We start from the raw sequence: 65,788 nt of genomic DNA, 5'->3' as shown, positions 1-65,788 counted from the left end.
AGCGCTCTCTCCCCGGGAGGCTTGATACCCTCTGATACATTTGGACCCTCATCGCTGGGTGTTCAGCCATCATTTCACAGGTGAGCACTCCCTCTGGTGGTGCACAAAACACTTAAAAGTCCAAAAAGTGCCTTTAGTGAAGCCCTGATGAATGTACTATTTTACTGTTAGGTTGTCAAAGCAGACAAATCTTCTAAAACAAAACTTTGATTATGTAAATGTGCATCCCAAAGTGAATTAACCATAGTTTCATATCCGACAGACTTGCACTAAATGCACCAAAAGTTGCACCACAGAGAAATCAACCCCTCTCTAAACTGAAGCACAAGCTAATCTAATTGTGTGCATACAAATAGCTCCTTTATGAGCTGGTTGTGTTTATATTTTTTACCCCGAGGAAACATGCGTTATAATCACGTATACATGATGAAACCTAGAGAAATTCAAGATTCTAATTATGCTGTTAAATTTATGTAATAAACCCTGCTGAATGGACAGAGTGATTTACAAAAAAATAAAAAAAGGAATGATATTTTGCACTGGCTAAAGTGTATTCCTGAAAAGAACTGGTCTCTTTCTCTTTGTCTTCCAAATCTGGTGTTGTATTACACTCTCAAGTGCCAAGCCTTGAGGAGAAAGTGGGAAAGAGAAGAGAGATGAATGAAATATACTAAAAAAGACAGTAAGAATCTTTGTAGAGAAACTTGTGTAAAAATCATTGGATTTAACCCTCATGCTCAGTTTGGCATCCAATAGACCCTAAGGCCATTCTACTTGCTTGAAAACACACTTTAAAGTACTAGTCCACCCAAAAATGAAAGCATTTACGCCACCGTATGCAAACCTGTATGACTTCCTTTCTTTTGTGGAACATAAAAGTAGATATTTTGAAAAAATGGTGGTATTCAAGTCACCAAACAATATTGGTTCCCTTTGAATTCTATAGTATTTTTCCCATTGGCTTTAATTATATGCAAGTCAGTGAGAAAAATACATTGGAAAACTGTTGAATTCAATAATGTTCACCAACATTCTTCAATATTTTTTCTCTCTCTTATGTTCCACACAAGAAGGAAAGTCATACAGGTTTTGAATGACATGAGTAAATGACAAAATACATATATTTTTTAATTTAGTTTGCTTTATAAAATATAATGTATAATAGTTTTTTTTTACTTTATGATAGTTAAATGATCAAATGAAAATGTACTCTCCCTCATGTTGTCCCAAACTTGAATGACCATCTATCTTGTGCATACAATACAATTCTAATTTATTTTTATTTATTTTTTTGTGCATAGAATAAAAGGTTTTTCTGTGCAGGTTTGGAATGGTATTAAAGTGAGGAAAATTGTAAGACAGTAGTTGTGCCCCAAATGGCATTCACTATGATGTACTCAACCATCTAGTGAATGAATATTAGAAGGTTTAGAAGGAAATCTGTGACTGTTGAGTGCATGAAGTGCATTCCACACATTTTTTTGGTTAAAAAAGTGCATCATCCCAGTATTTGAAGTGCACTTCTTGTTGTTGAAATTTTCGGTGTGAACGCACTACTCACATATTTCAACTATAAAATGGAATAGTGCATGTGAATTGGGATGCAACTAATGTGTTTCTGAGGTTAAACTGACCCTAAACAGAAACAATGTTACTAGTAAGGAATAAATTAATAAATTATCATAAATTAAACACCAACAGAGTGATTGTGTGTCATGATTCAGAGGTTTATTTTCCAATAATGACCAACTGAATGGACATCATCTTGCTTATTGCATGGCTGCTTATCAAATAAACACAGAAATCAACATGAAATAATGATTTAATTTAAAATAATTGTAATATGTGAGAAGAATGAGACCACAGTGTGTTACCAGAGACATGAAACTAGCTGTGTAGGAAATTGGTTGCTTGGGACAATGGTCAATTAAATAGTTTAGCAGCCATTACACGCAAATATTTGAGCACAGAATGCATGATTGGCCAATCAGAATCAAGTACTCCAAGAGAGCCAAGTAATGATGTTAGATAAACATGGTCCCATTTCTGGAAAATGCATGGAAGCACATTAAAAGATTTGGACGGGGAAGAGGTTCATTTTAAAGTGACTTAACAAGGTTTCTGGAACAGTAACAGAGCATCTTTTTAATCCTGAATAATGAGCAATTTATGCCCGTACCCAATGAATGTGATGATTAATATCATTCACGCAGTTATTTAATTATATCGCCCATATAAAATGAGCCTCGGCCTGCAAACAGCAGCAAATAAAAGCGTCGGAGACCAGACAGCCCTTTGAAACAGAGACAGAGAGACGCCCAAATCATTTCCTCCCGGCACTGATCATTTAACACACAGAGAGCGTGATGTGTGTTAATACAGACGTTTGGGATGCATCTCCCTCCTGCCCATCTCGCTTCTTCCCTGTTACCGTCAGCCGCTGCGTGCCACGACAGCAACCGCATCAATTAGGCAAGGAAATGAGAGCTAGACGCAAGAACCAAACAGAATATAAAGAGAGCGAAAATGAGACAGAAGAGGAAGGTCAAGAGTAAAGGAGGAGAGCGAAACAGTGGGGAACGAAAGATCCTGAGGAGGAGAAAGGGGGAGAAAGAGTGCGAAAGCAGTGTTGTCATGGAAACTGGCAAGGATCTGAAGACCAAAACAAGAATGTAAATTGGTTTACCCTCCGCGAGTCTGATGGAATTGGATAACAAGAGGAGAGGAAAAGAGTGGGGGAATGATAAAAAAAAAAAGGAAGAGCGATGTATGATTGAGGCAGAAAGGAAATGGTTACGACTGTCAAAGTCACGTATTAATCAGATCAACCAAAAATAATCAAACCTGCACAACACAAGCCACCAATATATCAAATCTTAGCAGAATAGCTGGTGCAACAGGAGCAATTGGAAGAAAGAGCATCTAATTACGCAGCCAAATCAGTGACTTATGTAATTACGAAGTGCTTTTAATTAGCCTTGGGAGGAACTAAGGTGGGTTAAAGAGAAGCTTGTATGTGTGAGTAACTGTGTTTCTTTGTTGCCTTGTTTGTCTTTCACGAGTTTAATTTAGCTTGTTAGTGGTGGGGAGTTCTCTGGAGACTTGGAGCTTCCCCCACATCAATGTTTTATAGAAAAATGAAATAACTCCATCACACACAGCCACCGGCGGGAAGAGAGAGAGCAGGTTGAACGAGTCCCAACGGAAAACTGAAGATATTAAGCATAGATAATCTGATAGTAGTTACAGACTAATATTTTGGCGTCTACATTATGTGTATCACTAGTGTATTTTTAAGGATTACTCGAAATTGGCACAGGCAACATTTGGAGGATGATAAGATGGTTTTTCAATAGTATTAACATGCAAAGTACCAAGTCATTATTATTTGTGTTTCTACAGAGATATGTCAAAATATGGGATCATACATCAAGACACAGAGGTGATGTCTCTCAATGTGAAACCCTATTCGCAATCAATTTTACTTCCATAATTTGACATATATCTGTCTGAAACAGGGTATTCAATGGACAAAATGTAGGGCTGGATGCTGGAGAGGGGTTTGTGATGTCCAAGGGTCTGTAAAGCCTGAAGCTAAAGTATATTTCAGTTTTGACGTGAACGCTTAGTGTATACATGCATCAGAACGCACAACCAAACCCATGTCCAGTTTCTGCACTATTTCTCTCCGGAAGTTATTACCGATAAGTACTCGTGAGTATCTCTTAACCCCCTTATACAAGTGGACTGGCATCTATTGTTGCTTTGTCTCCAGGAGTTGTTGTTGTGTCTCCAGCTCTGTAAAAGCTGTGATGCACCAAACCGACATACCATGTATGTGCTGAGCTTTAGTGAGAGGAAATAACTGTCTATACCAACAGGTCATTTTCATCATTTAAAGGAAAAGTTCACGAAATTTAAAATTATCCCATAATTTACTCACCCTGAAGCCATCCCAGGTGTATATGCTTTTCTTCTATCAGACGAACACAATCAAAGTTATGTTAAATAATAACCTGGCCCTTTCTAGCTTTGTAATGGCAGTGAATGGTGCCCAAGATTTTGAAGCTCCAAAAAGCGTATCCGTCCATCATAAAAGTAATCCATACAACTCCAGTGGGTTAATGAATGCCTTCTGTGAAGTGATGGGTTTTTGTGAGAAAAATATCCATATATTAATCTTTTTACTCTTTTATACTATTATCACTGGCTTCCATCAACTGCTGTACGAAGCTAAGGTGAGAATAGACAGATACTAATACAAAACTACAATAGCCAAAATAACTCTTTTCCCAACTCATTCCAAAGAGAGGCGTCAATTCTTACCAATTCTTACCTTAGCTTCCACTACGCCAACATCCTGAGTTATCATAACTCGATGGTGTGTCCTGCAGGGTTTAGCTCCAACCAGCTCGAAACACTCTTGCCTGGGAGTTTCTACTCAGTCGAATAACCATGATTAGTTGGCTCAAGTGTGTTTAATTATGGTTGGAACCAAACTCTGCAGGATAGTGGACCCCTGGGAACAAGTTTGGACATTTGCTCTAGAGTAACTATAAAAAAACGAAATATATTCTGGACTTAAATCCTGTAACTACATCATTGTGGCATGTTTCAAATGTATCAGACAGTACATGAAATACCCAAAAGCAGTGACCGTCGGCCATCGTTGGGCCTTGTTGAGCATCTGTCAGCTCAGTTTCTACAGTGTGTTCTGCACTAGTTGAACTCATCATCAAACTACAGTCAATGGCCATGAGAGGAAAATAACCATCTACTACACCAACAGGTGGCAGTAGTCTATAATCATAATTTAAAAAGGGAAACTGAAACTAGGACTGTGAATATACCAACTGCAAGCAAAGCAACTCTTGCTTACCATTTTTGAATATGAATCATGTTGATCAGTCTTCACTTTCTATATTCCAGACAGCACTGGTTCATTAAGAATGAGATGAACAGCCAGTCAGAGTGACCTCTCTCATGGACCACCCAACGCCAATTCAACATAATGAAGTGGCCAAAAAAGCCTGCAACAAGGCCTGACTAGTGCCGACAGAGCAAAACATACTCAAAAACTGAGCTGACAGATGTTCAGCAACAAACTGGCTTGGTGTGTCATGGCCTTAAAGAGATAGTTCACCCCAAAATGAAAATGACATCATTAATCACTTACCCTCATGTCGTTCCAAACCTGTTGTACCTTTGTTGATCTTCGGAACACAAATTACGATATTTTTTATGAAATCTGAGAGCTTACTGACCCTGCATAACCGTACCACGTTCAAGGCCCAGAAAGGTAGTAAGAACATTGCCAAAATAGACCATGTGACATCAGTGGTTCAACCTTAATTTTATGAAGCTAGGACGATACTTTTTGTGTTTTTATTCAAAAATGTCTTCTTTTCCATATCAGTCTCTGCCATTTGTTCACAACAGTACCACGACGCATGCGTGTGCATTCCTCTGCTTGTAAGCAAGGCACAGTGCATCGGGGTTCTACGTCAACAAATAATGTCTTTAGTACCTTTCTGGGTCTTGAACGTGTCAATTGCGTTGCTGTCTATGCAGGGCCAGAAAGCTCACAGATTTCATCAAAAATGTCCTAATTTGTGTTCCGAAGAAGAACAAAGGTATTACGGGTTTGGAACCACATGAGTAATTATTACAGAATTTATATTTGGGTGAACTATCCCTTTAAAACAGCGAACATGGCAGTTTTGCCACTTGATTATGAAATTTACATCACATGCACTGTATTCATAGCCTAAACTATTTATAAAAAATTATTCTAGCCAATTTAAAAATATCCTGGTTTTCTGACAATACACATTTTACCTAAAAGCTATAACACACCAGGCCGACGTTGGACCATCATTGAACAACTATCAGTTGAGTTTTTGCCGTGTGCTTTGTACTAGTCAGAGCTGTCGGCGGCTTTTGGGCCAATTGAGCATCTTGAATTGGTGTCGGCCAGGTAATGAGACAGATCATCAAAGTGAAAAAGCAACTAAGCTTACTTTAGCATTCCAAAACACAAATAGCATGAATCATTTTCAACATGCTAATCAATCACTGCTTTGTTTACGTATTGTATTTTCAGTCCTAGTTACGGTTTTCCCTATTTTCATCTAAATTAGTGCAAAAAATAAATAAAAATGGTGATATCTGATTGACGAATATAGACTACTGCCACCTGCTAGTACAGACAGAGATGGTGCGTTCAAGTCCTCCTGGGAAATTCATATTTACACGTTTGGAGGTCATAATTATTACATCATGTGGATTCACATCACTTCGGTCTGAGCAAGACATTTCTGTACCATTTCTTCAACTCTTCTTCTAAAACATGATGAATATAAACATGTTTTTTTTTTTATTCAATCTATGAAGGTTCTGTTAATTAAATCGAAAAATATTGCTATTGTAATTGTACAGTACAATGCTATTTTGTACATGCACATTAATTTTAAAAATCTATACATTTTCATTCATTTTAACAAGTTTACCATCAATACAGATTCTGCATTCACTGAATCTGACATGTTTACTCCCCCAATTTGGTTTTAAAGAAAGTTCAGGGTTTCCCCACAATGTGCAAAATAAAATCTAAATCCAATCTATCACACAATCAGATTTCATCGCCACTACTTTTTTTAAGTCAGTTTGGTGTGTCACACTGGTAAAATTAGGGAATAAATGAATATCCATGCATTTAAAAAGTAAATAGCATCCATTTGGACTTTGTGTTGACTCTGTGGAAGTCCACTCTATAGACCCCATAAAGACTTTGTATAGATAAATTTGCGGCACAGAGCTTGAATCGCATCTGCCACTCTATCTTTGTTCTGCGGTTGTATCTTTGATGAGAAATGGCAGCCACTCGCCGCAGTTTGTCCTCAAATAGCGAAGGACATGTCACTGATGATAGATGATAGAGGGTTCATTCAAGGCTGGAACACTTCCAAGGCCAGGTACACTTCATACAAAGACTGGTGTTAATGGACATTTAGTCATAACACACTTGCTAAAGGCAAAGTGAGTCACTTCCAATAAATTCATTCTCCTCAATGAAAGCACATTTTGTGCATGTTTCCAGTTTCAATGCCTTCAGTCTCTGATCTCTTTACATTTTCAAAGCAATACTTTACTCTTCCCACAGCTTGCCACCCACCCACCTTCCTTTCTTTCATTCGTTGGCTCTTTCTCTCTCGCTCACACACACTCAAAACATCACGCAGATGTATTTTAACACTCTGAGCTGCTGGAATCCCATCATTAGTTGACACGCACACAGTCTTGCCTTGATAGGTCAGTTGCCTGGCAACTAATGGTTTCCGTGGTGACAACAATACCCCTGCCATTGTGTCTGTAAGTCATCTTAACCTGCTCCTCGCCATGAATGACCCTCATTAATGAAAGCACTCCGCATTAGCCTCATCCGCTGCTACATAAAAGGCAAAACTGCATTTTCAAGCATCTGTAGTTCTGTCAGCATCAGAATGTACGCCACACATCTAAACGAGATGCGTTATCCGTGCAGGTGTGCAGAACGGCACATGGGTGGTTTGTGTTCTTCACCTCTGTCCGGCTCTGGTAAAATTACCTGTTGATTGGCGTGTTAACGCTCATGCACTGTAGTGTTAATTGGAATAATGTAAGGTTTTGCAGGGCTAATAAGGCACTAAATAATTCATGAATTTCACAGCAGCCACTGTTACTGGAGGTGGAAGATGTCCTGGTGCTACCTGCATATACATGAGTGTTTACTAGAATAACATAATGCTTTCTGAGCCTGCTATTTGGTTACTGTATAATACATTAGCCCCCGGTTTCACAGACAAGGCTTAAGCCTAGTCCTAGATTAAAATGTAAGTCTGAGTTGTTTTAACTGAAAGAAACTCGCACTGACTGATCTTAAAATATATCAGTGCCTCTGTTTTGTCTCAAGATGCAAACCAGTAATGTTTTTTTCTAAGCACGTTTATAAAAATCACTTAAATGTCCTAATTGAACTATGGCCTAATCTTGGCTTAGTCTAAACCTCGTATGTGAAACCAGGCCTAAGATTTGATTTCATTTGTTTAGGACTATCAAAAATTTGCCGAATTATATTATACTCCGGAGATATATAGGGACTCTGCCAGACAAAATTTATAATAATAAAATGTGTTAAAGTCTCTTATACTCACCAAAGCTGCATTTATTTGATACAGTAAAAAAAAACAGTAATATTGTGAAATATTATTACAATTTAAAAGAACTGATTTCCAGTTATATTTTAAAGTGTAATTTATTCCTGTGATGCAAAACTGAATTTTCAAGTCTTCAGTGTCACAGAAATCTTTAACATGCTGACTTGAATGATCAGTTATTATTTGTGCTTAATTATTAATAATCGTCTTATTATCAGTGTTGGAAACAGTTTTTGTTGAAGAAGAAACTGTGATACGTTTTTGTAATATTTAATAGATTTCACAAGAACAGCATTTATTTTAAATATAGATTTTTTTTTTGTAATAATATAAACGGATTTCTGAATAAAAGTATTACATTTATTTTTAAAAAGTACTTACTATATCACAGTATATAAAGTTATATTAAGGTTAATGTTTTTAACGTTGATAATAAGAAGAATTGTTTCTTGAGCACCAAAGCAGCATATTAGAATGAGTTCTGAATGATCATGTGACACAATATATTAAAATAGAAAACAGTTATTTTAAATTGCCATAATATTTTACAATATTACTGTTTTACTATTTATTGTATACCAAAACCAGAGCAGTAGTTGTTCAAACGTCAAGTCTTGCATTTTGCTCATTATTATGAATTATTTGGTCTGCCATAAACCACTAATTAAAATAAACTGCCTATACACAACAGTCACACAATCACACAACATTCTGCATAAAGTACTTTAGTTATGCATTACTACATAGACACTTATTATCTGCAAACATAATATGCATTTCCATCTTAATAATATGTCAGACTTTTCTCCGGCATAGCTGGACTCCCCTTATGCATAAACTGGGGAAAGCCTGTGCATTAATTTGGCCCTATATGTAAATAAGTTATCAGTAGATGGCGCTAGAGACTTTCCCAAAACTGCTCAAACCTTGAGAACATACACGGTTTAGTAGCCTACGATTCGACAGACTGTAATGTAAACACTGGTGCTGAGCTGCAACATGCTAAATTTCTGGAAAATATTCTTGACACTTTTCCAGATTAAATTTGTTATGCAACTTGACATTATAGTGGGGGGGGGGGGGGGGGGGGGGCACACATGAATAAGTTGTTTTTAAATTATGGTTCAGTAGGCTAAAAAAGCATGGCAGCACCAAACCTACATCAAGGTGCCAGATGTGCATGAAAAAGAATGAATTTGAACTCCGTCGTGACTATCTTTGTTGTGATAAATTAAGCCGCTGTGTTTCCAGGTTTCACGCTTATGCCTCATCTGGAAGGAGCGCTCCTAACAATCTGGACTGCATTAGATTCTTTTGTCTCCCTCTCTCTCTCTCTCTCTTCCTCCTTTCTTCTTATTTTCGTCCTTTTCCCTCTGTCTTTACTTTGTGCTATTCATATTCCTTTCATTAAGCGCTGCTGCTCCCAGAATGCACTGCTCCCGGGCTGTCTGGCAGATGTTTCACAGTTTGTGGCACCAGTGTAAGTATATCAGTGCGAGTAAGTGTTTCCCTAGATTTTTAGACATCAATCTGAGTGCTTCAATGAAGCATTAATGATTTTCATTCGCACACACTGAACATCTGCAAGTTTACAGACACTTATTTGTGTTTATAATTACAGACGTACGTATTATAAAATGGATGGTGAGACACCGACAAATAGCGAGAACGATCCCACAAACTAATGCAGCTGGCCTGTGATACCTCGCTCTGAAACTCCCTGCAGAACATCATTATGAGGACCGGAGTCCGCAACTACCCACAGAACAACCAATCCACAGCCAGATAGACACACCATTTAAACTACAGGTCACAGATATCATTAGCAGTTGTGTGTGTGTGTGTGTGTGTGTGTCTGGACGAGACTGCAGCACTAAGTCTGTTCTTGGTTCCTACCCCCTCCTCCATTTTACTTTCAGAACGCTGTCCCTGAAATTGATCCCAGATTGTCTGTTTGCGTTGCCAGAAGCGATTCATATCGTTTTTATCTTGCAGACAAGCACTCTACCGTTTCCAGATGGAGAAGGCACAACAGGGTTCAAGTTTGTTTTTCAGAAAATGTAATGCTATAATGTCTTTGACTCCCAGAAAAAGCTGCATAAAGCAGCAGGTCTGTGAACGAGTACCTCTAGCCACGGACAGATGGGACGAGCGAAAGCTTGTGAGAGAAAATAAGATATCCTTTTTCTTTGTGGCTGTGTTCTTGAGCAGCATTCTTGAGGATAATTTGTTTACTTGTATGTTTGTTCGTGGACCAATGTTTGTTTGCTCTTCTAAGTGTTAAGAAAGCATATTATCCTTGTACATTTCTAACACTGTCATGGTTAGCGATGTGGTCCAGTTTCCATTGAGAGAGAAAACTTTGCGATGGTGGCTTAACAGGGCAGTTCTGTTGCTGTGTGTGTGTGTGTGTGTGTGTGTGTGTGTGTGTGTGTGTGTGTGTGTGTGTGTGTGTGTGTGATGACATGTATGCAGCCTGAGAAGCTGAAAATCTCACTCCTCGATTGCAAGCAAATGTGGTAAAAACCGCAAGACAAATCTCCTGATGTACGTTGTGTCAAGAAACCATTCCAAAGTTCCAAATCCTATGAAGAAATCTATTATGATGTTGTTTTGAAAAGCCTGTTATGCTCAAAATCAAAATTAGTGTATGACATAAATTATTTAAGAAGTATTGTGCAATTTTAAATTGAAGGAATAATCTGGAGGAAGCTTCATGCTGTTATAAAGTTACCACAGAAAATGATTTTGACTCAGTCTGTAAAAGTAAGAATGTGTGATACTATGGCACGGAAGTTCTAAGCGGCCATGCATTATTATAATTTTTCTGTCTTGTTTTCTCGTGATCACGACTTAATTTTCTCGTGATCTCGACATAACGAAAGTTGTTTTGTCGTTATCACGACTTAATTTTCTCTGTGTATTCAGCATGAGAAAATGCTATAGAAGCAGCATCATGGATGATCGTATTCGCTTTTACTTTGATCAGGGACTCACTCAAACTGAAATAGCTCTGTGTCTGTCAGTGATTGATGACTTACACATAAGTGTTCGACACTTGAGAATGTCGGGTCTGCAACTTTATCGTCGAAGACAATATAGCAACCCTGATTTTCTCACGATAGCTACAATTACGTCGTGAGAAAACGTTTTTTACGTTGAGATCAACAACTTTCGTTATGTCGAGATAACGACAAAACAACTTTCGTTATGTCGAGATCACGAGAAAATTAAGTCGTGATAACGACAAAACAACTATCCTTAATGTCGAGATCACGAGAAAATTAAGTCGTGATAACGACAAAACAACTTTCCTTAATGTCGAGATCACAAGAAAATTAAGTCGTGATAACGACAAAACAACTTTCCTTAATGTCGAGATCACGAAAAAATTAAGTCGTGATAACGACAAAACAACTCGTTATGTCGTGATCCCGAGAAAATTAAGTCGTGATCAAAACAAGACAGAAAAATTATAATAATGCATGGCCGCTTAGAACTTCCGTACTATGGGGCAAGTGTAGTGGAGGGTTTCGAAGTCTGTCTTTTTTAATGCTTCAGTCTAAATTGTAAATTTGAAGTGGAACTACTTTTCTAGGTGAAAGAACTTCTGTTACCATTTCGATTTCCGTTGGTGTTTTCTTCATACTGTAGTGTCTCTCAAAATGTATAATGAACAATCTGTACTGCAAAATAGTTGTACAGTAAATAATATAAAAAAATATTTTTACATGATGTATTTATTTGAAAAGTGAAAAAGAGAGATGAAATGTATTTTTTTAAGAAAATGTCAATGTCAACAAGCCAATGTGTTTAAGTGTTTTGAACAGTAATTTGTACAAATGTATTAAAAGCATTAAACAATTAATTATTTCTGATTAAGTTTAAATACCTTAGTAAAAAAACTAATATGTTTAACATTTATTTCATTCAAAGTATAGTTCAAATATATTAGCAAAATTACTGACATATTGCTCAAGACTTACTAATATACTTTACTTGGAGTACTAGTTTTACACATTTCTTATTATTAGGCCTAAAATGTGTTTTAATGTCACTGTTGATGAGGATTGTATGATGTTTGAATAATATCGGCCTTTAAACGCCAGCTATTTAAAGTATACTTGCACAATCACTTCAGTATATCTTCAGTTGGACTTCCGCACAGTTAAACTGCATTAAGTACAAAATGAGTTGTTCCAGTTTAGCAGACTTTAAGTATACCACTTTAGTATACCAAAAGTACATTTGCAGGGTACATAAGTATGTAAATGTATTTGTAGTATACTTAGCATGAAAAATGCTACATTCAAATACATTTTAGTATATTTATTTTTCACTATAAGGTAAAATGAGAAAAAGCAGCCTGCATGTGAAGAACTGACTAATGACTCCATGTTTAGTCAAAGTCTACCGTATAAACACATTGTACAAAATTATTATGAAATAAGGCACAAAGTGACTGTTAATTCACACTTCTGTATACTTGTCCCATAGACGGCTATTGTGCATGCATTGTTTAAAATTGGTAAAATTATTTACCGCAATAATGGACAGGATGCCACAGTTGAAATAAACATAAATGCAAGGTAAAACGCACATTGGCTAGTAGTTCAAGGCCAGTTGAGGCAGTGCTGTGCCAGTTGTTCTCAGCACTGTCCTTGATGTCTCCTTATGGTGTCCTTTGTCAGTTATCTAGCCAGGTGTTGAGAGGACAGCACCAGCCTTGATCTCTTTGAAGCCTTTTCCGTCCAGCTATCCTTCAGATTTCAATGTGAAGCCTAATCTCCTCTCTTTATCCCCATGGCATTTATCCATGAGATCATCAGAAGCAACACTGGATTGTAAAGGCTAATTGCACATAATTGCTCACTGGCTCTGAGACTGAAACAAGCAGCTCTGGGAGCAAAATAGAGCCGGTTGCACTGAGCTGAGGAGATACGAGATAGACATCAGAGAGAGTTCAGGAAGTCATTTACAGAATGATACCATATTTTCCTACTGACCAAGTGAGGAATTGTAAAACTCTTCCCATCTTGTGGGATCACAAAGGGGTCACTGATAATGTGAGAAAAGTCTATCAAAGATTAAGTAAACCGGCCACACTCACAAAACACTTATACCCATGTCGGACCCGCATTGCGTTTCTCCACAGAGCGCAAATTGAGCTTCTCGTTTTTCCTTGGACCCTGAGAAATATGACATCACACATGTGCAGGAAATCCTATTTTGGAGCCCGTTAATGCTTCATATACGTTTGGGCCGGCTAGAGCCAAGAGCAGAGTGCCAAGATGTGAAACCAAAGTGGGTGGAGAGAGAAATTAATTGTCACAAGCTTCTCCTTCCCTCTGCCTTCAGCTTCTTTTGGCAAGACACAGGAAAACAAAGAGGCCTGTTAAGGGCCACTTGCTCAGGGAGGATTGTGGGTAAGCACTTCCGCACACTAAACAGCTGAAGCGGAGCCGCTTAGGCAACGGCCCTGAGGGAGTCTTTTTCTCCGATTGGGGGTCGGTAAGATTAAGAGGAAGCGGGAAGCAGAAGATGAGGTCGTCGTGGCCACTCGACCGAGGGCGTCGTTGGGAGCGCCGAAGCTTCTTCTCTCTGATGGACAGTAGAGCGGTCTGCATGCAGTACATAAATGCTCCACGCTACATTAGAGGCCAAAGCCTTTCCACATGTTGTTTGCAGAAGGCCTCTGTGGTGCCTTTTTCCCATCTGGCTCTTTCCAGGTCAGCTGGACCGCCCCCCTTCTTTTATACACACACCGACGTGCAAGATCCCTGACGTGAACCTGCGTTCCGCTTCACAAGCGCTCCACCGAAACGCAAGCAAACCCTCTCCAGGGTTTTGTGGTTCGCGCATATGCGCACACAGGCCGGTCTCGCCGTGTCACGGGTCTCTCGCTCTCTTGGTGGCAGGTTAGCTGAGCTGTAAAACTCACTCTAGTGTGTCCGCCGCTTGGCAGAGCCACAAATATATCCACGGCACTTTGAGAAGCAGTTAGGCTCATCCATTCAGAGCCTGACACACTTTGTTGACAGGCCACAAGCCCCTCTCCATCATTAAGAGCCTGAGAGGGCCTGTGAGAAGCCATTACGGTATTGCCCTTGGTGTGGCAGCCAAAGATATTACAAAGTATACTGTAACTCGGAGTATGGAGCCTGGGAAAATGTGGTTTGTGTGTACAGTGTGCACAAAACACAAAGCTGTCAACAGTTACGCTAATGACAGAATTAGGAATGAATAAGCAGGGCCTGTCCGCCAACCTCCTTGAAGCTAGTCAGGATAAATTTGATGCTGCTGGAATGTCCCATCAGGCATCAGGCTCCACTGTAATCCTTCTGTGGCTAAAAGTTATGAAAATTTGGGCTATTTTTTCTGCCTCCCATAGGCTGTTTTTTTCTGTGCCGTCCACTTTTGCTGTCCTTTGCTGTCCTCTCCTTTCTCATCATGCTTGTATTTCTTTCATCTGTCTCTAACCTCAAACTTAGGGCCAATACGACCAAACCAATGCAGAGCTGACAACTGCAACTACGCAAGAAGAGACCAGGTAAAACAATATGAGTTGAGAGAAGACTAAATGAGATGAGGACAGACAAGAGGAGAGTAGAATAAACAAATTCAGTTTAGAGAAGAAGGGAAGAAAAGAAATAAAAGAGGAAAGAAAATGGGGAGGTAATACAAGATGAGAAGAAAGGACACAGGACCAGAGAAGACCAGATGAGATAAATTGAGAACTGAGGAGAGAAGGAAGAGGCAAGGTGAGATTAGACAAAAAGAGAACAGAAATTAGATGAGGACAATAAATGAGATCAGAAAAGACTACGAGAATAGAGGACAAAAGACAAAGAGATGAGACGAGACAGGTTGAGAAGTGAGGAAAGAAGGAGATGAAACTAGGTGAGATAAGATAATATGACACAAAGAAGTTGACATTAGAGAAATAAAAGGAACAATCATGTCAAATCAGGATGACGAGACAAAATGAGGAAGGCAGGAAAAGACATATTATGCAAATTAGGTACACTCTTAAATTGGTAAATATTACACCAATATCACCTTTATTGGTGATACACGACGTGTATCACAAAAGGTTCTTTGTGTTGAAAGAAGATTCTTCAGATTATAAAAAGGTAAGAAAGAGATGGTTCTTTAAAGAACCTTTGACCGAATGGTTCTTTGTGGAACCAAAAATGGTTATTCGCTGTGAAGAATCTTTTAAGCACCTTTATTTTTAAGCGTGTAAATTGAGAAGGAAGAAGAGAAGAAGGAAGGGAGAATAGAGGAGATGAAATAAAACAAGGAGAATAAATGAGATGGAAAAATGAGACAAAATGATATAAGAGAAGAAGGGACATATGGGTACTTATAATGAGAAAAAAAGAGGAGAGGAAACAAGACGAGGAGTGGGAGGTGATATTAGACATGAAAACTGAGGAGATGAGATGAGAATAAATGTGAAAAGTAAAAAGAGATGAGCGGAGGTAAGATGAGGACAAAAAGAGAAGAGAAACAAAATGAGGCAAAGGAGAAAAGACAAGAATAGATTAAACAAGATGCAAGAGGAGTAAAGACTAGACAAGGTGACGGGAAAGACATTTAGAAGATACAAAACAAGATGAGGCAAATAAAGAAGGATAATACAAGAGGAAATCAGAGAAGAAGAGATGGTTTCAGAGGAAACTCGGGGTCCAGTTGAGCTTCACTTCATGTACGGTAGGTATATCAGTGTTAAAATAGACCTGACCCTCTTCACCAGAGGAAAAAATAAGTGTGCATGTGTGTGAATGCAGACTGCTATCCCAACTGAAAGTACTGTTGGACACAAGAAAGAAGGTGAAAACACAGAAAAGTAGAGGAGCTCTCGGCTAAGGGAGGAAATGCCAGGTTACATATTTAAGAACACAGAGGGAGACTGTGAAGCGCTGCACATTAACTACACACAGAGCTTAGCCTGATACATTAATGACACACAGACTATCTGCACATACTCAACAGTTACAGCACAAACAGCATCTGATCTGGATATGGCATTCTTCAGTGAGTGTAAACACAGATCCTGATGAAATCGTTTTAGCTGAGGCCAGACGCTGAATTCATTATACGGTCATGTGATGATCACTGAAAAGGAAATCAATGGCAGAGATTGTGCTAGCCATCTTGCTGTCTTTATCTCTTAATACATTCCATCAAGACACTGCAAAAAAAACTACATTTCATTTAAAAAAACAAAACGTTTTTTTCTTACCGTAGTACTCAAATGTACCTCAAAAATTCCTTTATATCACTATGTAAATACAATGGTATATGAATATAAGAATCATCCAGTACCGTCACTGTTGCTTCCATAACTACAGGTTACTACACTATTAAAAAGTGTAGTTAATAAAATGAGGATTTATTGGAGTATGTTTTTCTACTTCAAAATTTCATATTTAATTCAGTGTGTTACTTATTTGTATTTTCTCTGAAAATTACTAGCAATTTTTCACTGAAAATTGTTTACACTTTTTTTCAGTGTGATCTAATATTAAACTACAGTCAAGCTGCCATTGAAAAAATGTTAGATACAAGCTGCTAACAAAGAGTAGATCAAATCGTTTTAACTGCTACGTTCACATCTGATCAAACTGATTCCATCAAATGAATCAGACTTTCATAATGAACCATAATCAGAAATTACATGTAAAAACGTTTATTGAATATTTATTAAAGTGATTATTGCCTCTGCTGTTCAGCTGTGTGTACACACTGCGCACACAAAAACAATATGATGTAAGTGTTCCTAACAAATTACTAGAAACACTATTTTAAAAACTGAACGGTACCATCATGCTACTTGAAAATGTAGGAAATTTAGAGTTGTTGTTACTTTCTAGTTTTAGTTTATATATATATATATATATATATATATATATATATATATATATATATATATATATATGTCAAAATTATATTACCATCAGTATATCTTTAAACTTTTTTCTCTCTAAAAGGACAGCAGGTCCTTCATAGCAATCCTGGCCTCGCTCTAAAGTGCTGCCAACCCCCCTGCCAGGCACAGTCGGATCTGTGTTCAAAGGGCACCACACCTGAAAGCTTTTACCCAGCAAACAGGCCGCAGATAAGACTCAGACTTGTAATACCTTCCACTCCGATCTCTCCAATCCTATCTCCTCTCATCGCCACCCCCCCCCCCCCCCCTCGAAAAAAAAAAACACCCCCAAAACATTTTGTTTTTCTACTGCTCACATTTTCCAGCTTCCCTCCCTCTCTCCTCCCCTCACAGGGCTGTAGGTCTGCCGGAGCAGATGTGTCTGGCCTCCGCAGTCTCAGACTGCTTTAATAAGGGATGTGTTTCACCGGTAAGGAATTTAGTCGGCCAGTCCGCCCCATCTAAAGCAGGCCCACTCATCCTACTCATCACAAATCAACTCAGCTTTGGAATCTCTGCCTTTTATCTACCTTCCATCATTGTCGTTATGTGATGCAGCATCTGCGGTAATAAAATGGCAGGGGTTGCTTTTGTCTTTTTTTATTTGAACTCGCACAATTGTGGCGTTCCTGCCAAAGAACATTCTGTTCAAAGCAATATGTGAGAATCGACTGACTTCAACATAGCTCAGCAAAAATTTATATAAACGTCTCAAATTTCAGGCATAGGTCTAGTCAAAAAGTACTCACCCTTGCATTATTCCAGACCTGTAAGATTTTCTTTCTTCTGGGGAACTCAACTTTTACATATAGAAGCAAACAGTGATATGAACTGTAATTTTAGATGCAAATTTTAGAGAAGCAATGTTAAATTGAACATTGTTTAAAAGCTTTGAAGTTTGAATGTTTTAAACCTTATGGATGATAGATAGGTGGATTGGTATGGGCTTAAACTTCGTAATATCCTGGCCTTGTGAAACACAGCTCAGCTCAACCATTTCAATAAACTATTGACAATTTTTTTGATTACATTCCTTCCTGTCAATTGCATGTGTTCGTCACCACTAGGCCTTGGTTTCAGCATGAACACTCACACTTCCCGTAATCCATGTGCACAGAAGAGATTTTTACCTAGTAACTGAAGTAAATAGTATGTAGCTATGTTTGTTATTCTTATTGAACTTTTTCTTATTTGAGCATGTAACAATCATATGGGATTTCAGAAAGTCCTGTACCTCGACTTGCTCAATAATGAATGATGCAGCGTCACCTCCAGATACTCTATACCTCTCTCTGCCTCAGAGAATGAAAGAAACCATACGAGGCACACCAGGGCACTGTAAGGCACTAACAAATTATTTAAAGTAACTGAGATGGAGTACTCTGTCTGTTACCTGAGTCCCAGTAGTCTCTTCATCAGAAAGGTCTGGTTGGACAGAAGAGAAACTGTCAAAATGCCTGTTGTGTAGGTCTGCTTTCAGCATTTCCTGAAGTTTGTGGCACCATGGGGATCACGCGGTTCTTTCCTCTACTCTGTTGCTTCCTCTTGGTTTTTGTAGAAGGTAAGGAGCAACGATGAAGGATAATGTCTGTTTTAGGTTTCTGGGCAGAAGTCTGTCAGGAACGTTCTTGATATAAAGCTAAAGGACAGAGAGTTCATGTTTGAATGGGAAGCATAAGTAGTGATATGCTGAATAGGAAATTCTGTTTATGACTGAGTTATTAAAGCAGTCATATTTGCTTGGGGAGAATATTACTTATGATGAAAGAAAAGCCAAGCCAATTAGAACTCTACAGGGTTTAGTTCAAATGTTTTGAGGCCTTTTTGCCATCTTAATTGGATAAAGTTAATACAAAGTTTGAAAACCTGGTAAAATAAATCAGAATGTCTTCTGTCCCTGTTGAAAAAAACAGCATATGCTGGTTAGGTATGATTTGAAGCATGACTGCTGGTTTAAGCTGGTCCTTAGCTGCTCATGAGCTGGTTTGAGCTGGTCATGTGCTGGTTCTAAGCTGGTCCTGAGCAGGAGCTAGTTGCTTAGGACCAGCACATGACCAGCTAAAGACCAGCTTAAACCGGCTCAAACCAGCAGCCATTCTTCAAAACATACCTAACCAGCATATGCTGTTTTTTTTTTCAACAGGGATGTCTATCATTTAATATTAAGTTTGGCACTTACATCTGTAAAAAATTAAGATTTAAGGTTTAGGTTTAAGATTTAAATTTGTTTCGCTGATAGACACAACATGGCTTGCATTTTATAGCGACAATATGGGATGCATCTTGCAAAGCAAACGTTTTAGTTCACCAATGCCAATGCACAAATATCCTTTTCAAAGTTGCATTTGGCAACTATTATGATCAGTTGATTCCGAAGATGAAAGTGTCTGATAATAGGGGGTTATTAAGATAAAACGCATTGTGTATGGGTAGTCATTTAATTTGGTGAACCCCATCAAGGGTTGATTCGCCGTGTGAAGAACTGACATGATTTCTGGAATTTCTGACAAATTTACTGTTGGCTTATGGTTGTGTGTGCATAGGTCTAGATATCCCTGACCCTGAAGAAATCGAGTACATCAGGCAACATGTGGAGGCTACAGTAAACAGCACCGTGCACCTTCATTGTGGATCCGACGTGCCCACGCTGTTCATCTGGGTTTTCTTCAGGCCTGGGACAGAGAGAAATGAGCCTCTGGCCTACAACTACGGCCAGGGGTCCAAACTCCTGACCTTAGCCAGCACCCTGGGAGAGATTTCTTTGCTTACTAACACAACCACTCTGGTGATTGAGGGGGTCTCGGATGAGGCCGAGGGGGTCTACACCTGCCAGGCCTTATACGATATGGAAGAACCGCCTAAGGTTAGATTTTACTACACCCAGCTGCATCTGCAGGATGAGGGAGAGAGATCCAGGGGGTCAGGATCCCCACCCCCATCCAGCGATTAAGCGGCAGTTTAATTGACTATAATGTGTAATACAATTTATGTGATACTATATTTTCGTAATTTCACTGCGATTCAATTAGGCTTAACATATTCACATTTAAATAAATGAGTTTTGAATACAAATAAACTGCTGTTCATTGCTGTGTTGGTCACATTGATTTTGTAATTCAAATTCTGTAATCAAAACATATTTAATTTCTACTAAACTGATATGCACATCCATCCATCTGTCTCTGAATATCTGAGTAGCTAAATATTTTGTTTGTAGGTTACCAACGGGAACACAACTATCCCTTAGTGTGGGAAATAAACAGCTTTTGGCCTTGAGTAATGGATCCATAAACCACCATGTCTGGGCTTCTATGCTGCAATAGATCATTCAGAAAACCAGAACTCCCGATATAAATATTGGTCGCATAACTCAGTTATTTTTATGATGGGAAATTCAGCCTTGGCCATCGCTATGCTCAGGCAACAGGATTGCACCACAACTGTAGCACATCCAAAATGATATGCCTACAAATTATGAACAAAAATTTTTTTTAGGGAGAATTGTTCAGTCTTTCTGCTACTTTTGATATGACTCACTATGCTGATGACTGTGATTTTGGCAGGTACTGTGGGAGATGGTCCTGGAACAGCAAACGTAGTTCTAACCCTATTGCAAACCACAACCCTTAACCCACAATCAGGAGGAAATGATAGGTTGATATGCCTTAGATAGTTTGCCCAGAAATGATAATTATGTTATCATTTACTCACCATCATATCATTCCAAAATGTGTGGTTGGGTAAATTCGGGACAGTGGCAGTACACTGAGATCCTTAAAAAGGCACCCAGGTTTGTCAGCAAAACGGTACTTGCACTCAGTTATCTTTTTTTTTTTTATTATTATTTTTTTTACGTAGGCTTACTCCAGTAAGTTTTGGTACCAAACAACCTGATGAAAGAGGAATAAAAATGCGGAATGAAGAGTGCATTTTTTGCCACCTCTTGGACTGGAGTGTCAGATACTAAATAGCACCCAGGAAAGCAATGGTAGCTGCCCCAGTTTTACTGTTAAATTCCATTAAATATCGGGTTGTTTTTTACCAAAACCAGTTGGAGCACTTGAAAATTATCAATGAGCTTTGCTGACACTCTTAGGTGCTTTATTATGTGTTAAAGTACACCACAATGTCCTGCCACTGTATGGATTTCACTCATCAAAATATTCATTCAGTTGTCTCCTTTTCTTTTCCACAGAAGAAATGAAGTGCCACATGTTTGGAAATGCATGATTGGTTAATAGGAATATTGTTCCAGGATAAACAATTATATCACACCTGGCAAAAATACACTAAGTGACCAGATTGACAGGCATTGCGCTCTTTCTCCCATCCCACAAGACACACACATCGACTTTCACACATCGTCAACTGGGATTGGAAAATGTTGTTAAGGTTGACTGAGGTAACGGCTGGTGCTGTCAGCATGTATAAGTGACTTGTCATCATTGGTCTAATTATGAGCAGAAACACAGACACATGGAACTCAGAAGGTCTGACCTCAGAAATAACAGAAAGCTTGTAAATTAACATTACGAGACCTTTATCCCCTCCACACAACAGAAATATAGTGATAGCCATCCATAATTCAAACCCCATATGGAATAACAACCCAATCATCAGCTGATCTGCTAAGTCTTGCATACATTTCCTGTCGGCTGTGGAGATCTTGGTCAAGAAAATGGTAGTTTATTTGTACAACACTGATTATGGGGCTGAAATTTGCTTAAAACAATAAGAGGTCTGGGGCAGGGCCAGAATCCCAGAGTCTTTATGCGGTTTTGTAACCTCTCGTGGATAAACGGCTTGGAAGCCGAGTCAAATCAGACCACTCTCAGAACAAGAGACAAGAAAAGAGAAAGAATCGCGGCCTAATTCATGAGTGTTACATTCATTCAGGGTGTGCCAAAGAGACAGGCGAAGAATGGTGGGCGGAGGAGGGGGTTGGAAAGGGCGCTAACAGGTCCTCTCAGAGACTGGGGAGGAATTTTTGGGGTGGACAATGGGCACATTTGTTCCCATGGTGCCCTTAATAAGGGGTCTGAGTGCTGTGCAGGAGGCAACAGGACAGGGTTGAGGCTGGGTAAGTAGAGAGCGGCTTCAGACAGAAGCAGGTCTTTATCAGAAGGTCCTCAACCTTATCTTCATTTCATCAAATGATCTGAAACCTCTGTCAACATCTCTCTTCTCTCTATCTGTGCCACAGTCACTTTATTATTCTTCAGTATCCTTTTCCCATCTATTGTTTCTGGACTCTTTCTCAGTAGAGGGCTTGGGCAGTTTTGGTCCTGGAGAGCCACTGACCTACAGAGTTTAGTTCCATCCCTAATCAACAATCTTGCCTACATTCTCAGAAATAAAGGTTCAAAAGCTGTCACTGGGGCAGTAACTTTTCAAAATATACACCTTTGTACCTAAGAGTCCATATTGGTAGCTTAAAGGTACACATTACTACCTAAAAGGTACAAAAGTGTACCGGTTACTGCACCAGTAACCGCTTTTGTACCTTTTTCCTGAGAATATATGATTTCATAATTGCTTAAAATATTATTTTTTTTTTATCTATAAACATTATTGCATGTATGTTTGACTGGGGCACCAAACTCTGCAGGACAGTGGCCCTCCAGGACCTAAGTTCCCCATCCCGGTAGAAGAGTATGGTTTTAGCATCTTACATAAATGGTTTTAGTACTTTGCCAAAAGTTTCTGATTCCCTTGGCCACATTTATACATATTGCAAACACTTTTAACCAAAGTGCACTGCATTCATTTGATAAGTTTTTGCATGGGAATTGAACCCTTGACCTTGGCGTTACTAGAGTCCTGCTCTATTATTTGAGCTGCAGGAATGTCTTTGTGGCTCAAGCTATACTGGTCACCGCTCTAAAAGTCATCTTCACAATACTGAAGCAAAATTGACAGGTCCAGGAGGATAAGCATCAATATCATTGCGTGATCTGATATGCTTTAGGTTTCTAAGTCTACCTTTGCCTGTCGTTTAGATCCTGGCTTTGGTTTTCCAGCTGAATCCCAGTGGAACAGAAGGGAAATTTTTAAATCCAGACAAAGTAAGCCCAGCCAGAATTCAGAAAACCACCTTGAAGTAGCCTGGATTGTGTGCTAAACGGTTCACCACAATCTGGCAACAGCAAGACCTGCTGTCTTTCCTCCATCTTCATTTTTCTTTCCAACCAAGAATGACAGATGGAAGCATCATGATGTCAAAGGGTTTGTAGGGAACAACCAGCAGGCCAGAGTGTCTGGTGGCAGTGCTGGCACTATAAATGGCGAACACTGACTGGGTTTACTGAGGACTATGAGACTAAAAGCTGACAGCTCTGTTAGCCAATATCCACTCCAACCAACCTGCTTTACTTAGAACTCAGGCCAAAATATACAGAGGTTCAACATCCCAGTCATGCTTAGGCAAGTTATAATCTCATAACATGACAAAGGCTTAGCTCATGAATATTAAGGTAGACCACATACAATAAATCTTTATCTGTTTTTTTTTAGAACAATTAAGCTAATTTTCAAGTTAAAATGGGAACATTAATGACTTATTAACATTTAGCAGTGAACTTCTAAACAATTTCTTTAAAAAGTCTTGAAATGTGATGGTAAGAAGTGGGTGCAATCGTTCTTTTCAATCAGTGGTCAAATAAGTGTAGTGTAGAAAACTTTCTGTATTTTTGCATTCTTCTGGCAGCACAAACCCCAGTACTCTAGGGTGCAATACAATAGCATTCAAATATCTGGATTAATATTTAGGTACGTTGCTATAAACATTGACTTCAATTTGTTTAGTAACAAGATTCTCTCCGACATGTTTCTCCACCATGACAACAGCGAAAACTGATAATAAAATAATTAATTTACACCAATTCCTGCTATACTGCCCCTTGTGGAAATACTGAAAAACTTGTAAAACACTCATAATGTTGACATGAAAACATTTTCTTTAATAAACATAAAATAGTTAGTGGATGTATTTTATACCAGGAATATTAGCTTATCTGTTTTCTTATAATACTGTTAGAGTATGCTTTGGATGAGCTATAGATGGAGAGCATGCATCAGAGCTGTGTATGGAGAGCATTTGCCTTTCTATGTGTTTTTACAGGAAGGGTGTAGCCAGGAGTCTCTATGTGAATAGGGAGGTCAAGATGACATTAAGGGAACATATAATTCATTTGTATCATCATTAAGTTGTCAGTGATCAGTGCAAAAGTTCAGGAGACATTTTTGAAGCCCAGTATCAGTAAATGCTCTTTATGGATGATGGTGGAGGATGGTTTGGGGTCTGAAAGTCACGGTATGTTTCCATATCACATCAAGCTCTCGTATCTCCAAAAAGAAAAAAATCCTGATGTGATATCCCATGATAGATGGAATTACGAAAACACATCTTAATCCAGCCAGTCTGAAATCATCTGTAAAACATGACAATGCACAATCCACCCTTTGGGAATCTGCTTATGTAGACAGTCAACTTGAGTATAAACCACATCTGAAGCTGAAATAAGGAGACCGCAGTAATGAGCTCCACTAAGCAACCAAACCAAAACACTCACGCGATGTCAACACGACCAGTGCCTTTCAACACAGTCTGGAAAGGTCAAAAGGTCATTCAAGCACTCGCATGTTTGTTTATGGTTGTGTGGAGAGCAGCGAGTAGGTGTGGCTGGGAGGCTGCGGGGATTGACTGTGGGAAACTTCAAAGAGCCGTTGCAATTACCGGATACTTGAGCAGATATTTCTGATATCCCTCAGGCACCGACGGTGCAGACCGCTTTATTGATTATAGAGGGAGCAAACTAATTTTAGGCTAGGTGAAGACCGCAAAACCCAATGTTTTAGATGCGAGCTTACAGGCATCCTAGGTTCCAGCTGTGGATTACATGTGTTTTAGGGGTGCAATAAAACATGTTGAGGGGCCATATGAAACTGTTAATATTCGTCAAAATTTGTCAGTTTGAGAGCGTAAAGTACGGTATAGCATTAAAACTTCAGAGGAGGAAATGGATAGGTGTAATACTTAATCTTCTCTTTATATTATTACAAAACTTTACACATACAATGGCTAAACTCCACACTGTGTGGAACAAACAAAAAAATAAAAAATAAAGTCAAATAAACAACAAAAAATAAAAAGTTTCTCATCATCAAAAAAAAAAGCATAAATAATATAAAAGACAAACTTTTTTCTTACAACAGATACATTCATATGAAATATTATTTTACTACTACAAAAAAATAAATAAGTCATCTAAAGAGTTTTTGCTTTTACTTTTAAAAGTCCTCTCACAAGTGGGATCATTTCAGCCTTTGAGTCTTCCATCATTTTTGCCTAAAAGTCTCTTTCATCCTTCTTTCTCTTGTCGGTCTTCTCCAGCTCTGTAAGCAGTCAGTTTAGTGTCCATTTCAAGTCACACAATGTCTCTGACCAATCCATCACTGGCCATTTCTTTTTTTTTTTTTAATTAGTTCATGTCCCAATTTCTCTCGTTCTCTTTCTTGTGTTTAGTGTGTTTGATGCACAAGTGTTTTCTGGTTTAGACGTGTTCAGATCTCTTGCATGGTAGGCTGGATGAGATCTCCAGTCAGGCTTCCAGTAGAGATCCAGGCTGTTTTTTCCTTACAGTCCAGATCAGGCAGTCCCAGCCGTTCCCAACACACCACAGGACCCTCCGAGTCTTCATGCTGCACGGGCTGAACTCCTGTTGCACACACACAAACAGATTTATGCACTAACTCTAGTATGCAGCAGTCTAGTCAGGTAAAATAATATTGCATGATGGGTAATTTACAGTTTGCCAATGCAGTAATTTCCTGAAGAGCAAGAAGAAACACTGACTTTCCTCATTCAGAGGGAGTGCGGAGTGAATCAGAGAGCTCTTTATTGCCCTGAAACTCTCTCACCTCTCTGCTGCTCGAGGGTGGACTTTGTTTCCACTGTCAGACCAGGGGCATTCTGGGAAAGGGGTGGAGCCTTGCCCTCCTCTGCCTCTTCGGCTGGATCTCTCTCCTGGGAGCCGTTGAGCTGCGGGCTGTCACGTCCATGGCAGCGAGACAAAACGGGGTTGAGGGGCATCATTTCCAGCCCGTCAGGTTGGCGTGCTGCCACGCGGTGCATTAGAGGGAGAGTGCCGCCTGAGAAAGTGCCATTGGTTTTTGTGTAACACCTGTTCGCAAAACACAAACGCAAGACGTAAATAAGGGCCACCGCACGTGTCGAGGCTCAAACTTGAATTTGTTTAACCAAACATTAAACTAAGCATTTTTCTAGATAGTCTCATGAAAACACAGATATAAACTTATGTTCTTTTACCAGCAGGAGAGGTTTTTGGCCAAAAAAACAACCAAAAAGTATCATAAAAGTGCTGCATATGAATATACTGTATATTGCACTATATTTCAAGAACTTTATTTTTGTCTTCTAATTTTTTTGTGCAAAAAAACTATTTCAGTTTTTCACACAGAAAAGAAAAAGAAAGTCACACAGGTTCAGAAGCATATAAGGGTGAGTAAAAACAGAATTGATTGATTGATGTATTTTTTGTGAATAAAACCATTATAGTACAGCTTGAGCCTGTGTACCAGCTGAAACAAGCATCTCTGCAATGTCAAACTCTGATCGCATCTGAGATCACAGATTTATTTCCGCGAGTCTCTACGCTGCCTGACCAGACTCAACAGCCTGTGTCTCTGTGTGTTTGCACATGCTGATAAGACACAGAGGCTTCAACACACACACACACACATGCTCACATAAACAAACAATACCTGAGAGTATAAATACACATGCAGATAACTGTATGCTCACTCAAGAAGTAATCAGGGATATAAAGCGTACACAGATGCACACGGTTAGTTGGTACGCTGATATCAGCTCCATTCAGAAGGATTTCCCTCAGCTCTCCCGCTGGCCGCGGCTAAATAAACACTGCGCTCATTAAGACTGTAGCAAGGGTGCGTTCAGTGTAAACTGTTACTGCCGGACACACTAGAGTACACAAACAAGCCTCATCGAGGGGAGTCGCCATGTGTGTATGCGTGTGTGTTTAGCCCAGAACAGAATAAGCTCAGGTCAGGGGTGAAATGAGAACCAGATGGAACAGATGATTGGTTTGCTGACTGGAGGCGTGCTGAGCAAAACATAATTCTGCAGGCATGTAAACAGCAAACATTAACAAGCTACTGGGCTTGACTTTTTCAGTATTACATTTCGCTCTCTCACCTGTTGTTGTTGCAGAAGTTTTGACAGCTCATGCAGTCCGACGAGTCGTTTTGGGGCAGAGCCGTGTATATACCTCCTCCCTGCCACAGCAAACACACATCAGATATAACACTAGCCGTTTTCCACTTCCAGTCACATATTAGTGCTTTATAGCACTGTTTCTTACTCTCAGTATCACTAAACTACACTATAAGAAAAATTATACCTGGGAGCAGATGGATCATGGATGTAAAAATGGCCATAAAACCTGCCTTAAACTGGCCTTTTACTATTCTATATTTGATGCTACACCATACTGTAAAGTACCATGTTATACTATCAGGCTACACTATACTATAACACAACATACTAGTGTACTGTATTACAATGTATTATGTAAATATGTCTAGTGAATAAAACATTATACCATGCTACATTATGTACTACACTGCTCTGTAAAATGGATTTATAATGGTTCTGGATGCTAATTGGTTAATACAGCATTCCACAATACAGTAACAGCTACAACACAAAAACTTCATGGGAGGCACTTTATTTCTACTCGATTACTACTCGAGTATAAATACAACCACACATGCACACTCACGTTATGAAGGTGTTGAGGATGTGAGTGATCGTACTCCGTGGTGTTTTGGGGCAGCGAGCCGTCATGTGTGTGCGGATGCCCAGGAGGGTAGAGGCCTCCTGATCCGTTCAGCAAAGCCAGACCGTTGGGCAGCTTGTGGTGGAGGTGATGGCAGGCTTGGGGCATCATGGGAGCGGCATGTCCACAGCCCGTGTGTACGCTTCCATTCACATGGCTGGAGCCCGGCAGCGTGGAATATTCCAGAACATAACCGTTCATCTCTGCAGACTGGTACAGGTAACTTGGAGGGTCGTATTCTATAGAGAATATGTTTTATGTTAGTATGTTTTGTAATGGGTAGTTGTCATCCTGTTGTGTGACATGCCGAACTCTTATCTAAAACTATTTGTTAATTGTTCTGTAATTATTGTACACTGCTATTCAAAAGTTCAAACTTTTATACCATTCAAAATCTTGGGTAAGTTCAGGGTTTTTCCCCAAGAAACGAATACTTTTATTCATCTAGGACAGTAAAGACATTTATAATGTCACTAAATATTTCAAATAAATGCTTTCCATTTCCATTCATCAAAAAATCCTGTTTCCACAAAAATATCTGTGCAGCATTTCAACATTGATAACAATAATCAATGTTTCTCGAGCAGCAAATCAGCATGTTAGAATGATTTCCAAAGGATCACGTTACACAAAAGGTCATTGCACACTTGCGTTATTTTTCTTTTCTTTTCATATTTGACATCCATTCCTATGAAAATGCTTGCTACGGATGAGAAAACACAGAAAATCTAACCTGATCCGAATTTTTTCTATGATGGACTAAAGTTTCGGAGGCAGTAGGCGCGTTTCCATTACAGATTTACGCAAAACTTTTGGTGATATTTTATAAATGTTGATAAAAATGTATTGCGAAATGACGGCGTTTCCATTAACCAATGTTATGCAACTAAAACGTAACCTTTTGCCTCTCGCGATAAGTCATGGCAACAGATTTTGGTGGGATTTTTACTTATTTTGGCTATATTTATTCAAAGGAGGCAGATTCATGTATCTTTACAGAAGCAACGCGGAGAACCTCTTCAGAAACGTGCGTGGTACGGCTGGAATAAACACAAGCATTGACTAGACTGGCCGCAATCAGCTTCAGTGGCCGTATCAGAGCCACACTGCACCGCAGACGTGTGCAGTGTAAATTGTCCAAGCATTAATAGCAAGGAAAGCCCCTTTTAGCTACTTGAGAGTGGCCACGCATGAAGTGTTTCTTGGAGGTTATAGTACATTGAAGAATGATCATATGGCTTTTTATGTACACCGTGTGACCTGTAAATGCAAAAAAAAAAAAAAAACGTTTATTGCAGTTTTGCGAAATATTCCTTTTTTTAGTTTTTCGAAAAACGCGTTTCCGAAATTGACACGTTTCCATTAGGCGTATTGTCAATTCGCAATTTTAATTTGCGCAATTTGAACAGTAATGGAAACCCAGCTAGTGTGTAAATGTTATTGACACAACGTGAGGTCATATTTATTTTTTAACGTGTGAAAATTTCTGACTTGGTGTGCAATGACCTTAAGACTGGAGTAACGATGCTGAAAATTTGGAATTAGCAAAACAGGATTAAATTACAGTAAAATATACTATTAAAAACTGTTCTTTTAAAGGGTAATAATATTTCACAATATTACTGTTTTTGCTGTATTTTGTTATCAAATAAATTTTGGTGAGCATATGACACTTTCAAAAGAAAAACAAATCTTACCGAATCCAAACTTTTAAACAGCAGTATAAATGGTAAAATCCAATATTTTTTTTTTTTGAAAATATTAACCTCTTAAGACCCTGCGGCCTCATAAGAGGACATTATATTTTAGTAAATTTCTCTGAGACTGTACATGCCACAGTTTTAAGTCTGGATGTCCTGTACAGACACATTCGGGACTTTTCAGAGATACCAAATGATTGGATGTTTCACCATGACCACTCCCTCTCCTTGGTCTTCAAAATTGTCTGAAATTAATTTAGTGACACTCTTATGGAAATATGATAATATTTTGTAATTATCATTTAAAGCGGTCTAATTTTTAAATTGTGTCATAAATCAACATCTCAGGAAATTGTTATGGGGTTTCAAATCAAAATATGACTTTCTGTTACACCGGGACTAAAAGCATGTTTATTGCGCATTTTGGGAGACATAGAATATTGAAATATAATTTCTTTCCCTAAGAAATATTATATATTATTATGAAAATCTGGTCAATTATTACTCCCATTATTACACTTATTTTTTCATTACATGTTCCCCCAAAAACACATTAATATGCAAATTAGATTTAGTTTATAGATACATTGTTTATGAGAAAACCTGTTTATGGCCATTTTACACACATTTTGCAGAAAGAAAAAAGGTATATGGTATCATCTTTATACAAAGTTTGGTAAAAAAAAAAAAAAAAAAAAAAAAACTTAAAAATGTATTGGTGATTTAAAAAAATCTATTGTTTTTGCCTACGCATGTTCATTCGTGTCTTTTTATTTTTTTTAAGAAATTGAGTCCCGATGTCCTCAACCAAGGACATAGCATAACTTATGAATGAAATATAATTTTTTTTTTTAGACTTAAGAGGTTAACTCACAAAACATAACTACACTAATAAATTATAGTCATGATGTCAATATTGCATTAAAAATGCTGAAGTAAAAGCACAAATATGAAATTATAATGCTTTTGCCAAACACACATGAAAAACCAACTAGTAGCAAACTGGAGTGTGTGTGAGATTAAAGTCAGCAGGCCCATTTGTGGCCTATTTCAGGGGGAGGTGTGTCTGTGTTACTACTTATACACACCACTGTGGCCAGCACTGTTTATTCTGTTACTCAATCTCATTGAGAGTGGAAGAGAGAGAAAAAAAGACAGAAAGAAAGAAAACTTCAAAGGGCCGGCTGTCGAGGAGAGGCAATGAAAACCAGGCCTGGATCAGGAGGTGGACTCTAACTCAATTTCATAAAGAATTTATTGACATAACATAACCTCTCTTAACCTTACAGAAATACTACATAAACTAAAACAACACAGCGCTGCTGGTCTCATTACTACATCTAAATATAATATTAACAACAGTAGCTGCAAAAGATATTGATACTTACAAAAGCAACAAAAAATATACACCTTAAAAAAACATTGTAAGCATTTTGGACAGTTTTAGTTTTCTTAGTTATCATTCAGTACTTTGGTTCTCAGCAGCCCCAACAAGTATATGGACAAAAACTAAAACCTAGACCAGGAAGTAAACAGGAAGTGTCACTTACTATGCAGACTGTTCTGCTGTCGGTTCCTCCACAAGCACATGACAATGAAGACCAGCAGAATGAGCACCATGACGCCCAGAACGCAGCCCACGATCAGGTAGAGCAGGCCGCCCGGCTGGCTGGGTGTATCTGCGGGGAAAAAGCCTGGAGGGGTTATGGGGCGCTGGCTGGGCACACCTGGAGGTTGACGGGCTGAAGGGGAAAAAAAAAATAGAAGAAAGTGAGTTCGAAGGGATGAAACATCTGGATGTCTTTCAAAAGAAGTACTACATATATTGGTTACTGATTTAGTGTTTTTAACACTTACAAAAATAAATACTGCTAGCCCTGGAAAAATTCATTAACACAATACTTAAAGCCCAAAGTATACTTTGTTTTTTACACATACGCTAGGATATGTGTACAGTGTGTAGGATGCAAATGTTGTCATCAGCACAAAATGTGGGTAATAAGGTGTTTGAAGTTTTGGCGTTTTGGCGCACTCCTATACAGATGATAGAATATTTGGTGTGGATTTTGTGGAATGTAAAACTAATGTGTTGCTTTACTAGTTACTTGGTAAAAGTAATCCGATTACGTAACTCGAATTACTTAATCAACGTCGTTAATCAACAGTATTGCTTTTGTCGAAGCCATGCTACTTCAACTAATTTTGTGAACCTCTTCCAGGTGAAAAGTTACATTACCCATAATTCTACAGACAAATCTCCACCAATCAGATATTTGTGACCAGCTTTCCAGCACTGGAGAGAACTCAAGGAGCGGGAAGGCCTGCGATCAGGCGCCGAGATTGCTTTGTTTCTTCTCGATAGGTGAGTAACATTAGTTTTGCTTTGTTTCACAGAACTAATCATTGCCTTACGTATGTGTGGGGCGGCGCTCTCAAAATAGGGGCAAGACCCTTTTGGGATAGGGGCGTGTTTGTTGGTGATTTCAAATGTCAACATTGGCTACCAGAAATCACTTACCCCACCTTTAATGACGTAGTTTACATGCCTACTCAAGCTACATAACATTTGTATGCATAATATGCATCTTTCGCAATATTTTGTTTCTATATACATATCACATTTAGATCAGTTTATTTATATTTCTCCATTGTTTTTAATTCAGTTATGTAATTCACAATGCTTTGTAGTTCTTTCTCTCATTGAAGACATTAAGCACACAGTCTTGTACCTTTGTCTTTTTTTTTGTCTGGTTTTCAAATACTTTTTTCCTTCAAATCAAAGTTCTGTAATGTTCTGATTCACCTCGTAACTGTTTGGTTTGGTTAATGGCTAATGGTTCTGAAAGAAAGACCTTTTAAAAATCCCTACAGGAAAAATTAATGGTAAAAATACTTACAGATAAAAAGTTTGGGCAGCACTGTTGCACTCTATATTGCTAGGGTGTTCTGGGTGGTTGTTAGGCCATTGCTAACCTGCTATGCTGGTTTGATTTCAACAGTGCTGCATTAGGGCAGTTATCAGTGATATCACAATATCTCTCTTTGTCTAGCTACTAATAAAACGATAGCTCGCTCTCCTCTGTCATTACCGCAGGGGCTTTATGGGTTCCTGTCTACATGTTAAATATAGCTTTCCTGTGACGGTACTTCAGTTTCTCACCTTTGGTCTCGCAGATCATGACGTTACTATATTCGCTCTCGCCGCCGTCGTTAAAGCACTGCATCTTGATGTCGTACGACGTCTCGGGTTGGAGTTGACCAATCAAGTGCCAGAATTTGAAGCCTATGAGAAGGAGGCGGGAAAAGAGAGGCAATGAGAGTGACTCCGCTGAATGAGAAAGGCTTTTCTCAAAGCACGTGTTGTTCTCTCCAAACCACAATTCATTTTCTCAATCTCATTTTTCTCTTTTGCACACACACACTCTCGCCCTTTCATTCTCACAGTGTCCCAGAAGGATTCAGACAGTTGCTATGCTGCATACAGGCTCCTTATAAGGCAGCTTAACGTTTGTTCTGGCCTGGCTCCAGTATTCCCACTGAACACACTCAGGGCCCCGAGTACACATACACACTCACATATCGTAGCAGCCGCTCGCCACAGTCACTTATGTATGTTGAGAGTCAGCTCTCTAATTTCAGTTTGTGCCACAATATTTTATTTGTGTAGCACACTTCTCTTTTTAACACAGTGAAGGCATGGTGTTAAATGACCAGCTGCTGTGCTGCATAATGAGAGAGAAAAATGCAAAACACACAGACTCGCACAAACATGAAAAAAGCATCACAGGCTTCTTAGTACACTTTTTCCTCTGCGCACACAACTATCAGTGTTTCCTATACTGCTAGTCAGCACCACTGCTGAATCGGAATTGGATGTGATGAGATAAAAAGTTAGCGTACAACAAAATAATACAAATATAATACCTAAAAATGTCTCCTATAACATTGTTTTTGCTGGGTATTCATTAAAATAAATATACAGCACAGCTAGTGTAGTCTGATTCGGGAACAAATGACTCTTTTGAACCAATTCTTGTATTGAATCAGTCAAAAAGACTTACAAACTTACCAAAATTAATCAAAGTGGTTACATCTGATTGAACGTTTATAAAAACATGTGCTTACAGACACTTTGACTAAAGAATTTTGTTAATTTAATATAAAAAGTTGAAATCAATGATTAAAAGGACAGTTTTATTTATTATGCGTTTAAAGTTAAAAAGCCTGACATAAGCCAGTCAGAATTTTTATTGAACGGAACATTGAACACTTAGACAAGTGTTTGAGTATTGTTATGGCTCATTAATAGGACAATATTTTTAGAATTATACTAAAACGTCTTTTACTTGCTAAAAAATATAAACTATCAATCAATATATAGCGCACAAGAGGTTTTTCTGCAATGTTTTGATCATGTTGATCATTTAGAGGCTTTTGAAAATAGTGTATGAAATATGATACATTAGGGTTTATATAGGGTTAAAATGACCCTATTTACTTTCATAATGCAAATCCTAATTCATGATCCAATCAGTTTTTTATGATTCAAATAATGTAAAATTTTTCATGTTTCACTTACAAATATGTCAGATTATGAAAGTAAAATGGGTTGCAAACAGCATTTCACATTGACTTTAAAACCAACCATTTGTAGGACACACTCCTGAGGTTTCTGTAAACGCTGAGACGTATATGAAGGCATCTTATCTGCCCAGTGTGTTTCTGACAGCTTGTTGTGTGGATAGACGAGGAGAGGTTTGAGGGGCCAATGTGAACAGAGAGAAAGAGGGGGTAAAAAGTAAAAATAGGAGGCGGAGGAGAGGCGACGGCAGTTAACATTCCTCTCAGAAACTTGAGCGGTCAGTGTTGGGTTTCAGTTCAGGCCCATTAGTATGGCAGCCATTTCTTAAAAACACATTTTACACAGACTCATTACTCTGAGCGCACAACTCACTACACATCAATCAGCAGATTACGCTTTCGTTGTCCCGCCCCCTCTGAGCCCGAATATACATTACACATTCATACTACACGGCTCTCAGGAATACCTCATTCTGATTGGTCAATTGTAGCACTTATCTGTCAAATACTTGTGTGTAACGTCTAATAAACTCTACAACTGACCACTGTCCCAGGCAAATAATTTCCTGTACAGCTGTGTTTGTTTCACGTCTCTCTTATCATTTATTATTTATTATATATTCTCAAAGAATGAAATTTGAATGTTTCACATCCGTTTGTTTATGTATTGTGAAAGAAGCTGTGAAATAAGAGCAATAACTGAAGAAAGACACCATGATCTCACCTTCCACCACATCTCTCTTATAATCACTGTCATTGTCGCTGTCTGTTGGCCGATAGTAGATGTAGAATCCCTGGATGGGTGTGTTGTTATTACTGGAGGGAGTGTACTATGAAAGAGAGTGGAAAAAATTGTTTTTCTTCAATATACACTATGCCATCAAAGATAAGAACATTTAACTAGAATCAACACATCCTGCTCTGCTTAAAAAGGCCATAATGTACACACTTGCATCACTTTATTTTCTGAAGTCTACTAATAATGTTAGTCATGGTTACCTGCATCATAAACAGTCATAATTTAGTTTTACATGACCATTTTCCAACCTTTCCCTGACCCTTCTCATTTTCATGAAATTTAATCGTAAGCTTAGTGAACAGTTTTGGAGAATTTGATGTTTCCCCATTCAAACTGATGCACTTGCATGCCCAAGAGGCGTTTCAAAGATGGCCGCCGAGTGACATGACTTGTCTTAAAGAGACTTTGGCTCAGTGCTGCTTTGTGTAGCGTTACCGGGGGAAACTGATATTTTTACGCTCCAAAAGCAGCACCTAGTGGCAAAGAATGAATTTGCATTTTCATTCAGACCAAGCTGAATATTAGGCGATATTAGGATTCGTTTTAAAAACGACTCGTTTCAGTGATTCAGAGCCGACTCTTTCTTTTGAGAGGCAATAACTTTATACACGGTGCACTTTCAGATTTAAAACTTTGCAGGATGTTTTCATTCACTTAGAGCTGTGTCACACACTGCATGAAAGCTCATTTTCAAAAATCCACAATAGGGTCACTTTAATCTTTTTGAAAGAAGTAGTTGACCGAATTCACCAAATGATTGGTTTTTCAAATTCAACACTTGATTCAATCCAGAATCCAGATTATCAGTCAGCAATGATATTTTGATGCATTTCTCACACATTTTTGTATGACCTGAAATGAACTGCTGAAGTTTTATGGACTACTTTTATAATGTTTTCATGTTATTTTCTTAACATAAAATGTTCAAGTCATTCTAACTGTAAGTACATTCTTCCAAAATAATTTCCTTTTCCACAAAAGAAAGTGAGACAGGTTTGAAATGACATGAAGGCAAGTAAAAGGCAAATTTTTCATTTCTAGATGGACTACTCCTTTAAGACACATCTGTCTGTCTTCTAAAAAAAGCTTAACTCACTCAGTCCGTTCCATTCGTTAAGGTAGGATAAGGATTCCTAATCTGCTCCTAAACTCACACACACACACCTTTTCCTGCAAAACTTGCACCAGTAACCATTGCCAATTACAGGTCTGTTTGGGCATTCTGGGGTGGCTCTCAGAGGCTGATGGGAAATCTACTACACAGCGCCTGGAAAAGCGCACACGCGAATACTCTGCTAACGTGCTGAAAAACACTTCAGCACAACTGGCACTGCAAAGAACAAACCGGGGAGTGAACTTGTTATGTGGTTAGTTCTGGACACTTTTTATACTCCCATTTTCGAATTAAGCATGAAATGTGATTGTAATTAAATTGGCCATTAGATATAACAGGCATATCTCTAAAACATTAACACACACACACACATGCTAGTTTAAACCCCCTGAGCTGCTAATATGAGGTTCAGGGTTATTACTTCAACAGGCCAGAAACAACATTTGTTTGTACAAGTGGTGAGACCCTTTTTAAGATTAATGTGCTAATAATACACATACAGAAGCACGGAATGATAGGAAAACTCACAGTTTATTCAGTGAGGAGTTATTGAGTGCCTGACAGAAACTGTTCCAAAACCTTGTGAGGTCCTTTACTTGCAGCTGCTTTTATTTTAGCCGGAACGATAGTATATTTTGTTGAGTACTGTTAGTAACATCCTAGTGTCAGCAGTGCACCTTAAAATGGGCAGCTGAGGTTTTGGTGCAGAGTTAGTGTGCTTTATTTGGCAGATAGTGTAAATGTACTGCAAGTGTACTCACAGTCCAGCGTAACATGATCTGAGTATCGCTGACAGCGTCAGTGAAGGAGATGTGAGGGCCAGTGATTGGACGGTTTGAGACAGGAGGACTCGACATGGAGACCTGGTACGGCCTGGAGGTGGCGCTAGCAGGGCTTTCACCATAGGTATTCATGGCAATGACACGGAAACGGTATGTGGAACCTGAAAGATTTATTAGACCAAATGAGATTTTTATATTTTCGTATAATGCTAATCGTCCATTTAGGTCCCCAGTAATTTGGACCGGATTTGGATGTGGTTTTCTTAAGTTTGCAGATTTTCAAACGCATGTCATGTGCAACTGGATTTACACACAGACATTGTTTTTGGATGGAATAAAATGTGGGGGAAAAAATCATTACTGGCTAATTACAAAACAGTATTTCCGTTACTTTTTAATATTGAATAATAATAAAAATAATCTCATTATTAATTAAAATACAATTTAACTATCCATACTTATTAAAATAATGCTAACACTATAGTTTTGGGGGCCAATTCTTACTATTAACTAGGTGCACATTACTACCATATTGGCTGTTTATCAGTACTTATAAAGCACATAGAATTGGTCCCTATACTAAAGTGTTACCAGTGTGACCCAAATAATATACACTACCAGTCAAAAGTTTTTGAATAGTATAGTAAGGTTTTTAATGTTTTTAAAGAATTCTCTTTTGCTCACCTGCATTTATTTGATCCAAAATACAGCAAAAGCAATAATATTGTGAAATATTTTTTTCTATTTCAAATAACTGCTTTCTATTTAAATAGTCATTTATTTCTGTCATCAAAGCTGAATTTTCAGCATCATTACTCCAGTCTTCAGTGTCACATGATCATTCAGAAATTATTCTAATATTCTGATTTGCAAGTTCAAGAAACATTTATTATTATTATCATCAATATTTAAAACGGCCGAGTAAATTTTTTCAGGATTCTTTGATGAATAGAAAGATCCAAAGATCAGCATTTATATGAAATAAAAAGCTTTTGTTACATTAGCCTTGTGTGAGCCTTGTTGAATGCATTATACTGCTCAAAAGTGATGATTATATATTACAAAACATTTCTATTTCAGATAAATGCTGTTTTTCTGAACTTTCTATTCATCAAAGAAACCTAAAAAAATTCTACACAGCTGTTTTCTACATAATAATGATAAATGTTTTTGAGCAGATCATAATATTAGAATGATTTCTGAAGGATCCTGTGACTGAAGTAATGATGCTAAAAATTCAGCTTTGAAATCACAAGAATTAATTACATTTTAAAATATATTTCAAATGGAATACAGTTATTTTAAACAGTAAAAATTTTTAAAAATTGTGCTGTGCTTTGGATCAAATAAATGCAGACTTGGTGAGCAGAAGAAACTTCTCTAAAAGAAAACATTAAAAATCTTACTGTTCAAAAACTTTTGACTGGTATTGCATTTAAATAATAGGTCTGGGCATCACCCTGTGGAAATCCTGGTGTAACCTTACCTGGTTCCAGGTTGCGCACTTCCACAGACAGTTTAAGTGGTGAGATATTATCGGCCGCGATGATCCAGTCCCCACTTCTGCCCTGCTTCTTGTACTCCACGCGAAAGGCCGTGATTGGAGAGCCACCATTGGCTCGTGGGATCCAAGTGACATAAACAGAGCTTTCTGTCGCCATAGAAATAGTTGGGCGGTCTGGGGCCTCGGGAACTTAGGGATGAAACCAACCAATTAGAAGTTTGGAAGAAAAAAAAAAAAAGTAAACACAAACTATAAGATCTAATTATTGTGTCTTCCAAAAATAAACAGCAGTTTTCATGTCAAGTGCGAGATGTAACCTCAACATCCATCAGTGAAAAGACCAAAAGAGCAGACAAAAATAAAATAAACCAACACACACACACACACCAGACCGACAGCATGCCAGATTCAATTGAGTACTTACTGAATGGGCTCTGAGCCATAGACGCAAGCAGAGAGAGAAAGACAGAGCAAAATTTATGTGGCAAATAAAACTGGGTCCATACCCATTAAAATCTAAATCTGCACACGCACACACTCAAACTCTATTTACAGAAATGCATCTCACACATCTGTGAGTCCCTGTGCATTTTATAAGATTATTATTTCACCCAAAGTGAACATTTACTCACCCTCATTTCGTATTTTGACATGGAATACAAAAGAAGACATTTTGAAGAATCTTCTTGCACTCTTTATCATATATGAAAGCATATTATGACCAGAAAGTTGGCTTCGGAAGCCTCAAAATAAGTTGTGTGGACTAAACTTCTGTGAAGTTTTTTGGTGCCTGGTCACAAAATGGTTTCACTGTATGAAGAAATAAGCATGAACACTCTTCAAAATATCTCCTTTTGTGCTCCACGGAACATATATGAGGATTTTCATTTTTTGGTGAACTACTCTTGGAGGGTAAGTACATTACTGATCATTAGCAAGCAGAAGACAGACCTTTGTGGTGTAATAGTGGTGTAACCGTCCCCCTACCTCTGTCATGTATGACCACTCCATAGTAAGTGTTGGTGGTTTTATCTTCTAGTGCTTTCTCTGGAAGAGACACAATCGGAGCCTTGGAGGGGTTCTTATTAGAAGACGTCCTCTCTGAGAGGAAGAGAAAGAAAAGTTGATTTGCCGCTGTTGCCCCTGGCTTGCTTAGTTGGGGGCACTTCATTTCCAGCGATATCGTCGATTTGATTGCACAGATACTATTTAAAATCAACTGAGCTGGATGATGACGTTACTGAATTCAATGATGAACTGCCTTTTAACTGAAAATTGAGTGTTTACTATTGTCCTTTTGCATTATTGACAGACTATTTTCCTATTTAATACTGTCAAGCTGCTTTGACACAATCTGTATTGTTAAAATCACTATATAAATAAAGGTGACTTGACTCGATTCATAATGTTGCTGTTGGTGATCATGCTGTATTATGATGGAAAACATGGTTGGACTTTTTCTTTTTTTCTTTTTTAACCAAACAAAAAGTGTGCATTATGAGCAGCAAGTAGCAAAGGCAAAAGTTATTTCTTATGCTTACTTTAAATAAATGCATGAGCTAGAAAATATCAAAATATTTGCCAATGCAATCATGAAAATTCATTGCATCATATTTCTTTATTACTGTAAATTATGTAAAATGTAAATTAATTACTTACATGTGCTATAGAATATAGTATAATATTATATTATATAAATCACATACACTACCATTTAATAGTTTGGAGATGGTAATAATTGTTTCTCTTACGCCCACCAAGGCAGCATTTATTTGCTCAAAAATACAGTAAAAATATTAATATTGTAAATTTTTACTATAATTTAAAACTCTTCTATTGATAGATAGATAGATAGATAGATAGATAGATAGATAGATAGATAGATAGATAGATAGATAGATAGATAGATAGATAGATAGATAGATAGATAGATAGATAGATAGATAGATAGATAGATAGATAGATAGATAGATAGATAGATAGATAGATAGATATAAGCATAAGTAAGAATACTTTTAAATAAGCAATCCTGGAGGAATAAATACATAAAAAATTATGCAGGATTGCTTATTTAAAAGTATTCGTATGCTTACTTTATGCTTATTTAAAGTAAGCATGAGAAATAACTTTTTCTTTTGCCACTTGTTGCTCATAATGCACACTTTTTGTTTGGTTAAAAAAAAGAAAAAGTTCTAAAAATTCTTGCTGACCCCCAAACTTTTGAATGGTGATGTATGTGTAATATAACAAATTCATTTTTTTCTAACTCAAAACACAATTCTTGACCTATCTTCCACTGCTCAGATTCACAGAATTCTGATCTAGCTCTGATGTGATCAAAGCCAAACAGCTTTGGAAAAGTGAAAATGAGCTTCAGCTGGATAAAATGCAAACCGTATTCTCACCCTTTCCAGTACGGAAGGTCAGCATGGCGGGCTGGCCCTCTCCTGCAGCGCTGCGGGCCACCATCAGAACCTCATACAGGCTGGACGGCTCCAGCTCAGACAGGGGCAGGGATTTCTCACTGCCTGGCACCCGCACCGTGTGCCAGTTCCCCACCACATGACCCATGTCGTCCACCTACAGGGACATTCAGCACATGCGCAGTTAAGAGACAGTCTTACCTTATGTAGGAATCTCATGCACCTAACAACCCACATATTCTGTCCCTGACTGCACATACAGCACGTAAAGTTCAACAAAGAACAGTAACGTCTTTCTTTATTCTCCTACTCTGAATTATGACAAAAGATCAACCCACTCAACTATTCCTGAGAGCGAAAGCTGTGTCACTTTTTCCAGAGCCAATATGACAAGCACTGCCAATGCAATCTTGAAAAGAACCAGAGCAGTTATATTAGCCAAGGGAGCTTATTATTGAAGAAAACACAGGCTTTTAAAGAGGAAATGACCAACTTCTTACCAAAACTCTCTTGGCTGGCAGATACTGCTGAATTGTGTTAGCGCTGACTTTTACAGTAAACGGCACAGGGCGTTGTTATGAGTATGTGCTCATTCTCAAATCTAATAACTATAAATCTGACCTGATAACTAACGCCAGGGGAAAGAAGAGGGTGGAGCGCAATTCAGTCATTCTTGACGAAGTAATAATTATCTACATTTTGTGCCCCACTTAAAAAGTACATCAGTAAAACATTCATAATGGAAAATCTACAAGTGTACTTTATGATTTCTTACCTTGCGATATTTAACAAAGTATGCATTGATAGGGATGCCCCAGTCTCGACCTGCTCGCCACTCTAGATCATACATGTTAGGTTTGTGCGTTTGTGGTGGGCTGATTATGATTGGTGCTTCTGGCGTAGGTTGGTCGCCGATTCTCTCAGTGGGCAGTCCTGTAGTTTCGCCAATCACCCCCTCCCGTATGGAGGGAAACAGTTCATCACCCTCATCGCTCTGGATAGGGTGGACAGAAGGCTGCGTATTCATGGGAGCTCCAGACATAGAACTAGACTGGGGTTCTATAGGGCAAAAAAAGAACTATTTTGGTCATACATATCTTTTTAATTTTTTTTTCCAGATATACTTTTTATTTTTTAATAGTCATTTTAATTATTCTTAAAGGGATAGTTCACCTAAAAATTAAAATTTGACATTTATCTGCTTACCCCCAGGGGAACCAAAAGATGTTGTTTCTTCAGTAGAACACAAAAGAAAGATTTTTAACTCGTTGCAGTCAGTCAGTCATATAATGGCAGTCAATGGGACTCACGGCTTTGAGAGTCAAAAAAAACATACACAGACAAAACCAAATTAAACCCTGCAGCTCGTGACGATACATAGAGGTCTTAAGACACAAAACAATCTGTCTGTGCAAGAAACTGAACAGTATTTATATAAGTTGTTTTTTACCTCTGATCCACTGCAATGTCCAACTGTCCTGAGCGCATTCACAACAGTCGGCACGTAACGTGTCAATGTGCTCTGGCATAGTAGACCATAGATATATATACGTAGATGCCTCATTAGCGACAGTTTCTATGGGCAGCGATACGCAAGCCATCCACCATTTTTGGAACGGTCTGCAAACCTTTGAGTGCGTTGACTGTGTGTGTCTACAACAGCAGGTTATACGCATGTATTCAATTTTCATTGATTATTATGGTGATTGATGTCAAGTTGACCGTTCCAAGATGGCGGACGCGTCAACGTATCCGGAGCGGTTGAACAGGGAATCTATACATAATGTAGTAGACACATGCACAGAAGCGATCTAAACAATGAGTGACGTATACGCATGACAGATCGCTTCAGCGCATGCATCTACTATGCCAGAGAACGTTGACACGTCACGTGCTGGATGCTGTGAATGCGCTCAGGACAGTTGGACACTGTGGTGGATCAGAGGTACAAAATGATATAAATACTGTTTCTTGCACGGACCGATTGTTTTGTGTCTTAAGACCTCAATGTATCGTCATGAGACACAGGGATTAATTTGGTTTTGTCTTTGTATGTTTTTTTGGACTCGCAAAGCCGTGGGTCCCATTGACTGCCATTATATGACTGACAGACTGCAACGGTTTGACTTAAAAATCTTAATTTGTGTTCTACTCAAGAAACAAAATCACCTACATCTTGCCCTGGGGGTAAGCAGATAAACATCAAATTTTCATTTTTGGGTGAACTATCACTTTAAATGGTATTTATTTTTCCAGTACAATATTTTAAGCTGATGTTATTACAGTGTAATTACACAAATAAGTAGCAAATCATATTAATTAACAACATTACTATAGTACTTAATACTAGTTTCTATGGGGTTAAGGTTAGGGTAAGGTGTAGGGGTAGTTGCTTGTAATTATGCAAAATTTACTGTTATTACTACAGTAAGTACATGTAACATTTGTAACCCGTTAAAATAAAGTGTTACCATTTTGCTTTTCAAATAGTACATAAGTTAATTAAGCACAGCTATGGCACTTTGACTGGCAATATGCGAGGCTGGAAACTACTTTTCCAACTTTTAGATTTCCACTGGCATTAAAATAAAAAAGCCGGAAACCTCCAAGGGAACATGCAATAAAGCTCCATTATTAATTTATTTTTATTAAACCCCACCAGAATGGTCCACTTGGGAATCTGTGCTTCTGACACTGGCTTGGCAGCCGATCATCTGAGCAGAATGTTAGTGAACTTGGATTTAGTGAACGGCAACATAAACTCGTATACATGTGGATTCCTTTTACGTGCGAATAGCTGTTCACCATGCATGTTGTATACATGTTACAATATTCATATCACCACAGAGTAAGGGTCAGATAGCAATTGAGTAATCCTAGCTTAACAGCTGAAGAGCAGTTGTAGGAGAGGTGGGGTTTGTTGCTGGTTCTTAGGGTCTCTCATTCGTAGTTGTTGGGTGTGTGGCACTGGTTTACCTTACAAAACAAACAGCCCCAGAGTCAGTAACACTAGAGCTCAAACTGGGCCCGACGCCAGCCACCACACATTCCACCCTTCGGCCATTAAAATACCAGAGTGAATCAGAGCCCTACACCAGCTCACAAACCCACCTTCCAATCATGTCTTGTTTGAGCTATAGGGCAAGCCATGAATGCTTTATGGGTAAGCCACGGTCTTACACCTGGCATCTGAAATGAATAAAGTGTACTAAGCTGTTATATGTTTGAATAAATTTTCAGTGTAACAACGAGTTACACTGAAATGTGACTCCAGGTCCACCTTTAAAGTAAGCCTATGAGCCTGTCCCAATACCAACACTTGCGTGCACATGTATGGAATTGCACAAGACTGTCCCAGATCTGGAAAATGCCAAACCTCAGTGCCCTCAACACACACTATTAAATCCACATCATCTCTAAAACCGCTTAGGAACATTATTTAAGGTTAAGTATAATGCATCCCATCATTCATGTTCAGGAACTCACCTGCCATGAGAATTCCAGAAACACTCCACAGTGCAAGTTACATACAATTTGGTACCAAAACGTAACATTTTCTTGGTGCACAGATTAGTATGTGTTTTTTGTAAAATGTTTGCAACTGTCTGGACAACTGAACAGACATTTCGAAAAGTGCAAAGTACTGAAAATTAAAATATGTATATAAGGCAGAGTCAAAATTGAGAACTTTACTTGCATTGTTACAACACTATGATGTAAGTCTGTTCCATCTTGCAGTATTCATGCTTACTTGGCGCATTTTCAGTATTTGGCCCAAGTGTTCGTATAAGTAGATAAGTGGTCAAGTGCACAGACTGCAAGTGTGGGTAGTGGGACAGACCCGCTGTCTTTTTAGGGGGTAGTTCACCCAAAAATGAAAATTCTGTCATTAATTCCTCATCCTAATGTCATTAGAAATCCGTAAGACTTTTATTAATCTTCACAAGACAAATTAAGATATTTCTGATGAAATCCGGGAGCTTTCTGACCCTGCATAGACAGCAACGCAACTACCATGTTCAAGGCTCAGAAAGGTAGTAAAGACAGCGTTAAAATAGTTCATGTGACATCCGTGGTTCAACCGCAATGTTATGAAGCTACGAGAATACTTTTTGTGTGCAAAGAAAACAAAAATAACTTTATTCAACAATTTTTTCTCTTCCGTGTCAGTCTTCGAAGCCTGTTCAAAAATGTTTTATTTATTTTTATTTTTTTAATTTTAACAATATCCTTTCTACATTGCTGGGCCTTTAGCGTGTCAGTTGCATTGCGTCTGACGGGTTTGGAATGACATGGGGATGAGTAATTAATGACTGAATTTTCATTTTTGGGTGAACTATCTCTTTAACTGTTCTATAATCCAGATTTGATATATAATTCATTTTTGTGACACATACAGTACTGAAGCCTTAAACATCAGTTAGGGGTCTGTTCAAATCCCTAATTGTTAGTATGTGCAATAGTAATAGCGATGCTTGCCTTAGCAAACACCACTGATGAAAGCATGATACAGTAAATATTGTTCTGACTCTTTGATCTTCTCTCTTCTTCTGTAGAGTAGGTCTTTCTTTGTGACTCACATGTGCCTGACTATGTGTGATCATTAATGACTGGCGTGATGAGAGGAACAATCAGGCCTCAGACTGCGCTTGGGCTGTACATCATCTCGACTCACCCACTGTCAAAATGGTCTCTGCCATGGCAGAGCCAAGCTCACTGGAAGCCTAGCATGTGTACTGGCCAGCATGAGCGGCAGTCACAGCCTGAATGTACAGGTTGCTGCTGCCAGGACGAGACAAGGTAAGCTGGATAGCGTTGTCAACTGGCGACCTGCTTGCCGCTGGGTGCTGAAGTAGCAGGACGGAATGTGTGGTGATTGGACCGGCAGAGTTGTACCAGCGGATAACAGGAAGTGGTTTTCCACAAGAGAGAGTTATAAAGTCACCCTCCACATAGATGCTGCTTTCAGGAGGGAACAGGATTGTGGGCTTGGAATTTGTCATCTATAAGACCTCATTAAATCAAAATTTGACTTTTGTGGTCTTTTAAGTTAATCACTGAGGTCTTATGTACTCCAAAATTGGATGAAATGAACTTGTAGTATATAATGCATTTAAAATGTATTTATTTTTCTAATATGAAAACAAATTTAAAAATGATCTTGTTTAGAGGATCATATACAATTTTTTGTTTAATCGAATGCTCTCTCGAAGCAAGCAGCAAATCATAGTTCATTGTCGTGACAAACTAAAACCTGCTGGTTAACAAATACAGGAAATTAGACTGTGCGTCAAGACATTTCATGGTGTCTTTAAAAACACAAGTATGGTTAGTATCCTCAGCTAAATCTAAAGCATTATATTCACAATGTGTTTTCCCAGGCCCAGAGCTGATCACGTCTAACGCCGTTTCTTCTTTTTCCAGCAGCCTACGGATCTCAAATCTTGCCATTAAACATAAACAACTCTGCTTTTACACTGACCTGCATTTTATCAGTGCGAAATAAATCACCCTTGTAGCCGAGCCAGGAAAAAAGCAATTCGAGCCAACATTTGGAAAAGACCTCCGTCATGTTTTATCTATTCTGAAGTCTGCATATCTCTAAGCTTATCAATCATGTTTGGAGACACAGAGCAAGGCTGAGGAATAGCCTCAGAGGAGGGCAGGGGAGGGTTGTGTGTGTGAGAGAGATGTTTATTAATAAATATAGGGCTAGTTGTGTGTGATGTTGACAGCTGGGTGGTCTGGTGCTCGTCATAACCTTGTGCAGTTACTCCTTACATTCCGCTGTCCAAGAACTTATCCCCAACAGCACGCACAAAGCTCACTCTCACAGCCTTCTCATTGCCAGCCAAATACACCCACCCCAACTCCCCCTTCTCCAGCTAAACTCTCTGCCCTGCTGCAAGAATATACTGTCCCAACTCACTGTACGGTAAACCTGTGTTTTCGGCTACTTCTGCTAGTAAAATTCTCTTTTATAGATTATCCAGGGTGTTGTGGGTAGTTGCCAGGCTTTTATTAAGGTGTTCTGGATGCTTGCTATAGGGAGCATTGGCGCATCGTCTTACCTGATTCGACACTGAGTCTTCCCGCCGATTGTGCAGAGCTAATTCCGTTGTCAAACAGGCACTGGTAGATTCCCTGATCTTGAACCATTACTGAAGGGATGTGAAGTGAGGGGCCAGCGATTCGGAGGCGGGGTGAAGTAGCAAGAGGTGCGGAGTTGAGGAGCCATGCGATGCTGGGGGTTGGACTACCATTGGCAGCACAGGTGAATCTCACAGAGGAGCCCACTGTCACAGCCTGATCTGACAAACCTTGCAGGACTCTTACTTGCACTGTAATGAGGGGGGAAGTGCTGGAGTTAATATACACATAACGAAATAATACAACTATTCTCCATAAACGACTAATTATGTGTTTCTTTCTATATTTCTATGGGATATTCCAACTTAATTTTTCCAACATCTAACATTTTGTTGCTCATTATTAGGATGTATAAAGTAACAAAAATGGTAATGCTAGCATTTGTTGTACAGGAGTATAAACATTTAGAAACAGGATTATTATTAAGTTTCCAAGTTGGACATCATGTCCCATTTTATTGCATATTTCCTGTATTTGAAAACTGGAAATTCTGACTTTCACAGTTGAATGAGACAAAATAATTCAGACCCTTCATGCAAGGAACATTACACAGTACTGTTGAGCTTGAGAAGAACCTGAACTACATGGATTAAGCTGCCTCAAACTTTGATAACATGATGGGATATTAATATTCATTCCTTACCAAGCACATTCACAGTGTAGTTGACACTGACCACAGCTCCATGATCAGTTAAAACAGAGCAGCAATAATGTCCTCCATCACTCAGTTGAACATCATTAAGCACCAGGTTGCTTTGCAACAACATCCATTTGGAGCTCAAAGAAAGCTCGGCTCCATCTTTAATCCATTTGACCTTTGAAGAACGACTTCCTGATACAACACACTCAAGGGTCAGAGATCCAGATTGGTCCACTGTAAGATTGCGAGGAGTGACGGGATAGATGATCCTTACAGGTGAAGGGTCTTCTGAATCTTCATGAAAAGAAGGAATGCAATCACATTATTCCTTCATTCAGAAATATGAATATATTAATTTACAGTATACACCCATTAAAAAAGCATTTCAGAATAAACAGCTGCTGATTTTATAGCAAAACGTATACAGTATGAACTATATGGAACGTATAACTCAAATCTTTGTGGTACCTAGAAAATCGAATAGAATTTGCTCAACCAACCTCTGATTGTGAGTTTAGTGCCATGAGCTTCTACTTGAGTCTCTCGGGTTAGAGGATTATAAGCACCACACTTATACATGCCCTCATGTTCTGAAGACACTGACACAATGTGAAGGTTCCCGGAGGGCAGGATTAAATACTCGTCTGAAAAACAGACAAAAGAAACAATCTCTCAAAGTGTTCAACTGTATATTAATGTGTTTCTGGAGGGTTTGGCACTTGAAGCTGTCTAGTCTGTACCTGTAGATTGTTCCAGCCATTTCCCCCGTATCCGGAAACGTGGCAGAGCAGGTGGATTGCTGCGAGGAAGTGGGCATTCGATAAAAGCAGTTTCGCCTTTGTTTACAGTAAATGTCCTCCGATGGGTCTCGGCAAACCTCTCAATATCTGAATGAAGAAATCAAGTGCTCAATCGCTTCAAAGAAACACACGTAAAATAACTTTTTACATGACTACACATAAAGCAATGATTTTCAGTTGAAGAAAGAAGCTGTGAAGTTATATGAGAGAAATGAAACTAGAACAGCTAGTTTCATAATTGGCTACCATAGACAATAGTCAAATATACAGTTTAGCAATCATTCTACAAACTCTGACCAAAGAATGTGGCAACTGACTGATCAGAATCAAACATTTGTGGGAGCTGTGTAATAAACTGATATATTCATTCATAGCAGCAGCAGTTCATACAAAGACCTTCTGTCAAAGAGGTGTTTATATTGGATTGTGAGTGGCAAAGAACATGTGCTTTCCACTGAATAATGCAGCCTTATCTGCAACCCCGATCAAGCCCTGGGTCGGCCGCCGGGGGTTTGCATCCGATAGGGCGCCCTTCCCGGGCATCAGCTCTCGGTACGACACAGGAAGCCCCCAGGCTCATTAAGGATACTGCTGAAGAGGTGTCTGGATAAGTGCCAGACTGAAAAGAAAGAACCATTTCCTTCCCCTCCAACACTCATCTACGGTTGGCCATTCTAACAGTGTTAATGGCTCGAGAAATCCGCCTTCTGATACTTCCTGTCTTTCTTCTCCAGCGACCTCTTTGAAGTGTATTCTTGTAAGAGTGTTGTTCTTACAGCTGTGCTGAAAGTGTATTTGTCAGCATACTATGCCTGTGATCAAATGTGCCTACCTGCAATACGCACTCGTGCGTGCCGGCTGATGATGGAGCCTGTCTCGGACTGCGCCAAGCACTGGTAGGAGCCCGTGAGAGCCGGTTGGAGAGATGAAAGAGAAAGGGAGCCTGGACTAAGTTCCACTCCAGACTGGTGTCTAGGGTCAAGTGGTTGACCCTGAAACAGCCAGCTGATTCTGACGCTAGCTGGACGCGCTGTGCAACGCAGGTGGACCGCACTGCCCTGCTTCTGTACCACAGAGAGAGGCTCCACACGAAAAGTGAGAGACAGGACAGCTAAAGAAGAGAGATTTGGGGGAAAAAAGAAAAGAAATAGATCAACAGACCATAATCCATAAATATTCCTCCTACAGCTTGCTGAGAAGACATTTTATGCAATTTCTCTAATGGCATTTCAATTTCAATGGCTCGACGCAGGTGTGTGCTAATGTTATTTTTTTGTTTTTTTTGAGTGCGTTACTAACATGGGCAGTTGAGGAGCAGGGTATGGCAGACGCACAGCACAGCGGACAATAATCTCAGGCCACTGTCCTCCATGACGCTGTTTCACCTCCGTGCACTAACCTGGGGCCTCACACACACCCCCTCCACACACACTGCACACCTGGAACACATAAAAACAAACATTAAATCCATCATGGGCAATACAATATTTGAAAAGACTGAACATGGTCAATGACTGTTTAACATGGTTCATGCAACAGTTATAACAACAAAGGCTGTTACCAGCAAAACATGAAATGTGGACACTTCGCCACATATTTTGTGTTGATTATAGATAAAAATACAGAATTCTTCATAATTCTGTAAAGTGTATTTATTTACGGTTGCATGAGTCAAAGAGCTAGCAGAAAGAATGATCAAATTAGCTGAAATAATAATGTGCATATTAAAGTTATTCTAAGGGGTTTCAGTGATACACTAGGTGGTTGATATGATGTCTCTCTAACACTTTGGTCCAAAGATATGGTATCACTCCTTTAATGCAAGGTTGTAATAATTCTTAGCTCACATTATTATTAGGTAATGATAAACCCACCAACAAAAAAAAAAAAAACTCACTTTGAAAGGCCACAGCACACCTCCGCTCAAAAAAGCCACACAAATGAATGTAGCATTCATGACTATAAGGCAAATGACAACGGATGCAAAGAAGTTTATTACTTGGGTTTGCCCAGACTGAAATTTGGAATGCCTCAACAAGCACCAATAATAAAAGTTACCCAGAGGCCTACTCTTTCTACGGATTGCACTGTTTTCATCTTCCATCTGTAGCTGGTCGAGGAGTACAGCTTGTAGGAGTTACAAAACTTAACATTTCACAGTTAATCCTAAACAACACTTTCAGTAACCTTTATGACACATCCCCTTACACATGCCTTGATCTCGTACAGCCTTCCCCCAAAGAGAAATTTCTTTCTGCTGATCTACAACCCATTCCCACAGAACGCTTCTCCAGTGAAACATAAATTGCTGAACTTCTACGCCCCCACACCCACCCTCAACCTACAATCCTTCTTCTCCCTTGCTCTCTTTTGCCCCTTAATTTCTGCCTGTCTCCGATGGACTGCATTTGAAGAGTCTGCTTATGGTCTACTCTTAATATCACTATCCTGTCACAGTGCACTGCTTTCTCACAGACTCACAGTAGCCTGAAGAGCCTCCACATGGCTTTCACACACTCACACACAAACGTCTCAAACGCCCTAAAAGAAAGACCAGGGGAGCGCCCAAAGGGTGAGACACGGAAAAGAGTGAAAGGATCGTAATTAGGAGCATTCCTTTTTGCTTTTGAACCCATCCCTCCCCTAGCGTCAGTCCTCTGTATCTGGGCTGCGTTAATCCGGAGGGCCTTTGATCACAGGCTCCTGGTCTGTGAGTGTAGTTTGGGCTGGCAGACAATGGCCGCCCAGCTGTGATATTCACACTGTGGGTGCCATGGGGCTCTGTGCCCGGCCCAACATCAGCCCAAAGGACAGGCCACTCGACTGGGTCAAATTAAAAAGGTTATGTCTGGGTGAGCCCACTAAAGCTGAACAAGTCTGTGACAGGACACACATGCTCAAATTTACTCACATTCAAGCATAATAAATCCTTCATTTGTGTCGCTTTTTCCTTTTTAACGTTTTTCTTGAGCAGTGCTTGCTATATTAAGCGGCATTATTAGCTATCATTTCTTATAGTGTGTTAAAAACCTGACAGCTGACTTAACTGATGGACAATAAAATGAGCAAAAGAAAAATCCCATTACACTGAAGCACAAATCAGAGTTATAGCTTGGATCCAAAGTCAGGAGTGGGCTTTTTGGTCAACCACCTAGCAACCAAGCAACCATTCAAAACACCCTAGAATTCACCAAAATAATGCCCTGGCTACGATAACATTGTGCTAAAACAAAAGCATTTTAGCCACCATGCTGCAACTACCCACAACACCTTTGGATGAGTGCTGGACGTAAAAATCTAGTTAATAGTTGCATTCTGAAAGAATCTATTTTCCCATCATTCATTTTAGCTGCAGTGAGACCTACAAACACTCTTTGAAAACATCAAACATGCACATACATACATATCATCTCCCCCGCCCCCTGCAGGAACACTCAGAGGAAGACGAAGTAGGAAACACAGGATATAATAAACTCTTCCAGCCTCCTGCTCACGCCCCCTCAAAAGCCAAATGTCAAAGGTCAACGGAGAGCAGAAAGTCAGCGGGTGTCTGGCAGTTGTGGTCCCACCTCTTGGGGGTCACCTCAAAAAACAGGGTGATAAAAGGGTCTGCACTTGGCAAGCACAAAATACAGCACGGCATGGAAGGAGGCAGCAAGGCAGATGAACGTTTAATAAATCTACACACTTTTGAAAACAGATTACATTTTTTTACCAAGATTAGTCAAACTCAGCAGATCTCAAAAGTAAATATGTATGCATTGACTATAAACGTGTGTGCATGGTTCGTCAACCCAAGGATTCTAAGGGTAACGTGTCTTGTCCACGAGTCACAACAAGCCCTCTGCAGATCCCCTATGCCATCAGTGGAAACAATCTTCTCACTCCCAGAATAATAATATATAATTACAACAATAACAACAGCCTTGAATGAAACACTGGCAAAGATGGGCAACATCGCCCCATGTGTACATAGAAGGTGATGGTATGTACCCTTGGAGGGGTGGGTATAACCCTGAATAAAGATATCTGGTGTGAGGAGTGACGCTGCGCCTCTTGTTATCTCTGCAACAGATCTGGCATGACGAGGAAACACAAGCATCATTCCTGTGGTTTATCTCTTTGCCTTTCTTTTGACATCCGCCTGTATGTACTAGGCTCAGGGCAGACAGACACTTTGTAGGATATCTGCTGTCCTCCATCAGAGAGAGAGAGAGAGACAGGCAGCTACTACTATATGCAGGCAAGAGAGACAGCAGGGAATTGGAGCAGTCTAGAGCCTTCAATAACAGAGATATAAGTATAGAGAGAGAGAGAGAGAGAGAGAGAGAGCGGGTAGCGGAGTGCTGAGACATGTCTGATAGTCGGAGGGAAGGGAAGTCCCCTATACCTACTGAAGATCTCCATCATACAGGCCACATCAAAAGAGAAGATTAAGGACAAAGGGAAAACAGTGCAGAAGGAAGCAAGCGTTTAACAAACAGAGAGAATTGCAAACATTAGCCTGACAGTGCCTCCATTTATGTAACATCATTGTAATACCAATGACTAGAGCAAGAATGCTTGCTAATAAAGCTATGGAACCTATGACTGAGAAAGCTTTACTCTTGGCTATCCAATCCTTGGTAGAAGAACCTGCTTAAAAGTATGAAATAGCTTTGACCAACTAGAATCATGATCAATCTACAATCAGGAGATACATTTGGATGAATTTCCCAGAAACCCTCAGCAGAAACATTAACAGACATGGAATTTTCTTGTTAGCTACATGTTTACACACTTTAATTAAAATTAACGGTATTGGTAATGTTGCTCAGCTGATGTCCAGAGTTCTCCTGTTGAAAAGATGAGCTTAGACCATCCTGAATTTCCATGTTGGTTGAAGCTGGTTGGCTGCTGGCGTATCTAGTTGGAAAGAGCATGCTGTTCTCCAGCAAACTATAGGCCAAAGTTTTAGCTTAAGCTAGTTATGAAGCCTGGTGGGGACACTAATAGCACTATAGCATCCCATCCCTAAACAAAACAAAACATATGCTGATCATCAGGAGTATTTGGTTTACAGGGATGGATCTTTGGCCAGCATGCTACTCCAGAGTCTCCAAACACTGCAGAAGACGTCTCCTGAATGCCTCTCTCTATTCTCTTTTTACATTTACATACTTGATTGAGGACTTTCTCAAGCCAGAAGAGAAGATTCACACACACTGAGTGTTTTTCTGAGAGTCTTCCAAAGAGCCTGATCAAACAGCAGTCCAACAAACCCACAGGCAGTTGATGATCATAAATCTAACCTTATCAGTTGTCACGAGTAAAAACTGTTTTTCCTTTCTGTTTTCTCTCTGGAATGAGGGAGCAGGTCCAGGGTCATACCCGAGATCCTGCCAAAGTGCGGGGAAGGAAGACAAGACTCCTTGGGATGTCTAAGAGCATCCATCCTTAAAAATGCTATATTCTGCAGTTGTACAAAGACTCTTCCAACCATTAATTAATGTGCAGTAAAGAGTATCCACACTAAAAAGTGGCTCTGATACCCTCATACCTGTATATGACACATAGCCTCTGCAATAACATTCTGCTGGAATGCTGGGGCAATCCTGCAGAAAGATGGATGCCGTGTAAGCAGAAAATAACACAGGATGACAGCAAGGAAAATAAACAGTCTGACAAGCCCCTAGGTGTGTGCGCAAAGGGGGCGGGAAGTGGCACCTGCAGTCCTATAAAAAAGGTGTGAACAAGAATGAGTCTTTCTCTGCAGGCAGTGCTTGAAGTGTCATCTGCCCTCTGCCCAGATCCCTTTCATATTGAGCAAACACGGACAAAAGACCCAACATGGCTATAGAAGAACAGGTCACAACTGGTACAAAAGTAGAAGCCTGAACTTTGTGGATAAGAAACAAATAAACTTAGCAGTAAAAGATCCACAAAATGGATCTTATTAAACAAACAAATGAGTCGTATGGCTATGGTTATTAGGCAATGCAGAAAATAAGGACACACAAAGCAGCAGAAACATGAGGGGCACCTGAAGGAGAAAGAGTGAGACTGAAAAACAGACGACAGAAGAAAGTGAAACCGTAAGATGAGCAGAAGAGTGAGTGAATATCTTTTCTGATAGTCTGATCTGACCCTATGTGGTAAGGTTGATACTCCTGCCGTATCCTGAACCTGTCCACACTCGCCCCCCACAAACCCTGACAGAGGGTCCATACATTCCACAGAAAGAGAAAGAGATGAAGGAGAACAACAAAGTACAGAGGCTACAAAAAGAAAAGAAAAAGAAATGTGACAAAATAAGAGAGGTGGAGTAAGTAAGTGAGAGAAAACGAAAATTGAGGCAGGAACAACAGGAGGTAGAAGAGTGAGGGGAAGGGAGTGCCAGTAGGGGGGGGGGATTCATCGGGAGGTGAATACTTGCCAAACCTCAGCTCATTTCCCCAGATAATGCCGACAGACAAACTCATACTGTCTGAACCTTGCTTGTAATCCTCCCAGTCAACTGACAGTGCAATGTCTTGACTTTGTGCAATCAGAGTGACCTGGCAAGCAAAACAGATCAGGAAAGGGAGAAAGGCTAAGAGTCTGGAAAAGGGGGTGGGAACCAAGGCCCAGTACAGATGACCCAAGTTCAGCTATAACAGGCTACTACTGGTCCAAGTGGCAGGAATGAGGGCAGCTCCAGTCCATACAGATGGGACTAATGAATGGAAATACTGGGCCTCTGAACTGAGCAGTGATTAAAGGGCGCAGACATTATTAAAAAGAGAGAGAGGAAGAGAAACAGGAGAGAGAGAGTCAGAGACATATGTAAGGTAGTAAGCATTAAAAAGGGAGCATTTACTCTTTCTTTTACCATAAGCTGAGATGGAAATCAAACTGCAGTTAGGCAGCGCTTATCTGCATTAAGAAGGCTCAAAAGAAAGGGCAAACAGAGGTTAACCTTCAACTGCTTTCTTTAGTGAAAGAGTCGTGAGTGTGTATGTGTGTGAAGAGGCATTACATCAGGAGTTTAATGCTACTTCCCCGGACCGGCCTCCCCAGCTCTAAAACTCAGCTTGTCTCTGTTGACAGGAAATTGTATCCGAGTCTAAACAGCACAGGCAGCCCTGGGGTGAGATGCTCATGGGGTGACAGGGCACAGCCTGGATGACCATGGCGTAGTTAACGGTGAAAGGAAAGATGGGAGGGGAGGGGAGAAGACAGGAATGAGAGCAGAGGCCCCAGGGATCAGACAGTCACCTCTAACAAAGCACTGTTTACCTAGAACACACACATCTCCTTCCCGCCTCTCTCCTCCCGGGGGGATTCTCAGCAGAAACAACCCCGGTATACCTCCGCCTCCTTCCCATGAGTGCCAGGCCTCAGACCAGGGAGACAGTGCTAATTCCTGCCCCGGGCAGCTTGGCCTTGGTCACAAACACTCCACACACAAATCACCTGGTGAGACGGGGTGGGAGGGAGACCCTTAGCCCCAGTACAGTACAGAAGAGCCCTCTTAATTGGAGTTTGTTCTGTGGCATCTTGTTTGCCTGGGAATAGGAGGAGGAGGTGGTGTGGAAGGGGAGGTGGTGACAGAGGAGGGGTGCAGAGGTAAGGGGGCTGTTTCCCAAGGTTTTCAACAACAGGGATTAGGCAGAGGACTGAAACTCAATAGGGTCGTCTCGGACACTGGAAATGGATCTCAGGATATCCCGCCGCACAAGGCCGAAGCCAAAACTGCAGAAAAGCAACACGCATAACTAACAACACCCACGGTATTGTGGTAGCTACAGAATATCCTTCCAGCTGAGTTCACAGCTAATCAGAACCCTCAAGGGGACGTTTGCACACAGGAAGGGTACTTCTAAAGGAGAGGAGGAATGTTACAGACAGGAGAGACAGCGGTTCTGTCTGCCCAGAGGGTGTGCTGAGAGACAAAGTTGATAGGCAGGCTGTGCCAAGAGTGTCTGATTCATCAGCCAAGCAGTGGAGGATGAGAACGAGTGTGTATGTTAGGCGGTTAGAGTCGGCAGAGCATTGGATGACTTCTCCGGTAGATGCCAAGCGCTCAAATTCCAAAAGCTTTGACTTGAGAAAACAGTAACATGTCAGAGCCGTGGCCTAGATATATGCACACGTTCCAGACACTGTGGTGCTCATGTAAGAAATGTAAGTTTTAATGTTGACTGTACCCAATTCCCTCTAGATGCTCTTGCAAATTTAAAGAGTCCACTTTTTGAAAGGATGGCAGCTGCAGAAAATTTGGAGGCAGCTAGTGGTTTTCCTATCTCTGCTTCAGCTCAGATTCAGTCCTCCCTCGCCCTCCTGGATTCCATCACCTCTCCATCACCATGGCAACTAAACTGGACATACAGCTACACAACAGGTCCTGCTCAGTGTCCCGCCGATAGATCTTTGGCCTCCGACCAAAAGCACTCACAGGGCAGGGACATATATTTGAAGTTGCGATTCAAAGCATGCACAACACAAAAACAAAATGACAGCAGGATTTGAAATCTTCACTGGCAAATAATGAAGACCAGGAACATCACTCTAACATTCATGCTGGCCAAAGACCCAAGAGTGCAAGAGATAAAATTCATAACTAGATATGTACTACAAACTCAACCAAGAAAAAAAATGTAAAAGATAAAAATGATCAAGATTCATTGTGAATATTTGACTAGTTTAAGGGTATAATGCTGTCCCTTTTCAACTCTTGGGCTTTCAAAATTGAAAAATTAACCTCACAGTACAAAAACAAACAAGATGTAAGAGGCTGTGAAGGCTGAATTATACTTTCTGAGTGTGTTGAAACCCCCCCAAAAACATAAGGCCAACTCTCTGCCTTGTATGTACAAGCTTGAGGGCTCTGAAATAAATATCCACTCCAAACATTGCCTCTGACTGAATCTATTTAGGTTGTCTAAATGTTTATCTGTCTTGTCTTGTAGCCCTCTGCAAGCCAAGAGGTCATGTTTTCCAGTGCTTCCAAAATAACAAAACAAATTGTGTGGTGTGAGTTCAACAAACGCGCTTGTCTGAATTGCTATCACTGGCTGTCAGATACTTGAACTCTCCATCATATTCAAGCTTCAGCTGTTCTCTTATCCTGAAGGTGAGCAGATTCGGGGCAGTGGCATAAGACGGTGCAAAGATCAACATAACCTTAATAAAATGTCAAAATAATAATAATGATAATACAGCTTGCACTCACTGCATTTGCAGTATACTTTCCCACCATTGGAAAGAGAGCGGTAGCACAACAGATTTGGGAAGCTTATGAAAGGCCTCATTCAGAGCACCAATGGATGAGGCTTTACAGACACATACCAGGAAGCTTGTTTGACCAAGAATCATAAATATTATGCATCTGCCATCCTGTATCTTAATCTAATCTGGGTTGTTCTAAAGAGTTGGGTCAGAGGCGTAACAATGCAGGCCTTTCTTTGGGCTTACCCATGTAATTAATTCCCGTTTCCTCAAGCAGTTGAAAAAGACTCTATAAATGACCGTTTAACTTTGTTCCCCAGAGGGGCTGCCTCTTCCCGCGTTGCGAGGTTCAAAATGGCACTTACAACCACAGGCCTCACAGTAGTAGTACCCACAGTGCCTCAGGCTCTGATCCACCAGTTATGCTGCCCTTCCAAACAAACAATCTGTTTGTCAGGAGCAAGGGGGAAGCCAGCCATGGCTGCTTTTGCCTTAATATAGTACTGCTGATCTGTTGCCTGGCTTGGGCACTGGGCTACAGAGAAAACCCATGTCAGATGTCGCATATGGGCAGCAGTGTTTGAAATAGAACGCTGTGGTATAGCTGGGCTCGTACTAAAGTAAAAAAAAAAAAGAAAAAAGATACAAGGAAGCGTTCTGGCTGCTCTCAAGGCTGGACTTAGGACAGGATCTAGTGAAGAAGGGGCAGTTCAGGAAGTCTCAGAGAAATAAATCTTGAAAACAGGAAGGTGTTGAGGATGCAGAAAACCCCTCCTACATTCTGCACAGGGTCAGGGTTACCCTGTCTTTTTTAAATGCGGGAACTGTCAGCAATGTGTAAAGTTCAGAAGTTCACCCCAAACATTACAGTCAATTGGGTTTATTTGACTAACAACAGCTAAGTGTGCATAATTACATAAAGCAACTTCCTCAGCAATAATTGCCATCAAAACATGCTTATTTAGAATTTAGCTAATACCTGACACACTAATTTAAAAAGACACTTGAGGTTTCTTAAAGCAGAAGCTCCTTTAAACACTTGGTTTAAACAAAAATCTCAAATGTCACAGAAAATCAACAACCTGCTAAAATAAAAATAGATCAGGGAGAAAATATACTCATTCTTCAAAGAAACATGTTTAGTCGTAAAGCACAACACACAATAAAACTTTTTTGGATTTGTTTAAAGTAGTAGTTCACCCAAAGATGAAAATTATGTCCAAGTTGTTTTAAACATGTATGAATTTCTTTCTTTCTTTTAAACACAAAAGAAGATTTTTGATGAATGTGGATAACCAAACGGTTGCTGGTCCCCATTGACGTCCATAGTGTTGTTTCGTTAAATACTATGGAAGTCAGTAGGGACCAGCAACATGTTTGAAACAACTTGAGGGTGAGTATATGATTACAGAATTTTAATTTTTTGGGGTGAACTATCCCTTTAAATGACAGCACGCATCTAGGGTTGTAACGATATACCGGTATGACAGTTTATCACGGTTGGAACGTGCATGCTTATCATACCATAAACATTTGCATATCTATGGTTTTAAAAAAATGAAAAAAAAATAAATAAATCTCACCCACACATATGCAACTTATTTTTGTTCGGCTGCTTCATATATATATATATATATATATATATATATATATATATATATATAAAAATATAGGGAGATTTCAATACTTTCATTAAAACGGTTTCAAGTTGTAATAAAAGTTTTATTCACATAAATAACTTATTCATTTAAGAGTCATTGTTACTGATAAGAATTGTTTAATATATACCGTGACATTTTCTGAGACGATTATCATACCGTGAAAATCTCATACTGTTACAACCCTACACCCATCACATGAGTACACTTCCTGTACTATTGTGCTGTTAACTTGCATGCGAGAGTCAAAGTACATCTTTGATGCACTAAAAGCTAGACTATTGGAATTGATGGTACCAGTCATTTACTTTCCATGCTCCTGATAAAAGCTGTAATTCTTTTAATTCGGTCCTTGCAGTGCCACAAAAGGATAATGACAAAGCTGGAGATTAAAATATTTTGATATCTGGCTCATAGAGGATCCAAAAGCATAGTTTTTCTGTGCAGAAAGCCAATTAATTATGCGCTAAAACTAGGGAGTAGATTTTAAGGATGTGTCTACGTTTTCTGTATAACTCTACGGACATTAAAAGTATGATGGGCAATGAATCACAAGAAACCAGTTCTTATTGTTGCCTCAGACCAGTGGGAAATGACCTTGGCGTCTAGAGAATTCCATTGTGTAAGGAGCATTTTTTTTTATCTGTTGAGCCAAAAACAAAACCTGTGCAATATACCATTCACCCAATGTACATAACTGCTGGACGGTATCCATCACCAATACCAGGGCCCTAAATCACAGCAAAGCTTTGGCAGCCAGCCGTAATCCGTCTCCAGTTCCTACGGCAATCCAGAAGGACGACGGCTGTCAGCTAACCCGAACTAATGAGACCTGCACTTCAGGGATTAAAGGCAATTATTCTGGGTGGTGGGCCAACTCGGTATCACTGTAGTTATGGTATATGTAATGTACCATCATCAAATCTTACACCTCTATGAAATCCTTTATACTGTTCGAAATCAGACGTCATGGTCCCAATTAAAAATAACCTCAAATTTGTTTTGTGGTTCCTCTAATCAGAACGGGACCGATTATGTATGCAGTGTGACGGAATGCTTGCCACACCGCATGACCACATCTGTCCTGTCCATGGAATGAAAGTAAGGCGATTTATTGAATATCCACCATATATTCACAATGTATTTTGGCTACAAATATTAAAATATATTTTAAAGATATGCATTTATTTAGAAATATTGTCCAGCTCTATGTGAAAATGTATTTCTTCATCTCGCCATTTACGGTCAACGGCTAATCTTGGAATGGTGCAGAGAGTAAAGATCATCGCCCCAAGCTAAATAAACCTTCAAACCACACAGCCCTACAAAATCACTTTCATCCCTCCCAGCCCAGGGCGGGGGTAAAGAGAAAGCTGCCTAACATCTGTTGGGCAACAGAGGCAGGGCAGAGGATGACTCCCTAAATACACCAACTTTCGTTCAAATCTCCCACGCCAACACGCCTGGACTGCCGCTCAAAGCTACTCAAAAACATTCATCACTCATTTTTAATGTGCATTTACATTCTATCCTGCCCACAGCCCAAACACACACAGATGGAATTAAAAAAAAGCATGAAACTTCATCTGAACTGCTCAATCCACTTCAATGAAAACTCGCCCGCCTCTTCCGCCCCAGACTGATCTCTCTCAACAAGCACCATCCTAACTACTGAGACAGAGTTTTTGCTTGCTCATGTATAGATCTAAAGCAGCGTTTCCAACCCACAAAGTGCGACAAACTACGACAGACCACCAGAATGACTGGAAAGGCCATCACCGGGTCCGAATCATTACACATGCTTACATTCAAATTGGCCACTTAGCATACCTTTTCAACAGCCCCATGTGTTTATCATTACCCAGAACCCTCTAAACGGCCAAACATTATTCTAGCGCTCTAAATAGAACTGCAGCGTTTAGCTCCATTCTGCACTGGATAACCGATGCCCTGCTAATGATTTATAAATGCTCGTAATTAGCGAAAGCAACTCTGATGGGTCATGACTTTACAATCACAAAATGTCATCAAGTCATTTAATTTGGAAACCAAGAGGGCTTGATCACAAACGTGCAAAGAAACAAAATGGGGAAGCAAAAGCAATTGAAGATAAGTAGGCCTACTTCTCGATCCAACTTATCTAGAAAGATAAATGCTAAGTTGTGCAAAAAGAGTGACCTCAGAAACTAGCAATCATTTGACTGAAGGATAGGAATGAACGGAAAATGCTCACACATCCCCCTCCAGGACGAAACAAAACTGAGCGCGGGTTCTCTGAAGGTACCCACCTGTGGCCCAAAGCCTCAATGAAAAATATTCAGGATGATGTTTTTTGGAACGTCAACTCCACCAGATTCTAAGTGCAGCCCCTATGTAAGAAAAGTCTGTTTGAAACAGTGGAAGCATACGGGCATCATTACATTCTAGTAGCAGACAGAAAATGGAGATCCCATTTGAGATGTGGGAGCTTAATAAACACTATCGGTACATGATCAAAGCTACTGGAGGAAAAAAGCAGGAGACTTTTCTTTTCATCCTTCTCGTTTTAAGCTGATAGAAAAATAACAACACCGTTAAAGTACAATCATATACATGTCCCACAAGCTACACAAAATGTAGTAAAATACTAAACTTAATGCGGTTAAACTACAGTTAAGTGTTAGGTAAACTGTAGTGTTAGACAGGAACCAATTTCGACAGCTCCAACTGTGCAAAATGAGATTTTGTTGTGTAGTGATTACGAGGAGATAAGCATACGTTTAATCCATCAGCACAGTTGTCTTTCTCGCCATATTTTATTCTGACAATATCGTCTGAAGAATGAGAGACAGAGAACGCCAGCAGGTGAAAGAGAACAAGTCGGATTATACGTGACCGAGCTTCAACATTCCTGCCTGGACAAAAATAAAGACATGATGATAAAAGTTCACTCCGCTGTCCTACAGTCTCTCATCCTCTGTCTACGCCTTTCACACGTCCCATAAAACACTGCAGCGTAACTGCATAGCAATTTTCAGCTAAATGCATGGGGTGGTAAAAAGCTGTGAATGTAGCAAAAATGAAAAGAAGTCACATTCTTACATTCATTCATTACACTTGCTTTTCCTGGAAAATTGTGCCGGTATCTTGAGATCTCTTTCTCTCCCGAGCAGAAAGCATGAGGGCTTTGTTACCCAGCAGTCTTGTTGTCCTAACCTCTCTGATCACACAAAAGACACTCACATGCCACATGTAGGCATCCATTTACGCCTCTTTAGAAGCAGAACATCAAAAGAGTCATTACGCCCACAGGAGGAACAATACACAGATACAAACCTCTATCTGCTGCTGGAATCATAAACATCAGTATGCAAATAAATCTTTTTTTTTTTTTTTAATCGCCTACAAAAGCTTATGCATTTAAATAAATAGACCCAAGATACATCAACCTATCAAATACAAAATGTATCATCTATTCTGAAGTACACCGTGACTATTACGAGACATTTAATATGAATTTGGGTTGGTTTAAACTCTACAGAGTTTTACCTTTCAGCAGAGAGGTTTTTATAGAAAAGACACATTTCTTTAAATTATTTGAATCAAATAACGATGAGAATCTTTTTCCAGAACAAAAAACCCATGGATTCTGTCTCACAGGTATCTCATTTCAAAGAGCCGAGCGTTTGGGGTCTGACTAATACATACTGTGGGGTTTGTTTTCATCAATTGCTATGATCAAACTGCAACAGTGGTAAAGAAATTACCATTTTTCCATGTTAATAAAGACATACAATTAGAAATCCATAAATGACATAAAGTGGATGTCAACTTAGACATTTCAGAGAAAAGCCAACTAAAAGCACGCTATTAAGTGATTATGCACACCACTAGAAAAAGTTGCATTTACATACAAAAACATGCATTTAACAGCCAAACCTTTCCTATAAGAGACTCCAGAGCTTACGACCAGACTAACAACCCTAACAAAACACGTGTCACAGAGAAAAACTTGTCTGATGGTTTTAATGATTTCATATTTACGGAGATAACTCTATAAGCGCCCCCAAGGCCAACAGGAACATCATGCTGTTTATACAGTTACAGTTATGATTAAAGTCACTGTCAGAATAATAGAAACCTAAAGTCAACTCAAACTCAAAACTGAAATGTTTCATTCATGGGACAGTTTTTTTCTGCTTGCCACTTTTGAACAGTCTGACTCTAGATACTTTGTTTCAACACACTTTGGGAAAGGAGTGTTCGTGCATTCCAACAAAATCTTTCACGCTCAGATTTTGTAAACTTTTATCTGCAATTTATTTCATAATCTGGTTCCTCATATCATACTTGTTTAAAACTTTAAACGTTGTTTACAATTTTGCATTTGCTTTGTGCACTATTTTGTTTCCGGTCTTTAAAATTTGTTTCTACTCTTTACACTTTTGTTTATATGCCCTTTAACACTCAATAGTTTGAAATTTGATTTTTACAATTTAAACTTAATTTCTACACTCTTTACATTTTGGGAAAAGGATTGTTTATGTTTGGCCAAACAACACTTTTTCACTTGGCACTTTACACCTATGCATGACGCTTTGGCATCTAGACAGTTTACAGTGAAGTCGAGTTTGGTGTAAAACCTTCTGCACACTTCAGCCTGAAGGGGAAAGGATCTTCGTGCATTCCCGAACAAAACAAAAGTCATTTTTAACACTTGACATTTTACACTTCTCATGCATGATGTCTGCGGTGCAGACAGCGGCGTCTCGTGCAGGAAAAAAATGAGTGAATACACATGAACTGCTACACTGTTACACTTCTCACAGCACGCCACGGTGGGTGAAGACTCTCTGAAGTTTCTTACCTTTCACAGGAGGGCAAAAGCTGCTGGCAGCCGGACACTCTAGCAGTGAAACACATTCTCTTGATGGCAGATCCGCACGGGGCCCTCCATTAGACGCGGGCGCAAAGTGCAAAACAACGGGGGAAAATAGTAACGACACGCCGTTTCGCTGGCTTTCTGTCCCAGACGCGTGAACACCGCGGAGTCAAAGCTCAAGCCTTCAGATCCCGGTGAAGTTCGTAGTAAGTGAACCCTACTCGTCTGTTTCACTCTGTCCTCTCTTTTCCCTGCACACGTTCACTCTCTCTCTACTACTACTACTGTCTTTCTCTACACACACGGAGAGAGAGAGAGGGGATCATATTGCTCAGCAGCTCGTCAGAGCAGGAATGTTCCAGCCCCACAGCAGCAGGGCAGAGCTTCAGTCTGCAGGGGTTGCCGTACTGCTCTGTGTGTCTGTGTGTGTGTGTGTGTGTACTTAATGAATATTACCAACACACCCGCCTGCACCCCTACAACCACAATCATCCTCAGCCTGAATTTGTTTCTAACTGGAATTCTTTTCACTTTAACATTTATTTACATTTAGTTCAGTAATATTTAGTTATTTTATTTTAATATAATATTTTTAAATATTTTAATATTTTAAGACCCTGTACCACAAAACCAGTCATAAGTAGCACGGATATATTTGTAGCAATAGCCAACAATACATATGGGTCAAAATTATAGATTTTTCTTTTATGCCAAAACGATATTAAGTAAAGATCATGTTCCATGAAGATATTTAGTAAATTTCCTACTGTAAATATCTCAAAGCTTAATTTTTGATTAGTAATATGCATTGCTAAGAACTTCATTTGGACAACTTTAAAGGCGATTTTATCAATATTTACGCACCCTCAGATTCCAGATTTTCATAGTTGCATCTCGGCCAGATATTGTCCGATCATAACAAACCATACATCAATGGAAAGATTATTTATGTTAGGACAGGTGATAGGTGATGTTCAGCCTACCTGTCTGCAATTTTGAATTGAACTGAGAATTTTGGAATTTAAATTGCGATTTAAATTTTGTGATACAGTTATTCACATAATTTTTATAAATGATAAACTGCAACTAGATAAAAAAGTTTGTCGAGGGAAACTTTAAGTTTTAAAAAGTTTGAAAAGTTTTTAAAAAAGTTTGTTTAGATTTTTCAGACTGGTTTTCAGTCTGAAATGTTTGAAGTTTAAAGTAGTTTTAAAAGCTTAAAGTTTGATAGACAGACAGACAGACAGACAGACAGACAGACAGATAGACAGATAGATAGATAGGACAGACAGACAGACAGACAGACAGACAGACAGACAGACAGACAGATAGATAGATAGATAGATAGATAGATAGATAGATAGATGAGTTTGAATGAGTTAGAAATAGTACATAGAAGGGAAGTCTGATTGAGTGCAATGGGCTTCAGTGTTTAGATTTGAATTAGCATGTCAGTAGCATGATTAGCATGTTACTAGCATGTCGCTAGCATGTTTATAGCATGATTAGCATGGTAATAGCATGTCGCTAGCATGATTAGCAACTGATTAGCATGTTGCTGGCATGACTAACAAGTG

General features: G+C 39.4%; 1 protein-coding gene across 1 annotated transcript; it reads right to left on the bottom strand.

Annotated features, from left to right (window-relative positions):
• Positions 1 to 24,068: 24,068 nt before the first annotated feature.
• Positions 24,069 to 64,629, bottom strand: LOC306843309 (cell adhesion molecule-related/down-regulated by oncogenes-like). The gene is made up of 19 exons (XM_079374702.1): positions 64,197 to 64,629; positions 49,803 to 49,942; positions 49,336 to 49,614; positions 48,444 to 48,590; positions 48,204 to 48,347; positions 47,707 to 47,997; positions 46,985 to 47,254; positions 41,689 to 41,972; positions 40,896 to 41,070; positions 39,478 to 39,591; positions 38,473 to 38,679; positions 36,966 to 37,147; positions 35,016 to 35,121; positions 32,871 to 32,993; positions 31,261 to 31,452; positions 27,954 to 28,249; positions 27,368 to 27,447; positions 26,050 to 26,312; positions 24,069 to 25,847 (listed from the first exon to the last, which is right to left on the bottom strand). Exons 2-19 carry the CDS (start codon positions 49,873 to 49,875, stop codon positions 25,693 to 25,695), a joined length of 3,381 nt encoding a protein of 1,126 aa, XP_079230828.1. The 5' UTR covers positions 49,876 to 49,942; positions 64,197 to 64,629; the 3' UTR covers positions 24,069 to 25,692.
• Between the last annotated feature and the right edge of the window lie 1,159 nt (positions 64,630 to 65,788).

The sequence above is a fragment of the Barbus barbus genome (assembly GCF_936440315.1).
Source record: "Barbus barbus genome assembly, chromosome: 23".
NCBI lineage: Eukaryota > Metazoa > Chordata > Actinopteri > Cypriniformes > Cyprinidae > Barbus > Barbus barbus.
Note: the sequence above shows the minus strand (reverse complement) of the source record. Positions and strands in the feature narration are given on the sequence as shown.

What these genes read in the sequence shown, in the direction of transcription:
- LOC306843309 (XM_079374702.1), bottom strand. Translation starts at nt 49,875, where the DNA reads ATGGAGGACAGTGGCCTGAGATTATTGTCCGCTGTGCTGTGCGTCTGC. An exon ending in GACCTTCCGTACTGGAAAGG is followed by an intron (nt 39,592 to 40,895) that starts GTGAGAATACGG and finishes TCTTCCTCTCAG; the next exon opens with AGAGGACGTCTTCTAATAAG. An exon ending in AACTTCTGCAACAACAACAG is followed by an intron (nt 26,313 to 27,367) that starts GTGAGAGAGCGA and finishes TTTTGCGAACAG; the next exon opens with GTGTTACACAAAAACCAATG.